A 72089-nucleotide genomic window follows, 5' to 3' on the forward strand; every position below is an offset into this window, starting at 1 on the left:
ATTATACCTATCACGATTTAGCTAAAAATATGAATATTCATGGTGGGGAGAGGGTTGGGTTTGTGGCGTCCTGTCTCTACCTTATTCTTTGTTGGCGTGAGAATAAAATGGAAAAAGTCTAATATACAAATGAGATAGATGAATAATGAGTGCTACACATGAAAAAGTATTTATTTAATATAATCAGAATCGAAGAAAATGGAAAAAAATGAGACGAAGGAAGTAAATATCATATTTTCTGTTTTTTTATAAGAGCATCTCTAATACTATTGCTATTACTATAATTTGACAATGAATAGTATTATTTTGTCAAATTATAGCAATGATACTCCAATGGTCACTTGCTATTTTGGTAATTTTCAATCAACTCTCTCTCCAAATTTCTAAGTGTTGTTTGCATATAGATTTTTTTGTGATTTTATTTTTGTTTATTTTTTATCTTTTGTGACCTTTTTTTTAACTATTTGTAAAATATATATATATATATATTTATATTATTCTCGACAAGACAAATATAAAAAACAAAAAAAAAATTGGAAAAAAAAATTAAATATAACTCACCCCACCAAAAAATTTAAATATAATTTGAGGCAAACAAAGCACAACGGCTCTTTTCAATTTCAACACAGGTCCCCACCGTCCACCTACCTTCAATCAACGATTGAGATTATATCTCTAGAATCATCTTTTCAATTCCAAGACATACAACGGTTGTGTTCACTGGTTTTCTCTCTCACTTTGAGTTTCACTCCCCTCTTTCCGCACCCTCCTCTATAGACGAAGCTTCTCTCCCTCTCTGTATCTCTCTCTTCACTCTCCCTCTCACTCTCCTCTGCCCTTTTCCTCCTCCCTCATGGAACCATCTCTGTTTCTTTGTGTCTCTGTGTTTGAGCTCAAGAGTAGTCAGCACTACCGATCTGTCTCTGATTTGTCTACAGTGGCCAATCTGTCTCTTTCTCTCTGTCCTCAAACCTTTTCGGTTTGTTTTTTTTTTCTCTTTCTCCTCAAACCAGTATACTTGCCGATCTGTGTGTGTCTCTCTCTCTCTCCTCAAACCTCTCTGATCTGTCTCGCTCTCTCTCTCTCTCTCTCTCTCTCTCTCTCTCTCTCTCTTTGTCCTCAAACTAGTATACTCTCCGATTTGTCTCTCTCTATTCTGAAACCGTTCATCGATCTATGATCTCCACAACTAGTCCAGTCGGCTGAAGAAGATGCTCAATTCCAGTCAAGTCCTCAAACCCATTCCAGGTATTTATCGGTTAAATTCGTTTATGAAATTTATATCAATTTGTAAAATTGATTCTCAAACTTGCTTTGTGTGATTTTGAAATTGATTTTGAGATTTGTGTGATTCTGAAATTCTGAGATTTATTCTGAAATCTATTCATATTTATTCTGAAAATCCTAAAATTTATTCATAAATTGATTATGAAATTATGAAATTTATTGTGATATCGCGAAATTTATTATGAAATTTGTGAATTTGGCTGTATATTTCAAATTTCGGTTTGATTCTGGAAATTAGGAATTGATTTTGAAAATTACTTGGTTTTCTACTGTTTCAATTATGTTTTTTTAACTGAATTTGAAGCTACAAATCTGTTCATATTTGCTAATGTGGCATGTTTGGTAGTTGTTATTCTACTTGTCAAATTTGAAAACAGAAATGACATATGCCATCTTTGGCAAGTAGAATAGCAAGTTTTTGGAGACCTACTTTTTGTCACTCTTATCAAATTATAACTTTGACAAGTAATTTGACAGCTCCATTGGAGATTCTCTAAGAATGGTAAATTTTGCATGAAATGAAAAGAGTGGTATGGAAAAGAAATTGTCATCCCTAAAAAGCAGGAAATGTAATCAAATAAAAGGTTTTAAAAGTTAACCCAGGGAAGGGGGGAAGGTGCTGTCACAGCACCAAACGGTTCTCTTTTTAGGTTGGTTTGGGTTGTGGATTGATTTTTTGATTTTTTAGTTTTTTTTGATTATTTTAGTTTGAAATTAAATAGTCTTGTTTGGGATTGATTTTTTGATTTTTTTAACTTTTGTGAAAGAAAAAATATAATGATTATAGATTAGATGTGACGTTTTGTATTATTGAACTAAAAAACATATTTTATTTTTTTGTGACTAAAATAACCAAAAAGTCTCAAAAAAGTTTACGCCAAACAAACCCTTTATATTAAAAAAAATAGATAAGGTTAGAAATATTAAATTTTTTACTAAATAAATGAACAAACATTTCATATATATTTATGTGAGACATTTAATTATTTATTTGATAGAAAATTTATGAATTATAACATTTTCTTAAAAAAAAAATTGAAACACCATGCGGATTAACACCTTGATACTTTTACTGTTTAGTACAAGTCACCTGCTACTTAAAATAAATAAGTATTGAAACGTCCCACCGTTTTCGCATTGAGTTCAGTTGCAGTAATGGGTTTATGCGAAAACAAATTAAATGAAATTCATATTTGTTAAAAAAATGGTATTATATGTTAGAAATTGTTGGGAAAATTTTGGATAAAATTAGAATTTTTTTTAAAGTTTGGTCTATTTTTTAGGTGGTTCCGTGCGTCGATTTTCGCGGGTTAAAGTGATAACGCGTTCTATGCCGCGTTGTGATTCACGTGATATATTTGGTTGCTTAAAATCATTATCGAGTGAATGGGAAATTGAAACCAAAGTGTGCTCTATGGAAATGGAGTTTTGGTGGAAATTCCTTAAGGTTGAAAAATGGCTTGTCCCACATTAATTTGGTGGGAAGTATTGAATGAGTTTATAAGATATGGGATTGGAACTTGGAGTGTGCCCCAAGGAGTACCCAAGTTTTGTAGAGAATGAGGTTATGGGCAAAATGGGCTAGACCCATTGGATCCAAAAATCACCACACGCGCGTCGCTGCCGTCCGGTCGAACGGGCTAGGGCCCGGCGCGAGTGTTTAATTCAAAACCTGCAACTACCAATACATCTATAAGTAGGATTCGTAATTCTCCTCTGCAAATTTATTTTTCATTTTGCTGCATTTAATTTTTGTGAGAAATAGTGTAAACACTTGGTGTGTTCGTTGAATAGATAAATTGTAGTGCTGCATTTATTTGTAATTAATCATTTCATCCTGGGAGATAGACGTCCATATTTTGAAAGTACCGTAGAGAGGACGAATCTGTCTTAAGGAGACAGTGTCGAACACTGGACTTGATCAGAATAATATTCAAGATATTAATCAAGTAAGTTATTTATTTATTTTCTGTTTTATTATTTATTTAAATCAGATTTTAATTTTATTTTTGTAACAAAATAAAATCTGTTTTTATTTATTTAATTCTATTTCTAATTTGATTTTTGTAATCAAACTTTCTCTCTCCTTTCTTATTTTTCTGTTATATTCTATTTGTCATTTAGTACCCAAACAGAATTAATTAATTTAATTACAGTGAATATTGGCCAACAATCTTAAGACAGATTTTATTTTTATATCTTTATTTTATTTAATTTTTTGTGTTTCACAAAGTGATATTCTGGTTAGAAAATACAAATAGTATTTATAAACTATTTGACAGATAGTAGTAATATATTGTCTATTTTCTTTGACAACTAGTAGTTATATACTGGTGTCATTAACAATTGCAGAATATTATTTGGTGTCATAGAAAATTATTGTGGTATTTTTTTTCTAGTTTTAGTAACAAGGAAAATAAAATTATTTTATGTTATAATTTATTTTTTGGTTTTAGTAAGTAGAAAATTAATTTTGTTAATCAATCATGTAACTTTGTGTCTCGGTCACAATCTATAAATTTTGTACGTGACTTACGGTTTCGTTTGGAAAGCCACTTAATTTTGAACCCTTTGTGAAAAGGTGTTAGTTCTTTTGACTTTATCATAGTTCATCGTGAGTATACATGGAAGTATTTGATTCTGAGTTAAATAATAGTTTTACAAACTAATTTCATTTTTATTCTTAAGAAATCTTTGTGGCAAGTCTATTTTCTTTATTGGTTTACTGATTCATTCTTTAATTTCTGTGTATGAATTCGTAGTCGTGAATAGTTTCTGCACATGAGTCGGAAAATATATATATATATTCACAAGAACATTTTAATGTATATAAAATTAGTTTATTTATGTACAAATCAAACTGATTAAATGAAGGTATGTTTTGTCATTTTTGAAATTTAAAGTTTAAAACACGTTGGATTATACCAAAGTTTGAAATTAATCATAATCATAAATATGAAATTTGTGTAGAAGCGAAACTAACTAAGGTTCTATTTAAATTGGTTAAAAGGAAAACGGAACCTCTAGAATTAATTCATACAGATGCATGTGATCTTAAATTTGTTCAAACTAGAGGAGGCAAAAAGTATTTCATAACATTTATCGATGATTGCACAAGATATTGTTATGTTTATTTATTTAGGTGTCGTTTGGGAAGTGGGTTGGCTTTTTGGCTATTTTTACCTAAGGTTAAAAAATCTGATTTAGGAAAGACTTTTTAACTTTTTTGACTTTTTAGTGAGGTGTATTCATGTTAAATGACCAAACTGCCCTTCAAATAATTTGCCCATTTCAACTCCTTGCCGTTGATGCTCCACGTTAGCGTCATTTTGCCGTTTTTTATTTTTTTTTTCTTTGAATTTTTTTTTTTTTTTGTATCAGACGTCTTTTTATCATTTTTTTTAATTTATGTTTTTGTATAAGGCGTCTTTTGATGGTTTTATTTCTTTTTAAATTTAATTTTTGTCTTTTTTTTTTGGGATTTTGTATACATTATTTAGTTCTTTTTTTTAATCTACGTTTTTGTTATTTTTATTTTTATTGGTATACATTAATTTATTTTTATTTTGAAAAAAGGGTTTTCATGTGTTTTTATTTATTTTTAAATTACGTGATAAATGCTAAATTATGTTTTTATTTTTTTATTTCTTATTTTTGTGGGTGAGGCGAATTTTTTTGGTACTTTTTTTTTTAATTTACGTTTTTGTCATTTCTTTTTTTATTTCTATACATTAATTTGTTTTCATTTTTCAAAAATGGGTTTTTTTGTGTTTCATTTTTTTTCGAATTACGTGGCAAATGGTAATTTCTGTTTTTAATTTTTTTTTTGGTTGGATGAGGCTTATTTTTGTGGTTCTTTTTTTTTTTACTTGTTTGTTTTTTTTGGAAAAATGTTTTCTCATGTAATTTATTTAAAAAGATATAAAAAATCATAATGTACTTACCGAGGCACATGATAAATTTTGATTTTGTTTTTTTTTATTTTTTTTATTTGTTTGACCTTGGTTATTTTTTTTTGAAAATGGTTTTTTCTGTGGTTTTTAGTTTTTCACTCCCAGCTCCTTCCTCTACTTCAGCGTCATTGTACTTTTTTTTTAGTTTTTTTTTGGATGAGGCGTATTAAATTGGAATTCCTTTTTTTTTTAATTTATGTTTTTGTCTTCTTTTTTTTTGTATACATTAATTTGTTTTTATTTTTCAAAAATGATTTTTCATGTGTTTTATTTATTTTAAAATTACGTGGCAAATGCTAATTTCTGTTTTTATTTTTTTTATTTTTTGGATGAGGCATATTTTTGTGGTTCTTTTTTTTTTAATTTACGTTTTTGACTTAATTTATTTTTATTTGTATACATTAATTTTTTTTTATTTTTCAAAAATGATTTTTCATGTGTTTTATTTATTTTTAAATTACTTGAAAAATGCTAATTTCTGTTTTTATTTTTTTATTTTTTGGATGAGACGTATTTTTGTGGTTCTTTTTTTTTAATTTACGTTTTTGTCATTTTTATTTTTATTTTTATTTGTATTTGTATACATTAATTTATTTTTATTTTTGAAAATTGATTTTTCATGTGTTTTATTTATTTTTAAATTACACCGCAAATGCTAATTTCTGTTTTTAATTTTTTTTTTCAACTTTCTTTGTTTTTTCTGGAAAAAGGTTTTTTTTGGAAAAATGTTCTTTTTTTTACTTTGTGTGCTGAGGCGATACCCCTCTTTCATGTGGGGGTAGTTTCGTAAATTTACCTTGGCATTGGTTATTGCCAAGCACCTGACAAGCTTTTGTCTCCATTTGGCTAATATAGCCCGAACTTCTCTTGCCAAACGGCACCTTAGAAGTAAAGATGAACCCTTAGAAATATTTAAACTCTACAAAATAAAAGTTGAAAATCAACTTGGTAAAACCATTAAAATGGTTAGAAGTGATAGGGATGATGAATATGATGCACCATTAAATGAATTTTATGCACAACATGGCATTATTCATCAAACTACGGCACCCTATTCTCCTCAGCAAAATGAAATTGCTGAAAGAAAGAATAAAACCCTAAACGAAATGATGAATGCCATGTTACTAAATTCAGGCTTACCGCAGAACTTGTGGGGGGAAACAATATTGTCTGCTAATTATGTTCTTAACAGAATACCCCATAAAAAAACTAACAGCACTCCTTATGAATTGTGGAAAGGTCGACCACCTTCCTACAAACATTTAAAAGTGTGGGGGTGTTTGACAAAAGTTGAAAAGACTAAGATTGGACCAAAAATAGTAGATTGTGTGTTTATTGGTTATGCTCAGAATAGTAGTGCATATTTGTTTCTGACTTATAAATCAGAAATACCTGATATAAATGTGAACACTATTATAGAGTCAAAGAATGTTGTGTTTTTTGAACATGTCTTTCCTTACAAGAAAGGACAGGTGTTAAGTTCACATAAAAGAACTTATGATTATACACAAAGTCAAGAGATTAATGACAATCAAACACAAGAGACTAGTAATGGTCTCGACCAACAGGATTTAACTGATGATGAACCAAGACGAAGTAAGAGAACGAGAACATCAAAATCCTTTGGTCCAGATTTTCTGACATGCCTGTTAGAAAATGAACCTCAAACCTTTAAGGAAGCAATGACAGATCCTGAAGCACCTTTGTGGAAAGAGACTGTTAATAATGAAATTGAATCTATTATGCAAAATCTTACTTGGAAATTGGTGGATCTTTCACCAGGTGCTAAACCTCTTGGATATAAGTGGATATTCAAGAGAAAAATGAAAACAGATGGTTCAATAGTCAAGTATAAAGCAAGACTTGTAGCAAAAGGTTACAGAAAAAAGGACGGTCTGGACTATTTTGACACATATTCCCTTGTGAATAGAATAACATCCATTCTCATGCTTATTGCTATAGCAGCGTTGTTTAATTTAAAGATACATCAAATGGATGTTAAGACAGCTTTGTTAAACGGTGATCTAAATGAAGAGATCTATATGGAGCAACCCGAAGGGTTTGTAGTGTCAGGGCAAGAAAAGAAAGTTTGTCGGCTTGTAAAGTCTCTTTATAGATTAAAACAAGCACCTAAGCAATGGCATGAAAAATTTGATCATGCAATGCTCACTAATGAGTTTAAAATAAATGAATGTTACAAATGCGTCTATATTAAAAACACTGATTAAGGATATGTCATAGTTTGTCTTTATGTGGATGACATGTTATCATTGGAAGCAGTCAAAACATGATCAAATCAACTAAGCAAATGCTTAACAAAAGATTTGATATGAAAGATATGGGGATTGCAGATGTTATATTAGGAATGAAAATTACTAAAACATCTGACGGATATGCGTTATCTCAATCTCATTATATTGAGAAAATTCTTGATAAATTTATTAAGGGTGATTTGAATGTAGTTAGAACACCTGTAGACATCAGTCTTTATATATCAAAAAATAAAGGTGATGCAGTATCTCAGTTAAAATACTCCCAAATCATTGGATATCGGATACTAAAGATTCAAAATCCACAAGTGGATATGTCTTTACTCTGGGAGGCGCTGCTGTTTCTTGGAAATCCATGAAACAAACATGCATCGCACGACCCACAATGGAATCTGAGTTCATTGCTTTAGACAAAGTAGGAGAAGAGCCAGAATGGCTTCGTCACTTCTTAGAAGACATTCCAATGTGGTCAAAACCTGTGCCAGCTATTTGCATTCATTGCGATAGTCAATCTGCAATAGGCAGGGCACAGAATCATATGTATAACGGTAAGTCATGACATATTCGCCGTCGACATAATACCGTAAGGCAATTGTTGTCAAATGGAATAATCTCAATAGATTATATAAAATTTAAAGAGAATATTGCGGATCCGTTAACAAAAGGTTTGACAAAAGAGCTAGTGTATAGTTCATCGAAGGAGATGGGTTTAAAGTCTATTACATAAGAGTCATCATAATGGTAACCCTACTTATATGACTGGAGATCCCAAGAACTAAGTTCAAAGGGACAACTAAGTTATGTACGGCTCGCCAGAAATCACCAATGGATTAAAATTCCTTACCCATTCCTATGGTGAGAGTGATATCTGCAACATGTATTGTTTGCAGGGGTCTAAAGATAAGCTTTGCTTTTAGTGATTACTTATATCTTGATTTAGGCATAAAAATCAAGACAAGTATAAGGAGATACTCACAATAAGAATCACCTATATGAGTGTTGAACTGGGGTCGGTTCTATGAGAATGAAGAGGCTAAATTTTCTAGAAACACTCATGAAAACCAAGAGCGTTCAAGGCCAAAATGAACACAACAGTGAGAACCACGATATGTTAAAAGATATTTTGTGTGAAATTTATTGTCTTAGCTTACACAAACGGCTGAACATTTCAAGGCATCGCATCCATTGGTTAGCTAGTAAGTCCGATAGGTTACCACTAAGGAAGGTTCAAGGCCGAAAGCTACCTATCCTGATGCAAGATATTTTTGACTTATACTCTTTCGATAAAGTCTGCATATTGTTGCATTTCCATTGTCATCAAATTCTATTTATGTGGGGGATTATTAGAAATAGTTGGGAAAATTCTAGGTAAAATTAGAATTTTTTCCTAAGTTTGGTCTATTTTTTAGGTGGGCCCCGTGCGTTGATTTTCGTGGGTCAAAGTGGTAACGCATTCTATGCCTCGTTGTGATTCACGTGGTATATTTGATTGCTTAAAACCATTATCGAGTGAATGGGAAATTGAAGCCAAAGTGTGATCCATGGAAATGGAGCTTTGGTGGAAATTCCTTAAGATTGAAAAATGGCTTGTCCCACATTGATTTGGTGAGAAGTTTTGAATGGGTTTATAAGGCATGGGATTGGAACTTGGGGTGTGCCCCAAGGGATACCCAAGTTTTGTAGAGAGGGAGGTTATGGACAAAATGGGCTAGACCCATTGGACCCAAAAATCACCACACGCGTGCGCCGCCGCCGTCCTCCAATCGGGCGGGCTGGGGCCTGGGCACGACTGCGTGGTGTGAGGTTGGGTTGGGCTTGTCCGGCCCAATACTTGTCACGACCCAAACCCGGTACCCAAGGCTCAGCGTCGTAACAAGATAAAAATAAAATAATTCGAATAATTCTGAAGTCACAGCGCAAGCTGATAAATTAAATAAATTAAAATAAATAACTGGGTACCAACTATTTATTTAAAAGGAAATAAAACATAGTCATTTGAGCTTCACTGTATTACAAGAGTTTAATAATAAAAGATAGAAATCTAAAAAAAACAAAATAACATAGCAATTCATTTTCCATCTTGGTCCCGCTAAACCTCGTCACCTGAAAAGAGTAACAGCTATAAGCACATAGCAGAGTGAAGAAATATTATACTATGAGGGGCACAAAATGGTCATGGATATTTATTTAAGCTGAAACATTATAAATTGAGTTGAGTTGAATACACAAATTAATTAAGTGCCAGAAACTGAAATAATCACTATAACCACGGTATATCACTAAGTGACAAGCACTACACTGGTCAATGGATCCACGACAAACACTGGACCACAAAGTGGTCAATCAGTAAGCCAATGGTTATTTAAGTCCCCCAAGGCATGAGACTCCCGTGGTGGTACTCACAAAACATATTTTCATATAAGGGCATAGCCAAATATTCTTTAAAATATAAACAAACATATACATGGGTTTCCTTTTAAGCAAATAGGGTTCAGAAATAAAACCAAGTAACTGACACCTTTTTAAAACATAACTTTTATAAATATATTAATAAAACATAACTTGTATAAAATAGATTTTTGAATTAAAATATAAGTAAAATACATTTTGATAACCCAAAGTATAATATAACTCACCTTAAATTAATTCCTTAATCCTTTCTTTCCACCACCACCCACGATGCTCACCCGTGCGTCCTCTTTCCTACTTCTTTTTTTTTTTTCCTTAAACATATCACTCTTTCCTATTTATAGGAGGGTAATCGTGGGTAGGAAGTCACGGAAGGGTCCGAAATTTTGACGCGTGTGTACGTTGGTCCACCCTTATCCACTATTTAATAATTAGTTTGAATTCTATCTCTTGACCATTTGACCAATTTATATCTTTTATTTGACCATTTGACCAATTTACCACTTTAAACATTATTATCTTCTTTGGAAATCCACAATGATTCTTAAAATTACGTATAATAATAAGTTAGGTTCACGTCTAAAAACCTTACTACTCAACTATAAATCACCACTTACCACTTATTAAAATATTTAATGTGTAGTATTTTACAACGTATTTCTTTAACCATAACATTCCCAATTTCCTAAATTATGCATTTATTTATTATTATTATCACTACATGTATATATATATATATATACTTATTTGATTATTATTATTATTTATTTATTTATTTTATCGTAATGTTAAATTTAAAACATTCAGGTGTCACATTTCTCCTCTCCTTAAGGAAGTTTGTCCCAAAACTTAACGTACCTTGGTTTTCGAAGAGGTGTGGGTATTTGGCTCGCATTTGGCTTTTTGTTTCCCATGTTGCTTCTTCGACACGATAGTCTCTCCATAAGACCTTTACGAGGGGTATAGTTTTATTTCGAAGGATCTGGTCGCGATGGTCGAGAATCTGTACAGGTTGCTCTTCGTAGGAGAGATCTTCTTGAACTTCTAGGTTCTCATGATTGACAACATGCTCTGGGTCTCGAAGATATTGACGAGGCATCGAAACATGAAACACATTATGAACACTGGATAATTCGGGTGGAAGCGCAAGACGATATGCTACCGGACCAATCCTTTCGAGTATCTCGTTTTCCAAATCAGATTACCCCTTTTGTCGGTGAGATTTTAAGGAACACATGATCTCCTATTTGAAATTCTAAGTCTCGTCTTCGAGTATCTGCATAGCTTTTCTGGTGGCTCTGGGCAGTGCAAATTCGTTGTTAGATGAGTTGAATTTTATCACTCGTTACTTGCACGATCTCGGGGCCTAATAATTTTCTGTCTCCGACTTTCGTCCAACACAGAGGTGATCGACATCTTCTTCCATACAGTACCTCGTACGGTGCCATTCCAATACTTGCATGGTAGCTATTATTATACACAAACTCCACTAAAGGTAGGTGATCATCCCAGTTACCTTTGAGGTCTAGTATGCACAAACGTAGCATATCTTCCAAAGTCTGGATTGTCCTTTCAGATTGCCCATCAGTTTGCAGGTGATAAGCTGTGCTAAACCTTACGGTGGTTCCCAAAGCTTCTTGTAATTTGTTCCAGAAATGAGACACGAAACGGGGGTCTCTATCGGATATGATTGAAACTGGGGTGCCGTGCAAGCGAACGATTTCCCTAATGTAGAAAGTAGCGAACTTAGAGAGGGAGTACATGATTCTGATTGGTAGAAAATGCGCCGACTTCGTCAATCGATCTACGATAACCCATATTGCATCATTCTTCGAGACTGATTGCGGTAGCCCGACCACGAAATCCATAGTAATATGCTCCCATTTCCATTCGGGAATAGGGAGTGGCTGCAACATACCTGCAGGTCTCTGATGCTCTGCTTTAACTTGTTAACAACGCAGGCATTTGGAGACATAGTTTGCTATGTTTTTTTTCATTCCTGTCCACCAGAAGTGTTCCTGCAGATCGTGATACATCTTCGCATTGCCAGGATAGATCTCAACCTTCAAGCTATGAGCTTCTACCAATATCTTTTTCTTGAGTTCTGGGAGATCGGGTACGCAAATTCGATTTCGAAATTTTAGCATCCCATTGCTTATTGTAAAGTCAGGATCAGGCATGTTTCCTTGCTCCTCGTACTTTTTCTTCAAAAGTTTATCTTCACATTGGCGGGCTCTAATTTCTTTCATCAACTCGGGTTCCATGATTATGTTGGCGAGCAATCCATGGATCTTGCGGGGAACGAGGGTACATGCCAGACTTTTGGTCGTTTTTTGACTTAGTGTGTCTGCTACTACATTAGCTTTGCCGGGATGATGATGGATCTCTATATCGTAGTCCTTCATAAATTCTAGCCATCGTCGTTGCCTCATATTCAATTCATTCTGTGTAAACAGATATTTGAGACTTTTGTGATCGGTGTAGATTTCGCAGGCTACTCCGTAGAGATAATGACGCCAGATTTTGAGGGCAAAGATCACCACAGCCAATTCTAGATCATGAGTTGGATAGTTCCTTTTGTGAGTTTTTAGTTGGCAAGAGGCATAAGCAATGACCTTCCCGTTTTGCATAAGAACGCAACCCAAACCATTGTACGAGGCATCACTGTAAATTATAAACCCTTCTGCTTCTGCGGGGAGCGCTAATATTGGTGCCGTCACGAGTTTGCCCTTCAATTCTTGGAAGCAACGTTCCTGCTTGTCCGTCCATTCAAAGGGTGTGTTCTTTTGAGTTAGCTGGGTCAATGGTGAAACTATCTTCGAAAAATCTTGCACAAAGCGCCGGTAATAGCCTGCTAGGCCCAAGAAGCTTCGAATCTCTGATACGTTGGTAGGTCGTGGCCAATCCACAATTGTTATAACCTTCTGGGGATCAACTGAAATGCCATCTTTGTTAATGACGTGACAGAGGAAATGTACACTAGTGATCCAAAATTCGCATTTCTTCAACTTGGCATAAAGTTTATGATCACGTAATGTCTGTAGAACTTTTCGCAAGTGGTGTTCATGATCTTCTGGCGATTTGGAGTATATGAGAATGTCGTCAATGGAGACAATGACGAAATCGTCAAGATAGGGTTTGAACACTCGATTCATGAGGTCCATAAAGGCTGCTGGAGCATTGGTGACGCCAAATGGCATGACGAGGAACTCGTAGTGCCCATAACGGGTTCTGAAGGTAGCCTTTTCGATGCTTTCCGTTTTGACTTTTAGTTGATGGTAACCAGAACGCAAGTCAATTTTTGAGAACACTTGGGCGCCTTGTAGTTGACCAAACAAGTCGTCAATTCGTGGCAGGGGGTACCGATTTTTTATGGTGACTTTATTTAGCTCTCGATAGTCGATACATAACCTCATTGTACCATCCTTTTTCTTTACGAACAGTACCGGAGCTCCCCATGGTGAGGTACTTGGTCGGATGAAGCCTTTATTCAATAGTTCTTGGAGTTGAGTTTTTAGTTCTTTCAATTCTGCCATGGACATGCGGTAAGGGGTCTTTGAGATTGGTTGTATACCAGGTTGGGTTTCAATGGTGAACTCGATTTCCCGATCAACTAGGGTGCCAAGCAGGTCTTCAAGAAACACACCCGAAAATTCTCGAACTACGGGGATCGCATCAAGTGTAGGGGTCTCTTGTTGAGTATCAATCACATAACAGATACAACCACAACAACCTTTTCTTAGCAGTCGTTGGACTGTTATGAAGGATATAATACAGGGAGGGGGAGAGGCTCCAGTTCCTTCGAAGACAAGCTCGAGTTGGTTTGGTGACCTAAGGAATACCTTTGTGGCTTTACAATCGATGGAGGCACGATTAGCAGCTAACCAATCCATTCCTAAAATTACATCAAAGGTACTAATGCCAAGGGGTATCAAGTCTACGTGTAAGGTTTCACATTTTAAGGTTACAGTGCAAGATTTGTATACATCAGTACTAAGGGCGGAATTTCCAGAAGGAAAAGACACAGATAGTATGTATCCTAAGGGTTCGGGTGTTGGCGCTAACTTGGTAGCAAAGTGTGGTGTAACAAAAGAATGAGTTAGACCAGAGTCAAAGAGAACATGGGCTAAGTGACCACAAACAGAGAGTGTACCTGACACAACATTTTCAGTAACTTCTGGGTTTCCAGGTACCAGGGCAAAAGCTCTTCCTTGGCGTTTTTGGTCTTTTCTTGCTCCTTCAGGTACTGCGGGTTTTCTGACTGGTTTAAAGGGGCGGACGAGCTTTGGACAATTTCTCAGTAAATGGCCAACTTGGCCATATCTAAAGCATGCTCTCGTATCTTGACGGCATGGTCCCCAATGAGTCCTTCCACAGGTAGAGCAAGTTGGAATGATGCCACCTTTAGGGTCTGTAAGACTTTGATCGCTTAGACCGGTTGAATTGGTTATGCTCGTATTTATTCTCTTGGGAGGTGCGACACTGGGCCTTCTGTTATCTCTTTCTCAAAATCGCTTCCTCTAACTTGGCTCCCCAGATCGCAAGGCTTTAATCCATTTTTCCGCAATATATGCTCGATCTACCACCGCCGCATAGGTTGGCAGTTTCAGAACCTCCAGCCTGTCCTTAATTTTAGGATCCAACCCTGCTTCAAATTTCCTGGCTTTTCGAGCTTCGGTGGGAATGACATATGTCGCGAACCGGGCTAGCTGTGTGAATTCTGACGCTTTTGTTTCCCGTAGTGAATCTGGAAAGTACTTTTCATAGAATACTTCTAAAAATCACGCCCAAGTCACAATATCTTCCTTTTCCAGGGTAAGGAGCCACCATCCTTGTGCATTGTCCTTGAAGGTGAAGGTGGCAAAAGTCACCTTTTGTCTTTCCGTGCAAGGTAGTGTGCGGAAGATTTTCTCCATGTCCCTGACCCATGCCTCTGCTACTAGTGGGTTTGGACTGCCGATAAACGTAGTGGGTTTCAGATCTTGAAATTGTTTAATAGTAGTCGATTCTTCTCATCTTTCTAATGTCCCATTGGTTATGCTGCTTTGCAAGGCCTGTAAAAAGTTGGTGACTGCCCTTTCCATGATCTGTTCCATCGGGTTGGTACCGCTGACTGATGATCCGTTTTCATTTCCTTCGTTGGCCATTACTACAAGGCAAAATGATATAAGCGTGACATCACATTAAAACAATTTTGATACAACGTCATATATAACATATTCGTTCTATTATTACCACATTCATATATACCGTATTAGTTTTGCTATTAATATCACCACTTTCATATTAGTGTTACCATCATGTTAATATTACCACATATACATCATTGTTACCATACATAGGGTGTTAGTCTGGTAGTCACAAATTAATGTCTAATCCTACTAATACAAAAAGATTAGACTACTCATGGTCAGCTCACAAAAAAGGTCTTCTAGTCAGACATCTAGACTGGTCCATTAGGTCACCAAGAGAACTGGCTTCGGAAAACTGGTCCATGAAACAACCCCGGAAACTCACTTTGCATGATGGACTTAAACTCTCACCCATTAAGCTCAACTCCGAAGCAGCTCCATATTACCTGAACCATGTAAACAGGAGTACTGTGATCATAATCCCAGAATTCCCGTCCAGTAATCCGTATCGGTGTCTCTAGGTATGATGCACCGTTGGTAAAGTCCACAGCTGGGGTATAAACAATGTGCTGGGGAGGTGGTGTCGTGGTGCGAAGGTGGCTACTAGGATATGCAGGTCCCCTCCTTTCTACAAAGCCTACGGGTAGAGGTGCGACCAGAAAATGTGGTGGTTCTATGTCCGGAGCAAGACCAATAACGTGGGTCGGTCCTATGTACCTTTCACGAGTGCTACCTCGGCTAAGTCTCCAGAATAATAAGTCCTCATCGGGGTCAGCCTGTAAGTAAACGGATCTTTCCATGAGATGGTCAAGTGTTGGATGGGCTTGCCTGACAAGACTCTCTGAGTCACCCCAGCCCTCTAATTGGTTCAGGAGGAGATGAGCTTCTGGGGGCTCGTACTAGAATAGCTCCAATAGGTTTGCCATGTCCTACAACATGAGAAAACTTAGCCTAGACATGTATATAACATGAGTTATATGCGTTAGACATATCACATAATAATGCAAGTTTAATACATTTTTTTTTTTTGCGTAAAAATTTTAAAAACTTGTACTATATATATATATATATTTTATTTATATATTACTATTTTTATTTTTATTATTATTATTATTATTTTTTAAAACCATTGCTCTGATACCACTTTTTGTCACGACCCAAACCCGGTACCCAAAGGCTCAGCGTCGTAACAAGATAAAAATAAAATAATTCGGATAATTCTGTAGTCACAGCGCAAGCGGATAAATTAAATAAATTAAAATAAATAACTGGGTACCAACTGTTTATTTAAAAGGAAATAAAACATAATCATTTGAGCTTCACTGTATTACAAGAGTTTAATAATAAAAGATAGAAATCTAAAAAAAATAAAATAACATAGCGATTCATTTTCCATCTTGGTTCCGCTAAACCTCGTCATCTGAAAGGGGTAACAGCTATAAGCACATAGCAGAGTGAAGAAATATTATACTATGAGGGGCACAAAATGGCCATGGATATTTATTTAAGCTGAAACATTATAAATTGAGTTGAGTTGAATACACAAATTAATTAAGTGCCAGAAACTGAAATAATCACTATAACCACGGTATATCACTAAGTGACAAGCACTACACTGGTCAATGGATCCACGACAAACACTGGACCACAAAGTGGTCAATCAGTAAGCCAATGGTTATTTAAGTCCCCAAGGCATGAAACTCCCGTGGTGGTACTCACAAAATATATTTTCATATAAGGGCATAGCCAAATATTCTTTAAAATATAAACAAACATATACATGGGTTTCCTTTTAAGCAAATAGGGTTCAGAAATAAAACCAAGTAACTGACACCTTTTTAAAACATAACTTTTATAAATATATTAATAAAACATAACTTGTATAAAATAGATTTTTGAATCAAAATATAAGTAAAATACATTTTGATAACCTAAAGTATAATATAATTCACATTAAATTAATTCTTTAATCCTTTCTTTCCACCACCACTCACAACGCTCACCCATGCATCCTCTTTCCTTTTTTTTTTTTTTTTTTTTTTTTTCTCTTAAACATATCACTTTTTCCTATTTATAGGAGGGTAATCGTGGGTAGGAAGTCACGGAAGGGTCCGAAATTTTGACGCGTGTATACGTTGGTCCACCCTTATCCACTATTTAATAATTAGTTTGAATTCTATCTCTTGACCATTTGACCAATTTATATCTTTTATTTGATCATTTGACCAATTTACCACTTTAAACATTATTATCTTCTTTAGAAATTCACAATGATTCTTAAAATTACGTATAATAATAAGTTAGTTTCACGTCTAAAAACTTTACTACCCAACTATAAATCACCACTTACCACTTATTAAAATATTTAATGTGTAATATTTTACAACGTATTTCTTTAACCATAACATTCCCAATTTCCTAAATTATGCATTTATTTATTATCATTTATTTATTTATTTTATCGTAATGTTAAATTTAAAACATTCGGGTGTCACAATACTAATCTTTTTGAGCCAAAAATATTTGAATTTAATTTAATTTTTTTTGAAATAATTTCTGCCAAATTAATTTCAATTTTTGAATTCAAATTGTTGCACCTCTCAAGAATTTTGTACAGGTTTTAGACAGATCCGAATCTGTCCAGATTCTAACCCAAAACCGGTTTTATCTATGCAACAGATTCGGGTATATGTTCAAAATTCAAAACCAAATGGTGCCTTAAACAGATTTGTATCTGTTTAATTCAAATTAAACAGGTACTGTACCTATTTAATTCAAAACTTGCAGCCACCAATACATCTATAAATAGGGCATCCCTCATTTGATGTTTCATTCAGAAATTTTGTACTTCTCCTCTGCAAATTTATTTTTTATTTTGCTGCATTTAATTTTTGTGAGAAATAGTGTAAACACTTAGTGTGTTCGTTGAACAAATAAATTGTAGTGCTGCATTTATTTATAGTTGATCATTTCATCCTGGGAGATAGACGTCCATATTCTGAAAGCACCGTAGAGAGGACGAATCTGTTTTAAGGAGACAGTGTCGAACACTGGACTTGATCAGAATAATATTCAAGATATTAATCAAGTAAGTTATTTATTTATTTTCTGTTTTATTATTTATTTAAATCAGATTTTAATTTTGTTTTTGTAACAAAATGAAATCTGTTTTTATTTATTTAATTCTATTTCTAGTTTGATTTTTGTAATCAAACTTTCTCTCTCCTTTCCTATTTTTCTGTTATATTCCGTTTGTCGTTTAGTACCCAAACAGAATTAATTAATTTAATTACAGTGAAGATTGTCCAACATTATATTCCTTATTTGCCAATTCTCATGTGAAATGGTCACACTCTTCTCCCTCTTATCTTTAACCTCTCTAATTTCACATTACTAGGGGTAGAATTGAGAGTGCAAAATTAGCGGATCAAACATTATTCTTTGTTAAAAAAATTACATAGGTTTGATTAGTTGAAAAAATTATATATAAATTGAATTAGTATATAATATGTTTATTTGTCTCAAAATTGATTTTTTTTGTAAGAATAAATTTTAGGGTAAATTATGCAGTAGTTCTTATAGTTTGTCTTTGTGTCTTTTTGATATATGCAATTTTAATTGACTCAATTTTGATTATGTATTTATGAATTTGTCCTAATTTAATTCAATTTATTACAATTATTAAAAAAATTATGAAAAATGCACATATGAACAACATGTGTCACTCTTTAAGAGCAATTTTATGAACTTTACAAATTTATTGAGTTAACATTAACTAACTTAGTAATTATTTGTTCGTTAAAAATCCTAAAACATCAGCACTAAACAGTGGGTTGTGCCAACATTTTTTACTTATTTTTTTCGACTAATCAAACCTATTCAATTTTTTTAACAAGTATGAATTTCATTTATTTATTTTTTTTCACCCAAACCCATTCGCTACAATTGAACTGAACAGGAATCAGGATGGGTTGTTTCAATGCTTGTTCTCTTTTTTTTTTTTTTTTTTTTAAGTAAGCTTTTCCTTTGGCCCCAAAATATGGTTGGTGGTTACTATTCTGCTTTGAAAAAGGGATAAAAAAAAAAAAACACGATATTTTAAGATGATAGTTAAAGTTATCTTTTAACTTTTAATCCATTTTAAATTATGTGATCTCTCATAATTTTTATATTTTTTTTAAAAAAATACTAAAAAACAAGGATGAGAAGAGACCATTGCGATGAGAGGGAAAGGGAGGAAAAATGTCCTCTCTTGTTTGGTTACATAATATTTAACTAACAGGATGAGTTGTTTCAATACTTGTTTTTTTTTTTTTAAATTAGCTTTTCCTTTGGCCCAAAATATGGTTGGTGGTTACTATTCTGCTTTGAGATAAGAAAAAAAACAACACAATCAAAGTCATGTGGTTTCCCTAAAAAAAAAAGTAATGCAATTGCACTTTTTTTTTTGGTTTTTTTTTTGTCTGTTTGGATTGAGGTGAGGGGAAATGGATGAGAATAGTCAATTGCGATAAGAGGGAGAGGGATGAAAAATTTTCCTCTATCTTGTTTGATTATATAATTAGTTAGTTTGGTACCAATTGCACTTTTTTTTTCCATTTTTTTTTTTTTTTTGGATTGAGGTGAGTGGAAATGGATGAGAAGAGTCAATTGCGATGAGAGGGAGAGGGAGGAAAAATTTCCTCTATTTTGTTTGGTTACATAATTAGTTAGTTTAGTGAAATTTTCTTCTCCTCATATTACATAGTAACTTTATATATGTTAAAATAAAATAAAAAAAATTTATTACACACAGTGCATAAGTAAGTTTTAAACCCAATACTTTAAATTTCATTAAGAACATACTTATCACTTAAGTAACATACATATTATGTTATTTAATTCTTTATTATTTATTTTTGTTATTAATTATCTGAATTGCACACGTATCGCGTGTGCTATCTGCTAATATTTAATTAATAAGAGGATAAGTAAAGTGTTTAAAATGTTTGTATTTTCTCTCTTATATTAATCCAAACATAATTTAATTAACTTTATTTATTCAAATCCTCCACTTTCCTTTCTAAAGCATCAATCCAAACAGGTGTTAGGGATTATATAAAATTCAGGATAAATTATCAATAAGCTACTTGAAATTTGTTTAAAATACGATTAACTCATATGATTTTAAGTTCCCCTTTAACTTTAATTTTAAAAATTATATGTCTAATGAGTTTTACTTTAAAAAAAAAAGTGAACTGCTTGATTATATTTTTGACGTTCTAGCTTAATAAACCTCAAACTAATGCCTCGTTTGGCAAGTGGTTTTTTTAGCTAAAAAGTCAAAAAGTCATTAAAAAAATAAAAAAGTTAACAATATATATCAAAAAGTCAAAAATTCTATTTTCTCTCTACTTTTTACACATTTTTTCGTAAAAAACTAAAAAAATTATTTCAAACATACTAATTTTTTTTATATCATATTTTAACTAAAAAATTAAAAAATTATTAAGAAAGCCTGTTCTCAAACGAGGCCTAAACTTGGGCAAGATTCATTTACTGTGGTATAGTCGGGTAGTACTTTTCCTCTAATCTTTTAAAATTAGTCATAGGATAGAAAAATATACATTTAAGGTAGGACTTTGACTAAAAATAAAAAAGACATATTCCTAACTCTAAGTACATGTGTGTCAAACAATTCTGACTTTATTTAGACAAAAATATATACTTTAATTTAAAACCATATGGGCTTTGTGGATATTTTTTAAAAAATAGGAATAAAGTAGAGAAAATTACAATTCATTAAAATTTCTAAAAGAATAATTATAAATTTATGAAAAAATTTATAATTTTAATTATTAATATTTGTAACAAATTTCCGTAATCTGAATTTTTTTGTTAAATTTATAATAAATTGTAATTTTCTCAATAAAGTATTTCAAACCATACAAACAAGGTGTAATCTTAAAATATTCACTTTTTTGAGGTGTTAGCAAGAAGTCCTTTGCTCTCACCATTCATTCAAATCAAAAGAAAGGGAAATAAATTTAAATAAATTAAATAAAAAAGAAATACAAAGAGACAAACTAATAAATGACGATTTTGGCAAAAAGTGTGCTTTATATAAAGTAGAAACTTTTGGAGTATTTTCCGAAGATGGTCAAAAAAGTTGACTTTTTAGTTGTTTTTTGGTTTTTTTTTTTTTTTTTTTTTGGAAAAAATGTGTAAAAATGGTAAGTAGAGACCTGACTTAAAATAGGTTAAAAGTCAAAAAAAAACTTATTAGTATTTTTAGCATAAAATATTAAAAAACAATCAAAAAAAATTTACATAATTTTTAAATAGGATGATAGGTAACTTGTTTTAATTTTTTTATTTCCAAACAAAACATGGACTAAGGCCCTCATAATTTCAAAATTTTACTAAAAACTCTTTATAAACAGCATTTTATTTTTAAAATATCAATAACACATAATTCTATAAATATTTTTGAAAAAATTGTAAATCTGTAGGAGAAATCTCTTTTAATTAAATTTTGACAGATAACAAGAACTTACACCATATACAAACAAAATTTATTTCATCATAAAAATAAAATTATTACTCCGCTCTGCAACTAAAAAATAATTTTTACATTTCAAATAATTTAATACTAAGAATGGCAATAACATCAATAGATACATCAGACTCTAGATTCAAAACCAATATATATACTCTCTCTTTCTTGGCAATTTTAATATTTCAAATAATTTTTCACTGGAAATGACAATGACAACAATACATACATCACACTCTGACTTCAAAACCAATATAAATACCCTCTTTTTCTTATCAATTTTGATATTTCAAATAATTTTTCATTGAGTAATGGTAGGGATCATGAAAAAAATATTATGAAGATGATCATGAAAGATTCTTCACATTTGAATTACACATACGATAAAATACTCACTACAACATTTTCTTAGTTTAGTGACATTTGAAAGTGCCACAAAACTATTCTTCTAATGACATTTTTTGGTCTTGTGGCATTTTGAACAAGTGCCACTTCTATCGGTGCCACGGTAGATACGAGTGCCACGGTAGATACTTGCAAGTGCCACTGCACCATCATGGCTGAAAACTTTCAATGACATTTTAATGTCATGGTAGATATTATTTGTGGCACTATCAAGCGCCATTAAAAAAAGAGTTAGTGACACTTGTAAGTGTCATTACACCATTAAGACTAAAACCTTTCAATGACACTTTAATGTCATGGTAGGCACTATTCGTGACGCTATCAAGTGCCATTCATGACGATAATTTGTTGTAGAACAATTTGATCCGCTCTTGCGGAGACTCGAACCGCCAACCTTCCGCACCATAAACCTTATATACCACACTCTTCCCACTACACCTCCATACCACCACATGATTATATATGTAACATATATTATTTATATAGTACATACATCCATATTAATATAAAAATATATGTATAAACATAATTATTTTATTGAACATAATTTATGTAAAATAAACTATTTACTACCAAAATAAAAAAAAAAAGAGACCACTTTTGGCGACTAAAAAATATTTTTAGTCGCCAATTCTATACTTTTGGCTACTAATTGTTTTTTAGTTACTAAAAAACTTAACTTTTGTCGACCAAAATCGGATTTGGTCGCCGGAGATGCACTTTCAGCTACCAAAATTTTGGTTACCAAAAACTTTTATTCCCGCCTTAGGATTTTAGTTCTCCCGCGCTAAAAATGACACTTTTGGCGACTAAACTTATTTTTTAGTCGCCAATTGTAGACTTTTGGCTACTAAAATTTTTTTTGGCACCAAAAAACTTTACTTTTGGCTACTAAAATTTTTTTAGTTGGTAAAACCCATATAATCAGCGACCAAACTTATTTTTAGTCGCCAATTGTAGACTTTTGGCTACTAAATTTTTTTAGTCGCCAAAAAGCTTTACTTTGGGCTACTAAAAATTTTTTAGTCACTAAAACCCATATAATCAGCGACCAAACTTAGTTTTAGTCGCCAATTGTAGACTTTTAGCTACTAAAATTGTTTAGTTGCCAAAAAGCTTTACTTTTGGCAACTAATGCTGTTTTGGTCGCTGAAAACTATACTTTCAGCGACCAAATTTTTTTGGTCAGGAAATTTAGTCGCCGAATATGCTTTTCCTGTAGTGTGTATTGAGTTTAATTCATTTATTTTTAATCATTTACTGCATTTTAAAAATTTAGAAAATATATTGGCATTTTTTGTTTTTTCAAAAATGTCATTATAAGCTTGGAAAGTTTTTGGCTTAGCGGCATTTCTCAAAATGCTATAAAATAATTTTTTATGACACTTTTTACCTAAGTGCCATAAAAAGTAATTTGCACCTACCTAGTGTCCTGACATTTTTTAAAAAATGCCATTGCAACTAAAGTTTAGTGGCATCTGTTGGTAAATGTCACGAACATAATTTTTTGTGTCATTATTTTGTAAAATGTCATAAAATTGATGTGACATTTCTTTATTGAAATGCCACTAGAACCTTATATGTTTTGCGGTTCTATGGCATTTTTCTAAAACATTTAATGCCAATTTTTATTTTGGTGGCATATTCTAAAAACATGCTACTAGTATAGTGTCACTAAAGTGTAAATTTGTTATAGTGACATTTTTGTTGTAGTGAAGTGACACTTTTTTTAATTGAAATGCCACTAGAGCCTTGTATGTTTATGACTCTATGACATTTTTCTAAAAAATGCCACCAAATATTCTTTTTGTGACATTTTTTAAGAACATGCCACTAGTATGGTGTCACTAAAATATATTTTTGTTGTAGTGTTGTGACACTTGTTCATTGAAATGTCACTAGAGCCTTTTATGTTTGTCGTTTTGTGGCATTTTTCAAAAACGTGCCACTAAATATCATTTTTGTGGCATTTTCTAAAAATATGCCACTAGTGTAGTGCCACTAAAGTATGTTTTTGTTGTAGTTTTGTGACACTTATTCATTGAAATGTCACTAGAGCCTTTTATGTTTGTCGTTTTGTGGCATTTTTCAAAAACGTGCCACTAAATATCATTTTTTGTGGCATTTTCTAAAAATATGCCACTAGTGTAGTGCCACTAAAGTATGTTTTTGTTGTAGTGACTATACATTAATCAAATGACGAAAAATTTTCATGATGTATTTTATAATTTTTTTTCATAATTTTTAACATTACTCTTTTTCACTGGGAATGCCAATGACATCAATACATACATCAGACTCTCACTTCAAAACTAATATATATACTCTCTCTTTCTTGTCAATTTTGATATTTCAAATAATTTTTCACTGGCAATGGCAATGACATCAATACATACATCACACAGTAACTTCAAAACCAATATATATACATCACGCAGTTAATACATACAGCCTCTGTTTGGGAAGTGAGTTGATTTTTTAATTTTTTTAATTATTTTAATTTGGGTTAAAAAATTTGATTTGGGAAGAATTTTTTAGTTTTTTAACTTTTTTAACTTTTTTCTATGAGAGAAGAATGTAATGATTATGAATTGGATATGATATTTTATTTTTTGTGACTAAAATAACTTATTTTATCTTTTGTGACTAAAATAACCAAAAAAAATTCTGTTTAACTCTTGCCAAACGGAGCCACGTTATATTCCTTTAACCGCCAAACCAATTCCCCCCAAAATACAACACGAAACAAAGAAAGACACCCACAATCCCACACCTAGAAGCAGAGACGCCAAAAGATACCCATCTGTTCTTCTCCTCTAAAAAATAAAAATAACACATCAAAGATTCAATCAAATTTCTCAAAAGAAATTTGAGAAACATCGGTGACAATGGAGGGTGGTGATAATATACTGAGAGTGAGTAGTGCTCGTTTGAGTAGTTCCAACATATGGAGGAACAGCGGGGGAGAAGTTTTCTCAAAATCTTTTTGCGATGAAGACGACGAAGAAGCTCTGAAATGGGCTGCTATGGAAAAATTACCCACTTATCAGAGGATTCAGAGAGGTATTTTGACTGAAGAACAAGGCCATGCAAGAGAGATTGACATCAAAAAGCTTGGGGTGATTGAGAGAAAGAATCTGCTGGAGAGGCTTGTGAAAATCGCAGAGGATGACAATGAGAAGTTCTTGTTGAAGCTCAAGAAACGCATTGACAGGTAATCACAAAGTTTTTTTTTTTTTTTTGGGGGGGGGGGGGGGGATTTTAAGATTGTAAATTGATCTGGGTTGTTGATGTAATTGTATTTGAAGCACTTAATTAATTTTTTTTTTTTTGTGTGTGTCTCTGTTTTTTCTGATTTTTACAGAGTTAGGATTGATCTTCCCACCATTGAAGTCTGGTTCGAGCATTTGAATGTCGATGCAGAAGCTTATGTTGGCGGTAGAGCACTTCCAACAGTTCTCAACTTTTCCATTAATCTTTTTGAGGTGAATTTTCTCAATTAGATCACAGAAACATGTTCATATCTGTGTTGTAATTTGTAAATTGAACTAACCCTGTTTTCTCTCTCTGTTTCTCTCTGTTTTAAAAGGGGTTCTTTAATTACCTGCATGTGCTTCCAAGTAGGAAGAAACCATTATCAATCCTTCATGATGTTAGTGGAATCCTCAAACCTGGCAGGTGGGGATAAGATTTTTAAGTCACATTGTCTGTTAATTGTTATAGATTAACCTAACAACATAGTTCTCAACCCCATTCATATATTGTTTTTGCAGAATGACATTGCTTTTGGCCCCACCAAGCGCTGGAAAGACATCATTGCTGCTTGCTTTGGGTGGAAAACTTGATTCAGATCTAAAAGTAAGAAAACAACTACTAGTTCATTTTTTTTTTTAAAAACCAAGTAACTATATCTGGTTTTGTTGTTAAAATTTATTTATTTTTAAATATTATAAAATTAATTTGGTAAAAAATAATAATAATAAATTCAAAAGCAATCATCATCTTGATTTTTTTTTTGTTGAAAAAATAATAATTTTTAAAGTTTCAAAACATCTTTTTCTGTTTATTTACACCAAACTAATTTTAAGTATTTTTCATAGAACAATTGCTGAAAATTGAATAGGGGACTTGTTTTTGTAAGGATTTTTCCTAAATATGGCTTAATGTGGCTTATGTATGATTGTACTAGATTCATCTCATTAAGTAAGATACATGTACATCAATTAGATGATGACTAATCATTGATGAATGCACCTATATATACATAATATATAGAAGACTAATGGAGATAATGTCAATGCATTGAATGTGATAGATTCATTATGAATGAATCTTAGAGATGCATTATGTATCATGAATGTGTAAGATACATTAATCTATTTAATGAAGTTCATTGAATTAATGAATTCTTTGATGGGAAGAATACTAGTATAAATAGTGTAAGGTCCCAAATCACACTCTCCATCACAAAACTAAACTTGTCACCACAAGAAGGCTCCCATCGCCTAGGGAGAGAGAAGTGGTTTGAAGATCTTAGACAAGTAAAGAACTTAAAGATCAAGGTCTTCCATTCAAGGTTTCTCTTTCTTACAAGAAGATTTCATACTATCATGGATCAAAGTATGTATTCACTTATTTTGTATAGTAGAAATTCATATAGTTTTCATGTATAGAATTGAATCCTTAATGATTTTTAGTTTATGTTTCGCAAAGTTTTCTATCAGTTTTATCTTGTGATTGTATATAAATCTTGTTGTGAAGAATTTTGTAATTTTACTGGACACTCAAATTTATTGTAAGGGCCTTTTACGGAGACAAAAGGCAGGCCAATTTTGGGAACTTGGCTAAAAACTAAAATTTGGCTTTTAGCCTATTTTAGGTCACATCATCTGTCTATTTTTTTCACATTTTTTTTTAAAAAAAAAAAAAGTCAATTTTTAACTAACTTCTCAAAACAATCCGGCTAGTAGGAGCATAGTGAATTTAATCTTCAAAAAGCATAATTTTTAATATATTTTACAAAACACATACTCAAAATGGAATTGGGGACTTGTTTCATCTTGTAATCTTTCTAAAGGCATGGGTACTCCAAAAATGGTGTCGTACGAGTACCGGGTATTTACCGAGTGCGGGTACGCACACCGATATGGAGGTATGCATATCGGATACACCGAATACATGTCGAGTATGGCAAATACATTTGGATACATCGTGGGTACGACACCGGTACACTGTGGGTACAACACTGGTATGGTGAGGTGATTTTTTTTGCAGCTGCTAGAATTTGTTGCAGCCTTTATTATTCTTCTTTCAATTTTGAAAATATCAAGTAATTATTTCCAACACCTTTTATCCATGAGTCGTGGTTTTACTCTCTTTTGCATCCTGTTTTAGACACTCAAAAAAGAAAAATAAAGAGTTATATAAATTTTCATACAAGTTGTTCTCGTTTTAGTTTTGATATTGAAACTTTGATTTGTACGTTGGATGTTTAGCTATAAATTTTAAGAAATTTTTTTTTTAAAAAAAATTGATGTACCTCACCCGTACCAGCACTCTACTTTTTTAAGAATTTGCCATATCAGCGTATCCATATCGTACCCGAACCCATATCCATATCCATACCCGCACCCGTGCTTCATAACATGAATCTTTAGTGAGTTGTGTCATACTTTTACTCTACGCTCAAATTTACTATAAAAGCCTTTTATCGAAATGGATGGCCTGTTAGGCACATAGTGAACTTTATATTCTCCCCGACTTAGGCATATTATTGAACCACATATATGTGTCTAATAGTTTCTTTATTGTTTTTTTGCAATTGGAACCATTTGATTTCAGCAAAACAAATCTGATAGTAAAAAAATTGTAGGTTTCTGGGAAAGTAACATACAATGGGCATGGAATGAATGAGTTTGTTCCGCAAAGAACATCAACTTATATAAGTCAGCATGACCTTCATATAGGAGAATTGACAGTGAAAGAAACATTGGCTTTCTCAGCAAGATGTCAAGGGGTCGGAGCTCGCTATGGTCGATTATATTCAATGGGTGTTGATCATATTTAGGATTTGGTTATGAGAATTGAACTAGGTCTTAATTGGTTTGTTTGAATTTGAAAATTTTGCAGACATGTTAACAGAATTGGCTAGAAGAGAAAAAGAAGCAAATATTAAAAGCCTGATGCTGATCTTGATATTTTCATGAAAGTAAGGGAATAGCTGTTCTGTTTGGTTGTTTTTTTTTCATTTGCTTAGTTTTATTTTTATATGCAAATTTCGGTATTTTGTTGAGCCTTTTTTTTTTTTCTGGATGTAATTCTTGTAAATTGTTTTCTTTTTTTGTTTTGTATATCTAACTATGCTCGTGTAATTATTCAGGCAGTATCACAAGAAGGACAAAGGGCCAGTGTGGTCACAGACTATGTTCTTAAGATGTTTGATTGAATTTCTCTTAAATGACATTTCATAGGGGAAAAAATAAAATTCACACAAAATTTGATATGTATACTTTCTGGTTTTCCAAATTCACAGATTTTGGGACTGGAAGTTTGTGCTGACACTATGGGTAATGAAATGGTGCGAGGTATATCTGGTGGGCAGAAAAGCGAGTCACGACAGGTAATTCCTAACCTGCCAACTTCGTGTTAGATAATTACATAAATTTTTTTAAAAATATTTACCTATTTTGATGAAATATGATACAGGGGAGATGTTGGTTGGACCAGCAAGAGTGCTCTTCATGGATAAGATATCAACTGGCTTCGACAGTTCTACAACTTATCAAATTGTGAACTCAATCAAGCAGTCCATCCACATCCTTCAAGGAACTACTGTTATCTCTCTCCTCCAGCCAACGCCAGAACTTATGACTTGTTTGATGACATAATTCTCCTCTCAGATGGGAAAATTGTATATGAAGGCCCCCGCGAAAATGTCCTAGAGTTTTCGAATACATGGGCTTCAAGTGTCTTGAGATACATTCTCTTTTTTATGGTATAGAATACACTGGACTTTTGAAGTACTCAAAATGTTTTTGGTGGAATCATAGGTGACATCGAAGAAAGATCAAGAGCAGTATTGGGCAAAAAGAGATGAGTCGTATAATTTTGTTACTGTCAACAAATTTGTAGAGGCATTTCTATCATTTCACGTTGGCTGAAAACTAGGAGATGAGCTTTGCCATTCCATTTGACAAAGCCAAGAGCCACCCTGCAGCTTTAACAACTAAGAACTATGGTGTTAGTAAGAAGGAACTGTTGAAAGCTCTCGTCTCCAGAGAATACTTGCTCATGAAAAGGAATTCATTTGTCTACATATTCAAATTCACTCAAGTGAGTACATGTCAAAGTAGAGCATTAAACTTTCACAGTTCCACTTCACATTTATGAAATAATTTGGAAGTTTTGTTCTAACTCGCATCAATGGTTGTTTGTTTCAGCTTATTATTATGGCGTTTATTGCAATGACAATATTTCTAAGAACTGAGATGCCCAAGAAAACAACAATAGATGGAACGGTTTTCTTGTGTGCTATGTTCTATAGTATCATGATGATTATGTTTAATGGGTTTGTGGAGCTAGCCATGACCATCTTGAAGCTTTCCACATTCTACAAGCAAAGAGACCTTCTCTTCTTTCCAGCTTGGGCATACTCTTTACCTCAATGGATCCTCAAGATCACAATAACATTTGTAGAAGTCGGTATTTGGGTTTTCACAACTTATTATGTCATAGGATTTTATCCAAATGTCGGAAGGTAATGATGTGTGACTGTAGTTTAGGATTTGGTTTCAAGATTTTCATTTCAATAATTTGATCAACTTTTAATGGTAGGTTATTCAAAATGTACCTTCTGCTTCTATTCATTAACCAGATGGCTTCTGGAATGTTCTGACTCATTGGGGCATTAGGGCGGAACATTATTGTTGCGAACACTTTTGGCTCATTTACACTACTTGGAGTTCTTGTATTGGGTGGATTTATCTTGTCAAGAGGTAAAGAAAGTGAAACATAATATGATACAAGTGTGCACGCACATTTTCTCCTGGTTCATGTGACTTGAAAATTTATTATAAGAACTGTTTTCTTTGCCTTAGAGAATGTAAAGAAATGGTGGATATGGGGTTATTGGGCCTCACCTTTGATGTAAGCGCAGAACGCTATAGCACACACATTTTCTCCTGGTTCATGTGACTTGAAAATTTATTATAAGAACTGCTTTCTTTGCCTTGGAGAATATAAATAAATTGTGGATATGGGGTTATTGGGCCTCACCTTTGATGTATGCGCAGAACGCCATAGCACACACATTTTCTCCTGGTTCATGTGACTTGAAAATTTATTATAAGAACTGCTTTCTTTGCCTTAGAGAATATAAAGAAATGATGGATATGGGTTATTGGGCCTCACCTTTGATGTATGCGCAGAACGCTATCGCAGTGAATGAATTTCTTGGGAGCAGTTGGAGACATGTAAGCATATCATGTTTGTGTGCTTGCAAGAAACCTAAACAAAATTGTCACCAAAAAAGAAAAGAAAAAGATTTAGAGTAAGATGATCTAAACTTGTGAAATCTTTTTTTGTATAGGTTCTTGTAAATTCAACAGAATCATTAGGCACAATAGTCTTGAAGTCTTGCGGGATATTTCCAGAAGCATACTGGTATTGGATTGGAGTCAGAGCTTCAATCGGATATATTTTTCTATTCAATTCCCTTTTCACTCTAGCATTCGCTTATCTCAACTGTGAGTAACCATTCATTCATTTTGAATATTGGATTTTTCGCTTTAAAATTTGACAAACTCCGATTAGAGTTACCTGGGGATCAATTTGTTCTAGTAAATAATTAATGGGTCAATATTATGCAGCATTTGGGAAGCCTCGGGCTGTTTTGGCTGAAGAAACCATGGCAGAGAGAAATGCTTGTAAAATAGGAGAGATCGAGTTATCATCAAGAGGAAAGAGACCTTCATGTGGGTCACTAATTAGTTCTCAGATTGTGCTCTTCATTTATGGTTTGGAAGTTTTTGGTGATACCATACTCAACGCATCTTTATTCGAGAGGGGAGATGAACTTCAAAGAAGTACTTCATCGACTTCAGTGACTTCAAGAGTAGACAACATTAGTGAAGTCGGCCAAAACAGAAAACGCGGAATGGTTCTTTCATTCGAACCTCTTTCCATCACCTTCAATGATGTCAGATATGTAGTAGATATGCCACAGGTATCTTTGAGTATATGGATAGTCAAGTAAAAAATAGTACTTGTTTGAACACAAAATGCTAATCTTGATTATCTTGATGACTGTGCACATACTAAAATTGTTACTATACTTATAGGAAATGAAAGCTCAAGGCATTCTGGAAGACCGGCTAGAGCTTCTAAAAGGCGTGAGCGGTGCTTTCAGGCCTGGTTTTCTTACAGCACTGATGGGTGTTAGTGGGGCTAGAAAGACCACTTTGACGGATGTCTTGGCTGGTAGGAAAATTGGTAGATATATTGAGGGAAGGATCACGATATCAGGATACGCAAAGAAACAAGAGACATTCGCTCGTGTAGCAGGATACTGTGAGCAAACTGACATTCACTCCCCTCATGTTACTGTTTACGAGTCCTTGCAATACTCTGCTTGGCTCCGGTTGCCTCTTGACGTTGATTCTGCTAGCAAAAAGGTGACCCATAATCATAGAGTTTGAATGCCAAGATGAGTCCTTGCATATTTTTCTTTCAATTTTAAACATGTTAAAATGTTAATCTAAATAATGAATTGCAGATGTTTGTCGATGAGGTCATGGAGCTTGTTGAGCTAACCCCTTTAAAGGAAGCACTTGTTTGGTTGCCTGAAGTGAACGGTCTTTCGACTGAACAACGCAAAAGGTTGACAATTGCGGTAGAGCTCGTAGCCAACCTGTCCATAATATTCATGGATGAACCAACCTTGGGACTTGACACCAGGGCAGCATCAATTGTGATGAGAACAGTGAGAAACACGGTGGACAGATGATGAACTGTGGTGTGCACTACGTATCAGCTAAGCATTGACATATTTGATGCTTTTGATGAGGTAGGTAATTTTTGCAAGATTATCCAATGATTTAAATTAGTTTCTAAATTTATATAAGAGAACTAAAGAATAAATATTTTGGATTCATAGCTATTTCTTCTAAAACGAGGAGGTGAAGAAATATATGTTAGTCCATTAGGCTGTCATGCTGCCCATCTGATCGAGAACTTTGAGGTAATATACATAAGACCATTCAAACTTCCCGTGTTTGTATTTCTGCTTAGGTACTAACATAATCATCTTATATTTCTTTTAGGGTATCAATGGAATTAGTAAAATCAAAGACGGTTATAATCCAGCAACATGGATGTTAGAGGTGACTTAAGCAGCACAGGAAGCAGCTCTTGGGGTGAACTTTGCTGAAGTGTACAAGAATTCAGATCTATATAGGTATGGCCATCTTACATAATCAAAACAAAATTTTGTTTCTACATCTTGTTCAAACTAATCTAAATTCTAAGAAAAGTCAACATTGAAGTATAAATGTGACAAGCATAAATAATTTTCCATTTGGATATGGATCTATTTCCCAACACTAACACTCTATGGCCATGTTTGTTTGGATGGACATGAGCTTGAGATTGGACTAATAGTCCAATAAAATTATTAATCCAATGTTTGGTTAAACAATTGAAGTACGGATTAATTATTTTAAACTTGACTATTAGTTAAGATATGATACATAGTCTAACGGATTGGTAGCCCTAGGACTATTAGTCATGGGAATACTAATCCAGTCCGCCCAAACAAACATGGCCTATGATGACTAATCAGGAGAAACAAAGACTTAATCAAGGACCTTAGTACACCTCCTTCCGGCTCAAAAGATCTATATTTCCCCACTCAATACTCGCAGGCTTTCTATTGGAAAATTGGTTTTATATAGGCTTATTTTGGGCCATTTTTGAGCCCAAAATTGAGTGGGATCCACGAGTCTTTTGGGATGGGTCTGAAAAGGTAACGTGTTCCTTGCCGCGTGGCAAGTCACACGGTGAAGACAGTTCGTCAAAACTATTTATGAGTGAATGAGAACTTGACGTCGTTTTCGGGTTTATGGAATGGACATTTAAAGAAGTAAAATGTGAGTTTTCTTAAAATGGTTATCCCATATTGAAAAACTTAAGAGAACTTATGTGTGTTTATAAGTTCTAGTTAGCAACACTTGGGTTGGGCCCAAAGGGGCACCCTAAGTTTGTAGAAGGAAGGAGTATGGACAAAGTGGACCTTAGCTCAAACCACCACACACGTACGCACTGCCGCCGCTGTCCGTCAAACCGGCCGTGTCGGGCGCGGGTGCGGGTTGGGGTTGGTTCTAATATTAATTTTTTTGACAAAATTTTTAATGAAATCAAATTCAAATTTTGTGCCAAAAATTGAATTAATTTTTTGTCCATTTTTATCTCCTTCAGTTCGAAATTTCCAACAAGTTAATTGCTGGAAACTGCTCATAACTGCTTCAGTTACACAGATAGAAACTGCACAGTTCAGACAGATCATACAATTCGAACAGATCTGTTGAATTTTGGACTGCATCTGTTCATTTAAAATCTGCACCTGTTCGGTTCAAAATTGAACCTATTCGGGCAGATTATTTTGCCTATAAATACCAGCATCATTCCAGCAGTTTGGACATCCAAAAATAATCTGAAAGTTTCACTTTGCCGTCCAGTTTTGCTCATTTGCATAAATACTATTCATATTAGTTTTTAGGAAAAAATTAAAGAGAGTATAGAACACAAGTTTTTATTCACCGTACAAATTGTTTGGTGTTACTACAATTTGTGAAGATCATTGTATCTTGGAAGATAGACGCCATTTTTCCGTAAGTACCGTAGCGAAGCCAATCTGTCTAAAGGACAGAGTATCACACACTCGACTTGATCTTTTAAATATTTATTCAGTTTAGTAAAATAAATTCGGTACGTAATTTTTTTTTTTGTTTTTTTTGATTTGTTTCATTATTTTTGACACAAAAGATTGTTCCAATAATCTTAAGACAGACTCGAATTATTCTATTTGCAGAATTTTTCGTTTGTTTCCTTTTCTCTTTTTTTTTCTTACAGAAATTATTTTCTATGGTTTTACAAAATAATATTCTGGTTGGAAAAACAAATAGTAGTAATATACTGTTTGACAGATAGTAGTAATATACTGTCTATTTTCTTTGACAACTAGTAGTAATATACCGGTATCATTAATAATTCAAAATATGTATTTGTGAAATTTTGTTAGAAATTAATTTTGGTTTTCAGAATTATTTCTGAGTGTTCATTAATTAAAATTCTATTTTTAGTATTTTAATTTTTGAAGTGTTACAGAAATAATTTTTCTGTGTGGAATTAATTTGTTTAAATAATTTTTATTTGCAAATTAATTGAAAATAAAAGTTACAATTCTTATTTCTTTTATATTACAGAATTTAAAATTTTGTGTTTATGGTTTAATTTTCTATGTAGTATAAAATTCTAATTATAATTTAGTTTTATAATTTAGAATTCATGGCTACTGAAACTAGTCAAACTAATGCTCAAACAAGTACTAGTGTGGTGGCTACAATTGCTTCAACCTCTCATGTTGTGACTGTGCCAGTCAATCATGACGAGAAGCCAGAAAAGTTTTCAGGAACTGATTTTAAAAGATGGCAATAGAAAATGTTGATCTATCTTACAACTCTGAACCTAGCTCGTTTTCTCCGTGAGAATGCTCCTACTCTGAAGGAGGATGAAATTGACTGGCAAGTGATTGCTGCAGTCGATGTTTGGAAACATGCTGATTTCCTTTGCCATAACTATATCTTGAACGGACTTGACAACACATTATACAACGTCTACAGTCCTATCAAGACAGCAAAGGAACTTTGAGAGTCTTTGAAGAAAAAGCACAAAACAGAAGATATTGGCTCAAAAAAATTTGTGGTTGGCAAATTCCTGGACTTTGTGATGGTTGATTCTAAAACTGTGAGCAGCCAAGTTCAAGATCCCCAACTCATTCTGCATAACATTCACGTAGAAGACATGTCTCTCAATGAATCCTTCTAAGTTGTAGCCTTAATTGAGAAATTACCACAAGGTTGGAAGGAATTCAAGAACTACCTCAAACATAAGCACAAAGAAACGTCTTTAGAGGAATTGATTGTGCGTTTGAGGATTGAAGATGACAATTGCAATTCTAAAAAGCGGGCTGGTAAGCATCCAATGGAGTCTAAGACAAATGTGGTGGAACATGCACCAAAAGCAAAGAAACGGAAGTTTTTTGGAGAAAGTTCATCACAAGACTCTAAAGGAGGGGAAACTAAAAAGTATAAGTTTAATGACAAGTGTTACATCTGTGACAAAGAGAGACATCGGGCCAAAAATTGTCGTAGCAAAAGCAAAGGCAAAAGTAAAAAAAGAACAAACAAGAAGTTTGCTCAAGCTAATATGAATGAAGTGGACAAAATTTCCAATGGTGTCGATGACATAAATCTTTCTACAGTTGTTTCCAAGGCAAACCTTGTAGGAAATCAGAAAGAATGGTGGATGGACACTGGTGCTACTCGTCATATCTATGCCAACAAAAAGATGTTCACATCTTATTCTACAGTGGACAACGGTAAACAACTTTTTATGGGCAACTCCTCAACTTCCAAAGTTGAAGGACAAGGAAAGATTATTCTGAAGATGATATCTGGAAAGGAACTCACTCTCAACAATGTGTTGCATGTACCGAACATTCGTAAGAACCTTGTTTCCGGATCTTTGTTGAGTAAAAATGAGTTTAGGCTAGTTTTTGAAAGTGACAAGTTTGTACTTACAAAAAACGGGATGTATATAAGAAAATGTTACATGTCTGATGGCTTTTTCAAAATGAATGTAATGACTATTGTACCCTCTGTTATTAATAAAAATACATCTTCCTCCTACTTGCTTAAGTCTTCAAATTTATGGTATGGTAGACTTGGACATGTTAATTATGGATTTTTGCGCAGATTAATTAATATGGAATGTTTACCTAAATTTGACATTGATTCAAATTATAAATGTGAAATTTGCGTTGAGGTAAAATCATCCAAAACTCATTTTCATTAAATTGAAAGAAGTACGAAACTACTTGAATTAATTCATTGTGACATTTGTGATTTTAAATCAATTCAAACTAGAGGTGGGAAATTTTTTTTTATCACTTTCACAGATGACTATACTAGATATAGTTATGTTTATTTAATTCGAATCAAGGATGAAGCTTTGGAAACTTTTATTCAATATAAGAATGAAGTTGAAAATCAACTTGGTAAAAAAATTAAGAAACTTAGAAGTGATAGAGATGGTGAATATGAATCACCTTTTGGTGAATTTTGTAAAAAATATGAAATAATTCATCAAACCACCGCTCCTTACTTACCTTAGCAAAATGGAATTGCTGAAAGGAAAGATAGGACTTTAAAAGAAATGATGAATGCCATGTTAATGAGTTCTGGATTACCTCAGAATTTGTCGGGGAAAGCAATACTTTTCTGCTAATTATATACTTAATAAAGTATCCCGAAAGAAAGAGAATCAAACACCTTATGAAATGTAGCATGGGAGAGTACCATCTTATAAATACTTAAAAGTATAGGGGTGTTTGGCTAAAGTGGCTATTCCTAGTCCTAAAAAGACTAAGATAGGTGCTAAGACCATTGATTACATTTTCATTGGTTATGCCAAGAATAGTAGTAATGCATATCGGTTTTTGATTCATAAATTAGAACATTCCGAAATGCATGTAAATACTATTATTGAATCTCGGAATGCATCTTTCTTTGAACATGTATTTCCAAATAAGATTGGATAAGAGACTAGTAATAATAAAAGATCTCATGATGCTATTACTAGTCAGGATCAAGAACATGATCAAGAACAAGAGCAAGAGATAGATGAAAATGAGGAAGAGGAACTTAGGCGTAGTAAAAGTGCTAGAACCTCAAAATCTTTTGATCCAGATTTTTTAACATTTTTGTTAGAAAATGAGCCCTTAACTTTTTAAGAAGTTATGTCCAGTCCTGAGACTCCTTTGGAAAGAAGCTGTAAACAACGAAGTTGAATCCATCCTGCAAAATCACACTTGGGAATTGGTGGATCTGTCACTAGGTTGTAAACCTCTTAGGTACAAGTAGATTTTTAAGAGAAAAATGAAAGCAGATTGATCAATTAACAAATACAAGGCAAGACTTGTGGTCAAAGGTTTTAGACAAAAAGAAAGTCTTGATTACTTTGACACATACTCACCTGTTACTAGAATAACATCCATTAGAATGCTAATTGCTATTGCTTCTCTATACAATCTAGAAATTCATCAAATGGATGTGAAAACCGCTTTCTTAAATGGTAAGTTAGATGAAGAAATGTACATGGAACAACCAGATGGATTTTTTGGTTGTTCCAGGAAAAGAAAAGAAAATGTGTAAATTAGTTAATTCATTATATGGTTTAAAACAAGCGCTAAAGTAATAGCATGAGAAATTTGACAAAGCAATGATGTCAAATAGATTCAAAATTAATGAGTATGACAAATGTGTTTATATTAAAAGCACAGACAAATGTTATGTTATTGTATGTCTTTATGTAGATGATATGCTCATCATAGGTAGTAATAATGACATGATTAAAACTACTAAGAAAATATTGAATAAACATTTTGACATGAAAGACATGGGGATTTCTAATGTAATTCTTGGTATGAAAATTACCAAAACATCAGAAGGTTATGCTTTGTCACAATCTCATTACATTGAGAAAATACTTGACAAATTTAGCAAAGATGATGATCATCTTGCTAGAACACCTGTGGATGTTAATTTGTTTCTTTCTAAGAATGTACAGGAAAGTGTTTCCCAATTAGAGTATGTCCAAATTATTGGAAGCTTAATGTACTTGATGAATTGCACTCGCCCGGATATAGCTTATGTAGTAAGTAAATTAAGTAGATATACGAGTAATCCAAGAGTAGAACACTGGAAAGAAATTATAAGGGTTCTAAGATACCTCAGATTTACTCGTAATATTGGGCTTAATTATACTAGATATTCAACAGTACTTGAAGGATACTATGATACAAATTGGATATTAGATACTAGAGACTCAAAATCCACCAGTGGATATGTCTTTACTCTTGGTAAGGCGGCTGTATCTTGGAAATCTTCCAAACAAACTTGCATAGCTAGGTCTACTATGAAATCAAAATTCATCACTTTAGATAAAGTTGCGAAAGAAGCAAAATGGCTTCGCTACTTCCTTGAAGATATTCCAATGTGGCCAAAACTGGTGCCTGCTATATGCATACAGTGTGATAGTTAATTAGCAATTGGTAGAGCACACAGAGTCATATGTATAACGGTAAGTCACGACACATTCGTCGTCGACATAACACCGTGAGACAACTACTCTCTAATGGAATTATTTCTATTGAATATGTGAAGTCTAAAAACAACATAACGGATCCATTAACCAAAGGGTTAGCAAGAGAGTTAGTTGAAAATTCATTTAGGGGAATGAGACTTAAGCCTATTAAATGAGAGTTACCACAATGGCAACCCAATTTAGTTGACTGGAGATCCCAAGATCTAGGTTCAAAAGGACAACCGAGTTGTGTATGACTCAGTAGGATCACTGGGTAGTCAAACTCCTACCCATTTCTATGATGAAATAGTGATGTCTGTAGCGTTTTTAGGTTAAGTAATACTTTTAATGATTCTTATATCTAGGTAAACCTAGGGGACTATGGCAGGATACTCTTCATAAGAATCACCTATATGAGTGTGAACTGGGCCGATTCTATGAGATTTGTGAAGGGCTACAATTCTCTAAAGCATTTATGAAACACCAGGTTGTTCAGGGCCAAATGAACACAATAATGAGAACTAAACTATGTCTGGTAATATACTGTGTGAGTTCTATTGTCTTGGTTCACACAAACGGCTGAACAGTTCAAGAAATCATCTTCACTAGTTAGCTAGTAAATCCGATAGTGTCTCACAAGGGAAGGTTCAAAGCCAAAAGCTACCTATCCTTTGCAGAATATTTCCAATATCTGTACTCTCTGTAATTAGATCATGTTGTTGCATTTTCTCTCTGTCAAATTCCATTCATGTGGAGGATTGTTAGAAAATTGGTTTTATATAGGCTTATTTTGGGCCATCTTTGAGCCCAAAATTGAATGGGGTCCACACATTTTTTGCGGTGGGTCCAAAGAGGTGACGTGTTCCTTGCCGCATGGCAAGTCACACGGTGAAGACGGTTCGTCAAAACATTTATGAGTGAATGGAAACTTGACATCGTTTTCGGGTTCATGGAATGTACATTTAAAGAAGTAAAATGTGGGTTTCCTTGAAATGGTTATCCCACATTAGAAAATTAAGAGAACTTATGTGTGTATATAAGTTCTAGGTGACAACACTTGAGTTGGGCCTCAAGGGGCACCCCAAGTTTGTAGAAGGAAGGAGTTATGGACAAAGTAGACCTTAGCCCAAACCACCATACACGCGCTCGCCGCCGTCTAACCAGCCGAGCCGAGCCATGCTGGGCGCGGGTGTGGGTTGGGGGTCAAGTCGGTTCTAATATTAATTTTTTGGACAAAATTTATTTGAATTTGTAATGAAATCAAATTCAAATTTTGTGCCAAAAATTGAATTAATTTTCTGTCTATTTTTATCTCCCTCGATTCGAAATTTCCAACAGGTTAACTGCTCATAACTGCTGCAGTTACACAGATAGAAACTGCACAGTTCAGACAGATCATATAGTTCAGACAGATTTATTGAATTTTGGACTGCATTTGTTCATTCAAAATCTGTATCTGTTCAGTTCAAAATTGAACCTGTTTGGGCAGATTATTTTGCCTATAAATGCCAGCATTATTCTAGCAGTTTGGACAACTTGAAATTAGTGTGTTATGTTCGTGATAAATGTTATGTTATAATCATTTTCTGTTAGTAATGATTATGTTTGTTGTTTTCATTCTTCATACTTGTGCACAATTTAGAAGAAGATGTAAATAACGGGATCGTTATAGATGAATTAGCATTAATCACCATTATGTTGCTAATGTCATCTCTATAATTTAAGATTCACTTATTCATGTTGATGGAAAATATTAACACTATAACCATTGTACAGTCTTGATCAATGTGTAAATCACTAACTACAATGATTTGGTACTAATAATTTCATTGAACAAAATCTAATGGTGACGGTAAAATCTTCTAGTGGGAGAACGCTGATCATATTATGATAATCCAATGACGTAATATAATCATGCAAGCCACGTGGGAGATTGTAAGAATTTTTCCTAAATATGGCTTAATGTGGCTTATGCATGATTATACTAGATTCATCTCGTTAAGTAAGATACGTGTACATCAATTAGATGGTGACTAATCATTGATGAATGCACCTATATATACATAATGTATAGAAGACTAATGGAGATAATGTCAATGTAGTGAATGTGATAGATTCATTATGAATGAATCTTAGAGATGCATTATATATCTATTATGAATATATAAGATACATTAATCTATCTAATGAATTCATTAATATAGAAGATGCATTATGTATCATGGATGTATAAGATACATTAATCTATTTAATGAAGTTCATTGAATTAATGGATTTTTTTATGGGAAAAATACTAGTATAAATAGTGTAAGGTCTCAAACCACACTCTCCATCATTTTAAAGGGATTTGGAAGTTCCAATGAATTGTTCTTCAATAGATTTCATATAGCTCACTGCACTTTCAGAAATAGGGATTGCTCCTTGAATTGTAGGCGTAATTAATCCTTTCATAATCATTAGACTTAAGCGGTTAGAGCGTTCTTATTTTTCATATAAAGCCACGTGTTCCTTAAAACTTCTATCATTAGGCATTGTAGAAACTGGCTCTTTTAATGCATAGTCTAAATCCATAATTCCCAAAACAATTCCAATTTGTTCATTCCATTTCTTAAAAGTAGTTCCACTCAAAGCTTCAATACTAGACAAGTAACTATTAATTGCAGTAGGATTCAATACTGCAAACACATAATATCCTTTACATAATATTATCAAGAAAACTACTTTTCACATGTCATAAAAATAACACCACAAATTAAATATATCTAACTATAAAACATAATTAGCTAGATACGACATCAAGTTATCATTCCGTTGGGCCGAATAACAATATATTTTAACAATTTATAAAAGTAAATGAGATAACTAATAAAAATAAACAACATAAAATAAAATAAAACAATCATTAAGACCATAACAAGTTTATCACCATTGGGCAGAAAAACTCAATGTGCCTTATTTTATTTTATTAACTAAAGCACGTGAGAAGTTTATCACCGTTGGGTAGAAAAACTTATTGCTATATTTATTATACTAATAATCTCAATTGTTCAAACATACATAGTGTTGAACCTCCGTTGGGCTGATCAACAATGTTTCAATTCATAAGGTGTGTAACAAAACATTATAAGTGCATAAGACATTATCTTAATTACCAGTTGTTCAATAATTTTCAATTTTTATTTTAATATCAATAGAATAAAAGATTGGCCAAAAATAAAAATAAAATTAGACAAGTGTAAATCAAGGTTTTGCACTTGTTACACAAAACATCATCATAAAATGAAATTCATACTTGTACGTTTCATGCATCAGAATTGAGAACCATGCTCTGATACCAATTGATAGAAAACTTTGCGGAACATAAATTAAAAACCATTAAGGATTCAATTTTATACATTTATTCGGTTCGGTAAAATAAATTCGGTACATAATTTATTTTTGTTTTTGTTTGATTTGTTTCATTATTTTTTACACAGAAGATTGTTCCAACACTTTCTTCATCCAATGCATGGCATGCCTATGGGAAAAACACTTGTCATGCTGGCGAAACCCGTCATACAGTGCAGTGAGATTCTTGTTCACAACATGCATAGCTCTATTGTTTGGGACTATCTTCTGGGATCTTGGCTCCAAAAGGTATATTTGTAGAGTAAAAGCCGAAAATAGTTTCATCCAATTATCAAAATTGTTTCGCCATTTTTTTTTTTTTTTTTGGGTAAGTGGTTTCCCCATTTTATAGTTCCTAAATTAATTTTTGTGTTCTGGTATTGCAGGGAAGCACAACAAGATATCTTCAACGCAATGGGTTCTATGTATGCTGCTGTGCTATTTCTTGGTATACAAAATACCGGTTCAGTGCAGCCCGTAGTTGCTATTGAGAGAACAGTCTTTTACAAGGAAAGAGCAACCAGAATGTATTCAGTATTGTCATATGCATTTGGACAGGTAGTTATTTTTATTTTTGTGTAAAATAAATTAGTCAAAATACATTTGTCATTCAAGCACCTCCCTAAGAAAATTTGGGATTTGGAAATAACCAATTACCAGGAATTCATTGAAATATTTAAAAGAAAGAAAAAGCAAAAGAAAAAAGGTTAATGCACGGTTGTGTGCATACATTCATCCTTTCCTCTTGTTAAAATAAAAAGTTGCCCATTTTAGATTGGGAAAACTTTGATTACTGTTTGGATGAAGTTGGATCAAAAGAACTGATAACTATGAAGTGAAGTGTAATTGAAAACTTTCTTCAAGATTTTTTAGATATTTCATTAATTTTCTTAACAATCATTTTGTTTTGCAGGTTGTGATTGAGCTCCCATACATTTTTGTTCAGACTCTCATATGGAGTCATAGTTTACGCCATGATTCGATTTGAGTGGACAGTTGCCAAGTTCTTATGGTATCTGTTTTTCATGTACTCCACCTTGTTACACTACACTTTCTATGGGATGATGACAGTGGCAGTAACTCCCAACCAGAACATTGCCTCCATAGTCTCAGTTGCTTTGTATTCAACATGGAACCTATTCTCTGGATTCATCATTCCAAAAACAGTAAGTTAAATTGATTCCAAAACATTCAACTTTCACAACACGAGAGATAACAAGTCAAAAGGATCTAAACATTTTTTTTCTTTTTTCTTGTTGTCCTATGATCATGACAGAGAATACCGGTGTGGTGGAGGTGGTGCTATTACATTTGCCCAGTTGCTTGGACTCTGTATGGATTAGTTGCTTCACAGTTTGGAGACATTCAAGGAACGCTTGACACAGGCGAAACAGTTGAAGAATTCGCCAGGAATTACTTTGATTTTAAACATGACTTTGTGGGATATGTGGCAATTATTATAGCTGGGATAGCCATACTCTTTGGATTCATCTTTGCCTATTCAATCAGGGTATTCAACTTCCAGAAAAGATAATAATTTTATGCAAAAAAATAACTCTTTTCGGGATAGTTTCTGTCAACGTGTGATGTACATTATTATAGGATTTTTATTTTATTTTATTTTTTTGTTTCATTCTTTTTTTCTAGTTCCATCAGCTTTTGAACTCTTTTCTGCTTATATTGATTTTGTAATGAGTTAAGTTTGCGTAAGGAGAACTTAGGGCATTGAGTCCATGTAATGTAACTCATCTACATGTAATGAACTGATGCAAAGTGCAAAAAAAATATGGGAAATTCTGAGCAATTATTTGAAAAGTTTCTTTTGATTGTTGGTATATGTATTGATTTTCATGATACTTTTATTATTACTTTTCTTATTTGGTCGATACTTTTATTTTAAGTGATTTCTTTTTGGGCTGAGCTATAGCTAACTGGTAAATGTCTCTCTAATAATAAAGGGGTAAATACTATCTACAAATAATAAAAATAATAAAGGGATAAATTATATTTTGGAGAAATTTAAATTCAGTGTATATTTAAAAAAAATAATTACAGATGAGTGAAATTTTTTATAAATATTAATAATTAAATTATTAAACTTTTTCTTCAACTAGTAATAAATACTTTTCCCAACTTCGTTGTTTCGTCCTTCAGCTCATACATATCGGGTTTTTGACCTATCTTTCAATATCCCATTTGCCATGGGCTAAAAGGGTTGTTTTATTGATATGCAAAAGCCTTTTTTGTCTTTAGCTAAAAAATAATAAATCAAAAAGGGAAAAATTATTAATAAATCTTATTTAAAAGTGTTTTAACTCAATAAGTCTATGAAGAAATTTTTCAACCCATTTAATCCCATGTATGTATAGTTTTATTCCATAAAATCTTTTTTTCTTGATTTACACTATTTTCTTGGACACTTATGCCCTTATATTTAATTTTGATACCCTTATAAATATTTTTTGAACGGTTAACAATTTTATGATATGAACATTCATATTTGAAAATTCACATTGGTAGGAATGTAAAATTGGCCCGTGGGCGGCCCGAAACCCGTCTGCGAGCCGGGGCGAGCCCGGCCCGTTGACAATGTGAATATTCACATTAACATGTTAACATTCACATTAATAGGAGTGTAAAATTGGCCCGCGTCCCGTGGCGGCGCGAAACCCGCCCACAGTCCATGGGCGGCCCGGTCCGGACCGTTGACAATGTGAATATTCACGTTGACATGTTAACATTCACATTGATAAGAGTATAAAATTGGTCTGCGGCCCACGGGCGGCCAAAAACCCGCCTGCAACTAGGGGCGGGCCCGGCCCGGCCCGTTGACAATGTGAATATTCACATTAACATGTTAACATTCATATTAATAAGAGTGTAAAATTGGCCCGCGTCCCGTGGCGGCGCGAAACCCGCCCGCGCCCCATGGACGGCCTGAGGCGGGCCCGGTCCGAGCCGTTGACAATGTGAATATTCACGTTGACATATTAACATTCACATTGATAAGAGTATAAATTGGTCCGCGGACCACGAGGGGCCAAAAGCCCGCTCGCGGCCCGGGGTCGGCTCGGCCCGTTGACAATGTGAATATTCACATTGACATGTTAACATCTACATTGATAAGAGTATAAAATTGGCCAGCGTCCCGTGGGCGGCCAAAAGCCCGCCCGCGGCTCGGGACAGGCTCGGCCCGGCCCGTTGACAATGTGAATATTCACATTGGCATGGTAACATTCACATTGATAGGAGTGTAAAATTAGCCAGCGCCCCATAGTTGCCCGAAACCCGCTCACGGCCCGTGGGCGGCCCGGGGCGGGCCTGGCCCGTTGACAATGTGAATATTCATATTGACATGTTAATATTCACATTGATAAGAGTATCAAATTGGCCCGCGCCCCGTGGCTGCCCAAAACCCGCCCACGGCCCGTAGGCAGCCCGGGGCGAGCCCGGCCTGGCCTGTTGACAATGTGAATATTCACATTGACATGTTAACATTCACATTGATAAGAGTATAAAATTGGCCCGTGCCCCGTGGTTGCCCGAAACCCGCCCACAGTCCATGGGCGGCCCGGGGCAGGCCCGGCCCGGCCTGTTGACAATGTGAATATTCACATTGACATGTTAACATTCACATTGATAAGAGTATAAAATTGACCCGCGGCCCATGGGGGGCCAAAAGCCCTCCGCAGCCCGGGGCGGGGCGGGCCGGCTCGGCCCATTGACAATGTGAATACTCATATTGACATGTTAACATTCACATTGATAAGAGTGTAAAATTGGACCGCAGCCCGAAGCCCGACTGCAGCTCGAGGCGAGTTTGGCCCGACCCGTGACAATGTGAATATTCACATTGACATGTTAACATCAACATTGATAGAAGTGTAAAATTTGCTCGCTGCCTGAAGCTCACCCGCGGCCCGGGGTAGGCCAGGCCCGGCCCGGCCCGTTGACAATGTGAATATTCACATTGACATGTTAACATACACATTGATAGGAATGTAGAATTGGCCCGCTGCCCGTGGGCTGCTCGAAGCCCGTCCACGACCCGGGGCAGGCTCGTTTGGGTCCGGGCCCGAGCATGTCTGGGACCCTAGACTAGGACCTAGACCATCATTTTGAAGCCCGGCCCGGCCCATCGGCCCGCTTAAGGCCCATTCAAGGCTCGGTCCGAGGCCTTGCCCGCCTGAGGCACAATGTCTTTTTTTGTGGAAAATAATAAAATTTTGGTAGAAAAAATTAAAAAGAATTAAAAAAAAATGGCCAGGCCTGCCCAAGCCCGGTCTAAGCTCGAGCCTAGGCCTAGGCCCACCGGCCCGACCCGAGGTTGTCGTCTTCGGGCCGCGGACCAATTTTACACTTCTATCAATGTGAATATTAATATGTCAATGTGAATATTCACATTGTCACGGGCTGGACCGGGCCCGCCCCGGGCAGCGGGCGGGCTTCGGGCCGCCCACGGGCCGCGGGCCAATTTTACACTCCTATCAATGTGAATGTTAATATGTCAATGTGAATATTCAAATTGTCACGGGCCGGGCCGGGCTCGCCCCGGATCGCCCACGGGCTTCGGGCCACCCATGGGACGCGAGTCAATTATACACTCTTATCAATGTGAATGTTAACATGTCAATGTGAATATTCACATTATCAATGGGCCGGGTCCGCCCCGGCAACGGGCGGGCTTCGGGCCGCCTACAGCTCGCGGGCCAATTTTACAGCCCTATCAATGTGAATGTTAATATGTCAATGTGAATATTCACATTGTCACGGGCCGGACCGGGCTCGCCCCGGGCCACCCACAGGCCGCGGGCAATGTAAATATTCACATTGTACATGGGTCGGGCCCCTACACATTGGCGATATGAACATTCACATTGACGGTGTGAACATTCACATTAGGGATATTTTGGTAATTATGTCACCCATAGGACTTATTGAAACATAAGAAAATAATATGAACTAAATAGAACATAAGTAGATAAAAAGGGTATTTTGGTCTTCTTATCTCAAATAGGAGCTAATGGAATAGTAAAAAATAATATAGATTTAATGAAACATAAGTAATTAAAGATGGATTTATGAAAAAAGTTCTCATTAAAAAGTCATTTTTTCACAAATAAAAAATCTATTTTTTTAACAATTACAGAATGTATCTATTTTTTTTTTAGATTCTAAAGATCAATTGTCAAACTCCATACATTGTGATATATTAGTTGGAATGAAAATCACTAACGTATAGGCCAATTTCAATATATAGGCCCGTTTATAAATATTCTATTTCAATTGGTTATTTGACTTTTTAACTAATTTAACCTAATTAAAAAAATTGTATTTGAAATAATAGTTAATTTTTTTATAGTTAATTTAATAGTTTATGATAGAAAAAATAAAATCATTATGAATTTAAATATAATATTTTATTTTTATTAACTATTTTAACTAAACAGCTTCTAGCCAAATAAGGCCATAATCAATTCATAGTCAAAAATTCATACCCGGTCAGTTCAGCTACTATAGAAGCTTCTTTTTTGCATGGCAACAATTTTAACCCAAGTTATTGAATAAATTTTGAAGAAATTGCAAATCAGATCAAATTTTTAGCAATAACTACATACATATGCAAATATTTGACTTAATAATTAAAATTTATAAATTTCATCATTAATTTGAAATTTTATTTCAACCTTCAACTAATTTGTTATTTTCCAAAGTGCAAAGTGCAAGACACGTTACAAAATGGCTTGACTTGACCACGCTAAATACTCCAATTCTCAAGAAATGAGAGATGGTTTATTGTTGGGTTGATCATTATTTTGGTGGCTTTAGATACCCTATGTGTTCGTTGGTGGCTCTCCACTCTACATTGTGTTCTTTGCTTGTCAAGCAAATATTGTTGACCTTCTAGTCAAATTTCAATGACCAAATTAAACAAATATTTTCTGTCTCATATCACCATACTTGACTGAAAATATTAGAAAAAAAAAATCATTCACAATTTTTTTGAATAATTTAAGGATATTCCAAACTTTTTTTAAAATATAGTTTCCTAAAATTTCAATTTTTGAAAGACTTAAAGGCCATGTTTGATTCACAACACTAATAGTGAGGTATTAATAATCCTATTAAATTAGTGTGGTATTAGTTATCCCACCCCTACCCCATTACTAATAATCCTACAAATTTGTTGGATTAATTATCCATTGGATTAATAATCCTAAACTAAAATGTCAAAACAAACATAGGATGATTGGGCCCACGGATTAATAATCTCAATCCTATGCTTTAATCCTTCCAATCAAACATGCCAAAAGAGGCATCCTTTAGCTAGAGCTCACCCAAAAGCAAAAGTAGCCACAAACTACCCTTACTTCAATCTTGTTCTTAAACAATATTTTAAGATATTCATAAACTGATCCCACTTGATTGGAAAATATAATGTTTCATGACAAACATAATGGAAAATAAGGACATATTTAATTTTTTCAAAACACATTTACCGTATCTTAGGAGAGGTTATTTGTGATATTGAAGTAATACTTCAAACCATTCATCTCATGACACTAGTCATATTATCTCTCCAAACAATAAGTCTATAAACCAAGAAAAATACTCAAAAATTGTTACAAAATTTTAGATTGATGATGTAGATCTAATCTTTTTTTTGCGGACGCATTCTATGAATGAATCTTAGCCTTAGATTTTATATTATGAGAAAATTTTGAATTTTTTTTCTAGGTTTATAGATCCACTACTCTCCAAAATCAATACAAAAATGAGTTTCACTATTTTAAACAATAAAAATAAAATTGAGATATCACATGAATTAGCCTAAGACTAGCAAAAAAAATTTACATATCATTGACAACAATTCAAAAGCTGAGGTTTGAATATTGAAAAGAAAGTCTCAAATTCATCTAAATCAAGCTTGAACAGCTTGTATGTACGTAGTCTTTGAAACAAACAGGTCTTATATTTGAATCCCACACAATTGGAAAACCACTTAGTTTAAGATTTTCTAGCATGGTATGGGCTAAGTATTATAAGCCAACTTTTGACAATAGTTTTCCTAATTGCTTTTAAGGTTGTTAATGAATAATATATACAATAATGTTTTGATTAATTAAACAATAAAAACTAAGTCCGCTCACGTCCCTACGTCGTTTTCTATTTCTATCCGTTTTTACTCTATACTATAACTATAATTGGGTTGGACAAATAATTTTTTAATAATTTTTTTTGTTCACTTTTTAAAAAAATATATATATAAAAATAAGATTGATCAGAAAAATTTTAAAAAAAATAAAAAATCACTAAAGACCCAATTTTTTTTAAATATATATTTTTGTCTTTTGTTAATTTTTTTATTTATTTAATTGTTTCAAAGTTAGTTTGTTCTACCTAAAAAGTTTTTTTTAAAAAAAATTGATACAAATTTAAAAAACAAAAATCACCCTCAATGAGTAGCAACATGATTTCCTATTATAAAGGCCTTCTAATTTTTTTCATAAATCATGTGCTGAAGTTTCAGTAGCAACATGATGAAACACACTATCATCAATCCATTGACGGATAACACCAACGGCTTTTCGATTAAGCCTATTCCATTTATCATCTTTCATACACTTGGGTTTGCCACTATCACCCTCAATGAGTCCATACAAATCTTTACAAAATAATAGGTCCTCCATTTTAGTTTTCCAAGTTATCCAATTACTTTCATTGAAGCTAGACATGCGACGCACATTCCCCTCCATTGATTTACACAAATAAATAAATCTCAATAAATCGTAAGCTCTGATATCAGTTGTTAAGGAAAATATGTTCATTGCTTTTATCATTTTGAAAATAAATCGTATGTTCATTGTTTTGAAAATTCTTCAATTCAGGGACACTCGGGCTTATATGGACAGAGAGATGGCGAAAGAAATGTGAAGAATCTGGGGAGTGTCAGAGGTCGGAAGAGTTGATTACAAAATCATTTATTGTGGGAAACTTAAGAGTCCTAATTTGAAGAGTAAGGTCATGAAATGAGATGGTATTAAACATGAATTTAGTGCAGAGATTGTGATTTTAAGAACTCTAAAAATGAGTGTACCGAATCAAATGGAGCAAGTAGTCCAATCGAGGTTTGTGAGTGATGGATGATGATGATGATACCGACTTCAATCAGCTGTATATAAACCATGCAATGGTAGAGAGAGAGTAGGAATTAAGGAAAATGCTATAGAGAGGTTCATAAATCACGCATTTATGATTGAAGAGAAACACGGTGGATTTGGCTCAAATCCTAAAAAAGGAAAATAAAATAATGTGGTGTGTGTACAAATTATGAGTTAACGCTATAATTAAAACATTTAATGTGTGGAATGAGAATAACAATATATGATTAAATTCATATGCGTGTGAACTGAGATATAATATGTATAGAGACTAAAAAAGTGTATAGAAATAGAATTTCTCATAATGTTGTCACTCTTGTAACTTGTAAGAGTTAGAAAATTAGGTATTTATGAGATGATCCTATTTATCATATTTATTTACTTATAAGTTCTACTCTTCTTTTTTTTTTTTTCACTGATTATTATCCCTAATAAGTGTTGGGGTAAAATAAATATTTTATGACTTATTGGTGTATTAAAAAAGTATACATGACTTATAAGTAATTATCACATAGGTCTATCACATAATTTTTCCAAAAAAATATAGCATGTTGTAAATCTTTAAAAACAAATAATAAAGAAATATATAAATATAAGGGAAATGTTTTAAGGTCCCTGATATTAAGATTTTATAAGATAAATGATATACAATATTTTTATAGTAGTTAAGATTCCTTAACATTTTCACAGAGAAAATTTGATTTAGAGAAATTTTGTCCGACTCAGAGAAATTTCAATTTTTACAGAGAAATTTTAAAATTTCTTTGTGATTATACCAGAGAAATTTCTCTGAGTCGGGGCTGAAATTTCTCTAAGTCAGGTAAAATTTCTCTATGTCAAATTTTTTGTGTGAAAATATTGATGGATCTTAGCTAATAAAAACAAATATATTGGACCACTCTTACTACACAAAGTTGAAGAGGGATGTTTCAATAATTTTTTCTAAATATAAATATGCGTTTATAGAAGTACAATTATTTTAAACATTTAATTATGTAAGAAGACATATAAATAATATTAAAAAATAGAGGTCTTGTTAACAAGTGATTTTGGAAATTACATTAATCACATCTAAAATGATTGTACAATTTTTATTATATTAACTTTTATGCAGAATGTACAATTTTTAAATTTCTCAAAAACCTTAAGGGCATACATTAACAAAATCTTATAAGTTTAAGGTGTTTGTTGTGATAATGCGCAGCTTTGAAAGAATCGTTTGTTTTTTTTTTTTAAAGTTTATCAACAAAAAAAATAAAAATAAAAATATGTTCTAAAAATGAGCCATATACTCTAGTAAGAAGAGGAATAGACCAAATGAATTTGAATGTCGACACAATGCTGACGCGATACTCATATGATATGAATAAAATAGTTTTTATTTATTTATTTTTATTTTATTTTTTTATCAAAGATAACGTTAATATGTTAGTAAAATTATAGTAAAATTTAAAGATTTGTTACTACTCCATCAGCTTTAATCTCTAACTTCTTACTCATTATATCCTAAAGTGTGACTATTAGACCATTAGACAATACCCCAATATCTCAATAAAATAACTTTTAGTTACCAAAAAAGAATAGCTTTCGAAAGAGGAAAGTTCATGTTTTTATTATTATTTTTCGACTTTGCTAAGGTAAGTTGCTAAATGGGAGGTCATTTTTCACTAGAATTGATTTAAAATTAGAATTCTAGGTGAGATGGTAAGATTCTATTTTTTTTTGGTACAAAATAAGATAAAAAACAGGTTTGCCAAATATATATATATATATATATATAATTAACAAATTCTACTTTACTTTGAAAATTACTTTTAAGTCTTGTCATATTTTAATATTGACAATTAAATTTAATTTACCATTAGTAATTTGATGTTTTTTCACTGCACTAATGATGCCATTGATCGGGCGCAAATTTAATAAAGACGATTAAATTTAATTTGCCATTAGTAATTTGATTTTTTTTCATTGCGCTAATGATGCCATTGATCGGGCGCAAACGAGCTGAACTTTTGAGTGTTCAAACTTGTTTATCATGAATTACTTCAGCTCGAGTTCGAACTGAGCCCGAGTCGAGGCTAAATAATCACGCTTGAGCTCGGTCTATTTAAGAAACTTGAACTCAACTCAAGCCAACTCGATTACATAAATACAACGAGCTCAAGCTTGAGCTTGAAAAAAATAATTAAACTAAAATTAATTTACTTTTTAAGCTAAAAAATAAAAGATTATGAGCAAAATATACAAAAAAATACTTACATTAATAATAAATTTTATTAATCAAGTATATAAATTTACACAAAATACATAAATCTTCCTGAGAGTTCAATTAAGCCGTGTTTGGATTATGAATTTAAGTAAGGATTTAAAAAGTGATAAAAAAAAATGCGTAAAAAGTATGAAAAATATTATTATATTTTACTCATATTTTTCCTGTCTCTTTACAAATGTCTATCAAAATTTATGAAACAAACGCAAGCTTAATGATTAAGAATCTCTTATGAATTATGTTGAATTGGGTTCCTGGTTTTTGATGCATGGGGGCTCTGTACAGTGACCCAACCGAACCCAACCCAACGCATCCCATCGCTCCTCAAACAAAATTCAAACTGCAAACCAGCCCATCTAGCAGTGGATCAGCTATTGTTATCAGGTTATTGGCCTAGCCTGTTTACGCCCATCAGGCCCATCATATTAGCTGGAGGGCCCATATGCTCATGCACCTTCGTGGTCCCCTCAGTTAGGTCTGGTTTGATAACTCAATCTTTTAATTAAAATATCAAAAAACTATTAAAAAATTTAAAAGTTAACAATTTATATTAAAAAATTTTAAAAAAAAATTCTATTTACTTTTTGTATATTTTTTTTTATAAAAAATCAAAAAATTATTTTAAATATATTAATTGTTTTACTTAATATTTAATTAAAAAATTATTAAAATAATATATTCTTAAACGAAATCTCAACCAATAATTCACCAAAGATTCAATAAAATAAAAACAAATAAATTGAGGATCATCAAACGAGCGAACAAAGATCTTCCTTGTACTGCATGTACTACAACAGCTACGACCTACTTAAAAAGTGCCCAATCACATATGTACTACTTCTACTACTCTTGTCTAATAATTCATGAAAAAATGTTTAAGGGTCATAATTTTTTGGGTCATAATGGCTCAAAACTGTTAAAACGATGTCGTTTTGAGTGCAAAACATGCCAAAACGACGTCGTTTTGATAGTTTTGAGCCATTGTGATCACAAAAATTGTGACCCTCTAGCATTGTTGTAATTCATGCTCGATACTATTTATAATTTACTTTCTCTAGATATATATTTTTTTATAATTCTTATTATGCTTCCGTTTGGAAAGTGGGTTGATTTTTTGATTTTTTGACTTTTTTAGTTATTTTAACTTAAGCTAAAAAGTTTGATTTGAGAAGGATTTTTTGAATTTTTGACTTTTTTGACTTTTTTTTGTGAGAGAATAGTGTAATGATTATGGGTTGGATGTGATATTTTATTTCTTGTGACTAAAATAACCTATTTTATCTTTTGTGGCTAAAATAATCAAAAAAAACCTTTTTGGCTCTTGCCAAACGGAGCCATATATAGTTATTATTCTTATTTTATTTTATTCTAAATATATTTTTATTTTATGCATAATAAAGATAAAGAATAAATGTATTTAGAACAAAATAAATTGTGAATAACAACTGCCTTATAATTTTGGTACTAAATCTTCTGATATTTATTTTTATTTTTTTAATATTTCAAAATACTCACATTTAATTAATGTAAATATTTTAAGATAGAGAAACAAATCACTTGATTACATTCATTTTTTTAAAAGATAAATATAAATTAATTAATTTTTGTCACATATATAATAACCTATAATATAAACGGATTAGATTATCAAAATTAGATTACAATCGGGCAAAAAGCCCAAACTACACTGCTCACAATAGCCTATAATATAAACAAATTAGATCATCAAAATTTCTATCCACAAAATTCAAATAGTGTCATTTTTGCAATTTTTTTTTGAGCGGCAAAAATTAGTTATTAATTATTAAATTAGCACTTATGAAAGTTAGTTTACTTTTTTAATTCAACTACTTTAGAAAAATTGAACCCATAATGTTCTCTAAGGACAAAAGGAAAGTTATGACGGTTAATTAAATTAAGTCTAATTGGTTGTGTGATTTCTGTAATCTAAAATTACACTACCAAATCTTTTTAATTGAAATAGAAATCACAGCAGATCATTATGTATAAAAATTCTATTGGTATAATATTAATTTTGTTTGAAAGATTTGGTTTATCTATGCGTAATATCACAACTTTGCATCTAAAACATTCACTGAACTTTTTTACATAGTGAAACAGCCACCATTGCTAGTTCTAACTACAGCAACTTTCACCGCCGGAGCAACAGTTGTGTAACCAACAGCCTCCCATCTCCGGTGAGCCGACGGCCTCGGAAGGTTCTCCGGCACGACGGTCTCCAATGCATTCTCTCGCCACGGTGGACACCTTCTCTTGTCGCTCCATCTATTACCCTTCTGGTTTGGTTCAACAACTAGTACTGGCTTCATATTCTGATCATCAATGGCCATGCTTTCATTGCCCATTGTTAAATTGTCGATTTCAAGTCCAATTATGATACATGTCAACCCCAATACGCATTGGCTTCTCCATGATCTTTCCTTCTTTGGCCTTCATACACATATATTATAAGTATCCCACAATACAAAATTCAAGGACAATCTACCAACACAAAATGTAATTATGTGTAAGGGGAGACAATATATGTATTTGGGATTAGTTGGGGGTAAAGTTTCAGATGAATCAAGATCACCTAATCTCTTTTATGTCTCATTTTCTATTCTGTAAAAATTTTAAGGAGATAAAGAATGATACATGAAAGGAATAGATGATCTGAATTCCAAAAAATAGAAGGTAATTTCCATAACTTGTGGTTAGATGAACAATTATTTAAAAACAATGATATACAAATACAAAGTGTGTACAAAAAAATTACTAAGGGATGATGTGCTTAATTTGTGGACATAATTCATTTTAAAATAAAAAAAAACGTCAAGATTTTTTTTTATGATTTACAAAAGACCACTATATGATGAAATGGTTTTAAAAAAAGGGAGAAGAATATATATAACACGACAGCAAAAAGAACATGAAAATGAGTGCAGGTAGCGCATGTTAGCAAAAGAGCATATGGTTGATGCTATAGTGCACCGGTGAAAAGGATAACTTACCATGCAACCTGGGTTGTCTTTGCAGTGAGGGAAGATGGGCTAGAGGTAGGAGGGGGAGGGGAGAGATTGAGGCAGCAACTGCTTGATATGGCCATTCTCTCTCTCTCTCTCTCTCTCTCTCTGAATTGTAATAGTTGCAAAGACAAGAGGAGGAGTGCTTGAGTTATATAGCATGGTGCGCATGTTAAAAGTGAACAGTTTGGTTACGGTAAGTGGGACAAGGACCTCAGCGGTGGCTCCTTGGGTTAGTATTATGCAACACGTGGGGTTGGACCCTTCAATCAAGGAGACGGCAGACCGACTCTAAACCCCGTTAGCCAAAAAATGACTGGTAAGTAAAACAAAAACTAAAAAAAAAAAAATTATTTTTTAATCAATTAAATTAATTTTTAAAAGAAAAATATTATAAAATATAAATAAAAAATAAAATATTTTTTTATGATAAGCCACATATATATATACACACATAGTGTTGACGTGATATTTATAAATATTTAAAAAAAAATTATATTATTAAATAATATTTTTATACGACCATATAGATAGAGAAGCAATCATACTTCATCTTTAAAGGATCGATCATTGAAAACCTGGAGAATGAATTTGGCAGGGGGAATAAAGTTTTGCCTAATTTCCAATACTAAGGGCTGTTTTGGTAATATGCATAAAAAGTTAAAAGTCAGTTTTTAATTCATTTTAAGTCATATAACCTTTAAGAAATTCTATTTCTACACACCTAATTAACTTGTCACACACCCTTAATGAAATTTTAATTTAATAACAATTATATCCTAAATTAAAATGATCATAATAGACATCTAGCAACACCCATAATATTATATGAAAAAATTCTATATACACATTTTTTAAGAATAAAAAAATCTCAATGTATATATTTGGAGTTAAAAAAATAAATTCTAATTTTTCCTATTATTGTCACTTTGAATAAGTGGAGTCAAGATTTTCATTAAATTACCGCATAAATTTGCATTATCTAAGATCAAATTCTATTTGTTTTTTTCAAAATTTCCTTCTTCCCTTTTCATTTCCTAACCCACCGAGCACGTACCTATAACATTTTTTTTTTTCTTCAACCAAGTAACAGAGAAGATCTATTAAAACTGTAAAGCATAACACAAAGCTAAAGGGCATTAGAGACCCAACGAACTGGCAAGGTGCCATTAAGAAAGGCTTTTGCAGTCCAATAGGCAGCCTCGTTTGGCTCAGGTAATTCAATTTATCAAGAATGTAAAATCAATTCACTATAAACCATTCCAATTCCTTTATTTTTATGCAAAATAACAAAAGCTAGATAAAGAATCCAAATTAATAAGAACATTTAGAAACCTAAAATTGGAAAACAGAAAAATAAACATCGGGTTCTCAAAACCATAAATTTGCAAATGTGAAAGTTGGGTAAATCAAAAGTGTGTGGAAAGGATGGTTAAGTGATATGTATACAATAGTTATGAGTGAAGGATATAATTGTAATTTTCAGTGTGTGGATTAAAAAAATTAATTAATTAATTAATTAATAGGTATGTATATTTCGAAAAGATGTGCTCTAAGCTAATCAAGTATGTGAAATAGAATTTCCCATAACCTTTTGCATGAAACAATAAAAAAAGTCAAAAAAAAAATAAAAAATCAACTTTTAACTAAATTTCTAAAACAACCCTACCTACGCATAAATAATAAAAATAAAAAAGACAAAATATCTATAGTTTTAAAGAGTATGTTAGAAGCTATAAATTACAACGTTAAGATGCAAAATATGTCAAATGCTCAATTTGTCTCCTTTTTTGGAGTTATTTTTATTTGGTGATTTTAAAATAAAGGTAAATTCTCTCCGACCTTTAATTTAGATTTAAACTCATGAGATATATTATTAGTTTCGTTTTGATAATTTTGATTATTTATTTTATTAAATATTTTAGATATTTTATTAATAGGAAATAATTAAATTAATTTGATCGTAACGTTTTGCTTTGAAACTCGTTTGCTTGACGCCTTGTACCACCCATTTTGTCCTACTGTTTTTTTTTTTTTTTTGTTTGGAACAACATTTTGTCCTACTGTGGACGCGTGTTGAATGGGTCACACAATGTGCGCCGGGGAAATTGGTTGGATTTCTCTGTGGGTCTCTTTGGTTACGATCTTCTTACCTACTTTTCAGTTTTTTTAAAGTCAACACACACCCAAAAAAATAAAAAATTAAAATTGATTACCTAAATATAAATTTTAATCAATAATTGTGAAAAAATAAAAATGTTTTAACTTTTTTATCTTTGTTTTGTTAATTGTTAAAAAATAGGTTAAGCTTGATAGAGTTTTGCAAATATAATTTGAGAGTATGAGTTGTATTTTGAATTTGTAAGTTGTGAAATTATGATTTGAGTGTAGAAAATTTGTTTGGTTATCGTTTTTGAATTGAGTGTTGAATTGAATGTGAAATTGAATTTTGAAAATTTGATTTGACATGTGATGTAAAAAAATTTGTTTGGTTATGAGTTTTAGAAAGAATTTTCAAAACTTAATTTAAATTGTTATAACTTATAACAAAACACGCTACTTTTACACTATTGAAAATTCTGATCAACACTCATAACCAAACTCTTTTTAAAATTCAATTAAAAAAATTTATTATTAACAAAAAATAACATTAATCAATTTTTTAATTGAAAATACTACAAAGGAAATATTTTTTTTCAAAATAAATATTCAAAAAATTTAAATCATAAATATTTAAATATTCTAAAAAATTTAATAAGTAAAAAATTAAAATAAATATTCAAAAAATTTAAATCGTAAAAATTTAAATAATTTAAATATTCAAAAAATTTAAATAATTTAAAATGTTAATATTTTAAATTTAAAAACAACTTCGCATTCAAATCGTAACCATACACATAAAACAAAACTCAATTAAAAAACTATTTTTAAAACTCATAACCAAACACATAACTCGAAACTTCATACTACTTTCACAATTCTACACTCAAATCGTAACCCAATACATAACAAAAAAATTAAAATATTTAAAAATATTTTTATAAAATAGAGTTTGAATTTATTTTTATAAAATAGTTTAAAATTTAAAAATTAAAATCGTAATATTTTGAAATTAAAATATTTAAAAATATTCAAAAAATTAAAAAAATCGTAACATATTTAAATATTAAAATATTTAAAATCTTAACAAAATTAAAATATTGATTTGAATTGAGTTTTGAAAAGAGTTTTGAATTATGTGTTTGGTAATGAGTTTTGAAAAATAATGATTATGTTTTGAATTGAGTTTTGAGAAATACGAATTACGATTTGAAAACTCAAAACAAATAAAACATTCAAATCAATGGGTAGAATTATAATTTGGGAGTTGTGCTAAACTGTGCCTATATTTTTAAAATTTTTGTTGTCTTTAATTAAAATTTTGTTGTCTTTGTATGTAATAAGATTTTCATAAATTTAATTCAATTTACTAATATTATTACACTAATTATACAAAATAAAACCAAATCGTATATGACCCGTGCTATGTGTGGGAGGGACAGAAAAGAATAGAATCCCTCAACTAATTTCACATGCATTAAAATTGAAAAAATTGAATGATGAGAATACTCTCCCATTCTCTTTCTTTAATTAACTAGCATATTATGGACGGGATAAAATAATATATTATTTAATAAAAATATGATACTTATATTTAATTTTTTAAAAATTTGTAAAATAAAAGTAAAATAAAAGTTAGTCAATTGAGATTTTCTTAATTGTTTAAAATTAAGAAAATTTAAAAAATTAGTATGAGATATTGATCATAAGATTTTTTACTAAAAATTTCATTTTACTTATATAAATGAGAGTATAAGATTCATTTTATGTATGTGAAACAATTCATTTTTTTTTCCTCGATGTGAGATTATAAAATAAAAGTTAAATGAAAGTTAACTAATGAAGATTTTCTTAATTGTTTAAAAGTTAACAATTGTTTGGACGAAGAATTTATTTCGAATCAAATAATCTTAACCGTTTAATCTTTAATTATGTCAATCTTTAATTTATTTCGAATCAAACAAATTTAACCAATATGTTTTGTTAAAATCGTAGTTGAACCAGCGAATTAGTCAAACCGAAAATGGTTCACCCTATCGGCTAGGTCAAAGGATCACCCAACTTATACAAAAATTAATTAATTAAAACTTTTAAATTTTATTTTAATTTTAAAATTTAAACTATCTTGAACTAAAACATATACAACACTATAATATTAAATGGGAGCATAAGGTTTATATAGTAAAATAACCCATTTTTTTCTTCTTTTTCTTGATGCGGGATTGTAAAATAAAAGTTAACAGTTGTTTGAACGAGAAGTTCATTTCTAATTAAGTAATCTCAGTTGTTCAATTTTTAATAAGGTCAATCTTAATTTGTTTCAAATCAAACAAAATTAAGCAATATATTTTAATAAAACAGCTAAAACTATGATTAAACTAGTGAATCAATCAAACTGAAAATGATTCAGTCTAATCGGCTAAGTCAAAAGACCAACCAATTTACAACAAAATTAATTAATTAAAACCTTTAAATTTTATTTTAAAATTTAAACCATCTTGAATTGAAACATGCACAATATTATAATAGTAAATGAGAGTATAAGATTCGCTTTATATAAGTAAAACAATTCACTTTTTATTTTTTTTCTCGATATGAGATTATAATTATTTTAAAGTTAAATATTATAAGAGTTTCAAAATCCCATACAATTTTTTTTTTTAAAATCAAAACATCTATGTGAGATTATAAAATAAAAGTTAAATTAAAGTTAATCAATAGAGATTTTCTTAATTATTTAAAATTAAGAAAATAAAAAAAAATAGTATTGATTGTAGGGCATCTCAATAAAAATTTTCTTTTGCTTATATAAATGGGAGTACAAGATTCACTTTTTATATAAGTGAAACAATTCACATTTTCATTATTTTCCCAATGTGGGATAGTAAAATAAATGTTAAATGGAAGTTAACCAATGGAGATTTTTTAATTATTTAAAATTAAGAAATTTCAATAATTTATATAAATTGAAACATAAGATTTCACTTTATGTAAATGAAACAATTTATTTTTTTTTCTTTCCCGATGTGGGATAGTAAAATAAAAAGTAAATAGAAGCAAGTCAATGAGAATTTTCTTAATTGTTTAAAATTAAGGGTTGGTTTGGCATGTTTGAAAAAAGTCAAAAAGTGACTATCCTATTTAAGTCACATCATCCTATTTAAGTCACATCACCTCTCTAACCTATCACTTCAAACCCAACCCAAACCTAATCCATATTTCATAAAAAGTCAAAAAGTGTACTTATTTAGATCATTCAAAACAATCCCTAAGAAAATTCAATAATCTTATAACGAGGGTTTGGGGCTTGTAGATGACTTATTCCTTAAAATTTCTTTTATAAGATTCATTTTATATAAGTGAAATAATTCACTTTTTATTTTTTTTCCTGATGTGGGATTGTAATATTTTAAATAAGTGAAATAACTCACTTTTTATTTCTTTTCTTTATGTGGGATTGTAATTATTTTAAAGTTAAATATTATGAGAGTTTTAAAATCTCATGCAAAATTATTTTAAAAATAAAAAACTATGTGGAATTGTAAAATACAAGCTCTCACAAGGCTGCTCACTAAATGGGATGGAAGTATAAAATTCATTTTATATGTGTAAAACAATTTATTTTTTTTCCTCCTTTTCCAATGTGGAATTATAAAATAAAAATTAGGCAATGAAATCAATAAAATTAGTATGAGATGTTAAAACTCTCCTAAGACTCCTCACTAAAAACTCCACTTTCTTTATATAATATATAAATTAGTTCTTCTTCAATTTAGAATGTTGGAAACATATAAAGATCAACACAAAATTATGATTTTTATGCTAGTGATTTTAGTGCATCCCAAGACTTTTGAAAAATGAAAACCAACTACTATTCTATGATTTTTATTACAGAAACCGAACTTGGATTCAAGTAGGTATACTTTATTTATTTTAATACTATCAGAAGAACATAAATACATGAGCAATTCTAGTAGACAATCTTGTCAAACATCATGCACACTTGTTTTGGCAGCTTTTATTTGCAGATTTCACTTTGTTTTAATTTACGGTATTTTTATCATTCGAATAAATTGTTTGAATATCAATGATAAAGTATGGTTTCGTTCGGAAGTTGAAATTCGAACACTAAAATTGTGTGAATTGAGAATTTTTTTTGAGATATTGAAACTCTTACAAGACTGTTTATTAAATGAGAATGAGAGTATAAGATTTTTTTTATATGAGTAAAATAATTTTTTTTTTCGATGTGGGATTGCCAAATAAAAATTAACCAATAGAAATTTTTTTAATTATTTAAATTTATCTTTTAATCAAAAAAATTAAAAATTAAAATTGAAATAATAAAACTCCCATAAAATTTATGGGTTAAAAAAAGGGTAATGATACATCTCACTAAAAATGGTGCTCTAAAACACCACTAATGAGTTGGTAAGTACTTTAAATAAATAATAAAAAAAAAAACAAAACACCAGCAATGAACTCCGTCCATTACCACATCGCTAATAATACTTTTAGAGCACCATTTTTAATAGTTTCAAGCACTATGATTAAAAAAAAAAAAAGAAAAAGAAAAAAAAAAGAAAAAAGACCATCGTAAGATCTGCCTTTACGAAAACGAAACTGATAAGCGTAGGAAAATATCTTCCCACTACCCACGAAAGGCCACGTGACCATACATCAATTTCCGACGTGACACGACGCCGTTCGTTGCCTCGAAATCGAAACGCGAGAGAAATTATTATTATTTTATTTAATAAATTATGAATACTATATTTTTTAAAATTTATTTAAAATATAAATTATCTATTATAATTTTAAAAATTATAAATATTTTTTATTAAATAAAATTAATAAAAATAAAATAAAATTTATGACTACTTTTTTATGTAATATTAAAATTACTTAAAATTATTAATTAAAATATACTTTTAACAATATTAGAAATTATTAATTAATTTAATAATTTATCATTAAAAAAAACCACTCGTTATATAATTAAAAATTTAAAAGGATGTGTAATTTAAAAAAGGATATCGTTATTTAAGATAAAAAATTGAATTAAAATTTTAAATTTAATAATATAAAAATTAATTAAAATATTAAAAGTAACACTGACTTTTAGATCTTTTCTAATCAGCAATAAATTATATCATTTACATATTATAAAATTTAAAAAATAATCTAAAAAATAAATTTATGTATATCATTTATCTTTTAAAAATCACAAGTATTTTAAGCAAATCAAGGATATGTTTGTAATTTACTCTATTCTACAAAAACAATCACAACGGGAAAAGTGTTTCGTGTCCCTCCCCCCTTCAAAAACCGAACTCACAAACCTCTACTTTCACATTACCTCTCTCTCTCTCTCTCTCTCTCTCTCTCTAAATCAACACAGATATATACATACATACATTCACATTGATGTCCTAAAACCCTAGCAGTCAAATCAAGCCCTAAAACTCCAAATTATCGCATAAAAGCCCCTATTTTTAGTGTCTTTGTCTCTGATTTCTCTCTGTGTGGGGAGGAATTTTTGAAAATTAGGGTTTTTCCAAGCAGAGGATGTTGATGTTCGATAGTGACAATGGAGGCAAGTAAAGGGGTGAATGGTGTGGAAAATGGGAGCTCGAGCGAGGGCCGTCCTCCGAACCCTCTCGCTGCGGCCTACAGGCAGTGTTTCAGCACTTCCCGAGTCGGAGCCTCCCCCTGTAAGAAGCTGGTTCGGCACTCATCTTTGGTGAGATTCCATTATCACTTTCTTCAGAAGGCTGTGTTTTTATGAATCATTGAATAACTATTAGTAGTCTCATTGTTGTTTTGGATGCTCTTATTATTGTTTGTCTAAATTGCAATTGACTTTGTCTCTAGTTTGTTGTATATTGATTGCCTTAGTTTTAATGTTTCACTGGTCTTCTAATTAATTTTTCTTAAAGATTCTAGCGTGTTTATTAACTTGGTACTTTATTTTATTTTAAAGTGTACTTTCTGATTTGTAAGTTTAGTTATTTTTAAGGTATTTAATGGAAGTTAGGTACCTGCTTGCAGCATCTTTTTAGCTTTCTTTAGTACCATACTTTTAAGTTACCACTGCAGGTTCATTAGATGGTTATTGTTTTTTTAGCTTACTTAGCTAATATCTTGTCAAAATTGGCTTAGATCGACAGATCGAATACAGTCCTTGGTCCTTACTCTTGGGCATTATTTGAACAAATTAATATGGCAAATGCTAACAAATGCCCCATGGCCAGGAAATGTGTAAAAGGTCTTGTGAAAATGTGTAAAAATGTTAAAAAATGTATTGATTTTAGTAAAAGTGTATTGAATTTAGTGAAAAATGTCTTGTGTTCTTCAAATTTTTTGCCTTTTACTTGTGCCCTAGGGGCACTTGTTAGCAAGACCTAATTAATAATTACTAGGTATTAGAAAGTTTGCAATAGATATGTTGTTTGTTTTACAATATGCATTTTCCTACAAACACACTTATGTTATTTGAGCATTCAAAACATGCGAGAAGTCTGTTATAGAAGGATGACTAGGACAAAGCTCTTGTTAGGGTGGTTTTGTAGTGTATTGTTCTAATGACTAAAGCCCATAGAGTAGCTTCAAGGCATAGAAAATGATAAAGTGAAATCCTATGGAATGTATACGTATATACATATAAGAACCTCATGTAATGCATACACACATATAGGAAATCTTATGGAATGTTGTAGAGCACATGGATGTTGTTAGGGGTTTTGTAGTGATTCCCAAGAGAGGTAGGAGTTTTCTAGAACCAACCAATTTTATCGTAGGACTTTTGTTGTGTTGGCATAACACTAAATGATGTTAAGGAGTCCCTATGTATTCTTTGGTCATTAAGAGTTTTAGGAAGCCTTGTAATTATTCTTTTATGTAAATATTCCGTTTTTAGTTCAATGTAGCGTGATTGAGTGAGCATTTCCCTTGATTGTTTTGGTGAGTGACAAAGCATAACATTAGGCAAGTCATCAATGGTTATTTTGATATGTTGAATCTAAGTGATGGCTAGCATAGGTAGCTTCTTGTGATGGAGAAGTACCAAAGTCTAATTTTGGCATTGATGAATATCACATAAGGTGCCTCGTGCCTCTTTGCTTTTGAAGACAGACATAGAGAGATTACTTTCTTTTTAAAGGTTTTTGGCAAATAGAGCTTAGTCTTTTATAAGGTTTTTGAAATGAAATATATAATTGATCAGCTGCATCATGGAGCACGATATATTAATTCTATAAACTAATTAAAGGGTCTTTTTCTTTTGGCCCAATAAGTCAAACATGCGATATAAGCATATGTAAAAGAGGCCTGTCCTACAGAGTCCTGGCGCTTAGGCCTGCGTCTATTTGAAGGTGCCTTGTCCGCCCCTAGGTGAAGCACTAAGCTTGCCTGCCTGTGCGTTGGGCTTTTTGTGGGTGCCTAGGTGTGCGTTTAACAACTATGACAAATCTTCTGCTTCTATATCAAGGATCTTGGGTACCGTCTATACCTTTGAGAATATGCCTCTTAGCCACCTTCACTTGTGTAGTTATTACAATATAAATGGCATTGATGATTTGTAATTTTTTTTTTTTTTTTTTTACTTGATATGTTCTTTTTGAGCCATAACCTCTTCTCTTTTTTATAGTGGGAATGGTCACTGTTGGTTTTGTATTGATTTGTTGGATGCTGTATACTATAATTTTGATCTCTTTTCGGATTATATATTTTAGCAGGTTTTATGGAGTGCTAGAGTTGAATTTGAATTCTTAAGAAACTATCTCTTGGCATGCCTACATCAATGACACTTGTGAATACTTGTTTGTAATTTCTATTTTATTCAATTGCTATTTGGATTAAGGTTTTGACTAGAGCTTTAAACAGGTGAAGACAAAGGTGTCAAGTATTTCTGTTGAACCAATATTGGGTGTAGATGTCCGTGAGACTGAGTTCATTCCGTTGCTTCGCTCTGGAGCGTGGGCAGATGTTGGGTTCCGCTCGAGCATGGAGGATGTGTACCTTTGTGTGGACAATTTTATGCGTGATTATGGGGTTAAGAATATCAATGGACCAAATGCCTTCTACGGGGTATTTTTTTTCCCCTCTCTTGCAGTACTTGTGACACTACATGTTTTTAGATATTTTGGAAGGATGACACTATTGCTTTTATAATGATAAACAACAGTGTTGTTCTGCATGTAAAATGCATGTATAATTCTTGGGGGTGAGTATTGCTTGTTAACCAAGTGTGTTCTTATTGCTTGTTCCAAATTCCAATTGTGTGCTAGAATAAGAATAATGAAATTCTAAAGTGGGTCTAGAATCTACGACATTAGGGAATGGTGACTGCAATATAACGTATCAGGTAGGTTAAAAAATTTGAAGGACTAGGGATCAAAATTTATATCAGTCGTGTAGTGCTTACATGGAGGGGTTGGTGTGGAACATAAGCATGTGAAACTTGTTTGTTTGTGATGTAGGAGATGAAGCAAGGGGTTTTATGAGACGGCAAATAAGGAAGTGGGTTAAGCCAAGGAAGTGCTTTAAGATAAAGTGGAAACTATTTAGGAGAGCATTAGGTCCAAACTACTATATTTAGATTAGGAATAGAATATTGAATCAGACTAATTTTGGTCTGAAAGTGGAAGAATAAAGCGGGCATGCAAGGTATTGGTGATTTAAGGCAGTTATAAATTTAGAAGTCCAAGTGCTTAATTTGACTCTTCAACTTTTAAGAATTCATACTCAAAAAGTGAATGTGTGGTTAGTGAAGGCAAGTGGCACCTCTGTAACAATCACTGCCTTCACAGTTTATTTTTTCCCCATCTCTGTAAGTTTTCAGGATACTGGCTCAACTACAATGTTATGTAAAAAAGGCTCTCTGTTAAATTACCCCACATCATGCTGCTGACTTGATGATCTGCATACTGCCATTGATTACTGCATTTCTATCAATTAAATAGGTTTGACATTTTTCAATGGCGAATACCACCATGTCCTATTTGATGGCTCCCTTGCACTACCATAGCTGACTAGACTGATGGATACACCAGTTATAATGGCATGCATAGCAACATCACCATCACAAGTGAATCTGTATTCTCCCAATCTCAAGTTCTAAAAACTTATCTTTTGTTATACAAAAAGATTACATGCATATTTATACGCTGCTAGAATTCTTCTAATTGTATCGTGGTTTGGACTCACAATAGGAAACTAGTGGACTTTTACTAATTAGGGGTATTTTGGACATTCCAAAAACTATATAAAAGACACAAAATTGCTTGACCCAAATTACAACTCACTGGCTACCCTACATCTCAGGGGGCTTTTAAATACACCCTTTAAATCTCTCCCTACACCCACTTGTACAAGAGGTTCTTATAAAGTATAAGAGAGGGAATGCATGCAGTGGTTCTATTTACTTGCTCTTTTCCTTCTAATTTCTAAAAGCCAGAAAATAGATCCAGGATACTATCTAAGTGATTCCTTATATACTTGTCAAAATTTGTGTAGTTGGCATGCAAATTCTGAGCAAAGTCATTAAACAGACTATTTGAATATGATAACAGTGGTTTGACGCATCTTCATTTGTCTGTATATTCTAACAAAGTACATTCAATGTCAACATGTCCGTGGTTGCATTAGGTTTTTGATGGACATGGAGGAAAGCATGCTGCTGACTTTGCGTGCTACCATTTGCCAAGATTCATTGTCAAGGATGAAGACTTCCCAAGGGAAATTGAGAGGGCCGTTGCTTCAGCATTTCTACAAACTGACACTGCTTTTGCAGAAGCTTGCTCATTGGATGCTGCCCTAGCTTCTGGTACCACTGCGTTGGCAGCTCTTGTTATTGGGAGGTTAGTGTTTTTTCCATCAATCATATATGTATTATCATTGATCTTTTAGCCTGTTTGGTGGCATTAGTTTGTATTTTCTCTTCCATCTTTTCATACTTTTGTTCATCCAGGTAATATTCTAACTGTGATAGTAAGGTTGTTCATAGTTCCTTGGTAATTTCATTTATTTTCTTAATTTTCTGATGAAGAAAATAATCCTTGAAAGTTGAATAGTTCTATCATCTGAGCACATGGGGTCTGAAATGAGTATACATCAGCAATATTGAATTGCGTGTTATTGTGTTCTTGAGCCTCCATCTCTCTTTGCTTCCCCCACTCCTCCCCCCTGGAGATATGAAAAAAGAGTAGAGGAAGTTAGGAGAACACATAAAACTGAACTTAAACTTCACATTGAGATAATTTGTTTGCTATTATGAAAAATATATGCACACTAGTGAAAAGTCCTTAATGATTGAAATATATTTATATATACATTACGTATATGTAAAATTGAGGCTCGTCTCCTTTTTGTTTATGACTATCTCTGGCAGTTCATTGTTTGTGGCAAATGCCGGAGATTGCCGAGCAGTGCTTTGTCGCCGGGGCAAAGCAATCGAGATGTCAAGGGATCACAAACCCGGTTGCTCCCAAGAGAGGAAGCGTATTGAAGCATCTGGAGGGTATGTCTACGACGGTTACCTCAATGGACAACTAAATGTTGCTCGTGCTCTAGGAGACTGGCACATGGAGGAACTAAAGGGTAGCAGTGGTGGGCCTCTTAGTGCAGAGCCTGAACTGAAGAGCACAAGACTAACAGAAGACGACGAGTTCCTCATCATAGGCTGTGATGGGATCTGGGATGTCTTTATGAGCCAAAATGCCGTTGATTTTGCTAGACGAAAACTTCAGGAGCATAATGACCCAGCCATGTGTAGCAAGGATTTGGTTGAGGAGGCCTTGAAGAGGAAGAGTGGTGACAATTTGGCTGCTGTCGTTGTGTGTTTCCAGTCCCAACCTCCACCTAACTTGGTTGCACCACGTCCAAGGGTGCACCGGAGCATTTCTGCTGAGGGTTTGAAGGAATTACAGAGCTTCTTGGATAGCTTGGAATTGGAAACTTGAGATGGTGACGAATGTTTATTTTACTTTTCTTTTTTGAACAATTCCTAACTTGTACTTCAGATGTTGGGAGAGAACTGTTGTCCAACTGTATGATATGCGGCGGCAGCACATTTTGATTTTGATTTTGATTTTGATTTTTTTTTTTTTTTTTTTTTTTTTTTTTTTTGGGGCCTAATTTTAGGCCCTTGGGATTTTAGTTTGTTGACATCATTGTTAAACTGATGCTGTTGTTTTCCCTGACTTTTTAATGTCTTGTTCCAGCCTTAGTTTAGACCCTCATGGAAAGTTGAATTATGGACACCATTGTGCTGATGTTTCAATGTTGAATTGGGGTAATGAAAGCTGTGATGGTTACTGAGTAATCTTCTTTTATTTTCTCAATAATTGACCTTGTATTTGTATCTCAAATCTTGTTCAGTTCCATCACATTTAGATACAGTCATGTAAGGTGTCATGTTAGATGATATACCTAAATGTGATTACAATTGCATAATTGTTTTCAACATTATTGGCATGGTTTTATAGTAAAGTATGAGTCGCTTTTCTTATGACAACTAGTGCATGCTTTTGTAAATCATCATTAAGAACTTAGTAAGAAGAAGAAAAACTGAAGTTGAAGTTCTTATCTTTTGCCAAAAAAAAAAAAAAAAAAACAGAACCTTGCAAGAACAAGAAAAAAGGTGCAGGATTTCAGTGATGATTGTTTGCTTAAATTTTCATTATATTTTTAGGGCAGCTGAATCACTGCCTTAATATAAGGGGTTGACGGGACCTTTACTAGGTGTGTTTGTCTGATTCGAATTTTATTGTTGCACTTTATAGTTTTTCATTTTCTTGTTCCTCAACAACCAATTGTTAAAAATAATAATAATAATAATAACAAAGACATCAATGGCAATTGCTAATAACACGGGTGAAAAGTACAGTTTACCCCTTCATTATTAGAGACAATTACCAGCAGCCCAGTTCAAATGGAATCCACTGAACATAAAAGTAATCAACCAAAAGGAAAACAAAACATAAAAAGTACCAAGAAAATCAATACATACAATTGCAAGAAGCTTTTCAAATAACTGCTAAAATTTTCCCTTTTTTATTGCACTTTGTATCAGTTCATTACATTACATATAGATGAATTACGTTACATCGACAAAATCAAAATAAGCAAAACAGAACTCAAAAGCTGATGGAACTAAAAAATGAAAATGAAATAAATAAAAAAAAATTCCTTCAATGTACATCACATGTTGACAAAAACTATCGCGGGATGATGATCTTTTTGGCGAAGATTTATTTATTCTATATGAAACTATTATCTTTTCTGGAAGTTAAACGCCCTGATTGAATAGGCAAAGATGAATCCAAAGAGCACAGCGATCCCAACTATAATCATGGCTACATATCCCACGAAGTCATGCTTAAAATCATAGAAATTCCTTACGAATTCTTCAACTGTTTCGCCAGTGTCAAGCTTTTCTTGAATGTCTCCAAACTGGGAGGCAACCAGCCCATAGAGAGTCCAAGAGACCGGGGAAATGTAATAGAACCACCGCCACCACACTGGAATTCTCTGTCATGATAGAAGGGAAAAGAAAAAAAAAAAAAGAAGGAAAATTGTTTAGATCCGTTTGAGTAGTTGTTATCTTGTTATCTTGTGAAAGTTGAATGTCTTGAAATCAATTGAACTTACTGTTTTAGGAATGATAAATCCAGAGAAAAGATTCCATATTATATAGAAGGCGGATGAGACTATGGAAGCAATGTTGTGGTTGGGAGTTACTGCCACTGTCATCATCCCATAGAAAGTAAAGTATAACAGGGTGAAGTACATGAAAAACAGATACCATAAGAACTTGGCAACGGTCCACTCAAATCCAATCATGGCATAAACTATGACTCCATATGTGAGAGTCTGAATAAAAATGTATGGGAGCTCAATCACAACCTGTAAACACAAAATGATAATCAATGAAATATCTTGAAATTTTAAAAGAAAGTTTCCAATTGCACTTTCACGTTATAGTAAACAGTTCTTATTTGATCCAAGTTCATGCAAGTACTAGTCAATGTTTAGTCAAAAGCGGGCGCTTCCATTAGTTATATATATATATATATATATATTTTATTTTAACAAGTGGAAAGGGCATTTGTATTCACACAATCATGGATTACCAGAATTCTTTTTTATTCTTTTATTTTTTTAATAACAATATTTCAATGTAATCCCTATCTTCGGTTATTTCTAAATCCCATATTTTCTATTAGGGAGGCACTTAAATGACAAATGCATTTTGTTTGGGGAATTTCATATGAAAATACAATAATTACCTGTCCAAAAGCATATGGCAATGCTGAATACATTCCGGCTGCTCTTTCCCTGTAAAAGACTGTTCTCTCAATAGCAACTACTGGCTGCACTGAACCAGCATTTTGTGAACCAATAAATAGCACAGCGCAATACATAGAACCCATTGCATTGAAGATATCCTGTTGTTTTCCCCTGCAATTCCGAAACACTTGAATTAATTTATGAACTATGGAATAAGGAAACACTTTGAAAATTGGATACAACGGCTTTGTGGCATTTCTCTACAAATGTACCTTTTGGAGCCAAGATCCCAGAAGATTGTTCCGAACAGAAGAGCTATGAATGTTGTGAACAAGAATCTCACTGCACTGTATGGCGGGTTTCGCCAGTACGACAAGTGTTGTTTCCATAGGCAAGACATACATTGGGTGAAGAAAGACTGAGAGTATTGAGTGGGGAAATATAGATCTTTTAAGTCCGGTGGAGGTGTATTGAGTTCCTTGATTAAGTCTTTGTTTCTCCTGATTAGTCACATGGAAGATTATTTATGCTTGTCACAATTTTAGTCCATTGCAGACATTTTTTTTTTCAAAATTTAGACTAGTTTCAACGAGTTACAACAAAATTTTGCTTTGATAATGTAAGAGAGTCGATACCTATATAGTTCCGATTTCTTGTACACCTCTGTAAAGTTTACTCCAAGAGCTGCTTCCTGTGCTGCTGAAGTCACCTCTAACATCCATGTTGCTGGATTATAACCATCTGTAATTTTACTAACTCTGTTGATACCCTAAACGAAATATAAGATGATTATATTAGTACCTACATAAGTAGAAACGCAGGAAGTTTGAATGGTATCATGTGCATATCAGCCTTACTTCAAAGTACTTGATCAGATGGGAAGACTGGCGGCCTAATGGACCAACATATATTTCTTCACCTCCTCGTTTTAGAAGAAATAGCTGTAAATCCGAAATAAATGTTCTTTAGATCTCTTATGAATGTAGAAACTGTTCATCAATCAGAAATCAAGACAAACTAGGCTTGCCTACCTCATCAAAAGAATCAAATATGTCAATGCTTGGCTGATGGATGGTGCACACCACAGTTCGTCCCGTGTCCACTGTGTTTCTCACTGTTCTCATCACAATTGCTGCTGCCCTAGCATCAAGTCCCGAGGTTGGTTCATCCATGAATATTATGGATGGGTTGGCTATGAGTTCAACTGCAATTGTCAACCTCTTGCGTTGTTCGGTTGAAAGACCATCCACGCCAGGCAACCCAACAAGTGCTTCCCTTAACGGGGTTAGCTCAACAAGCTCCATGACCTCATCGACAAATATCTGCAATTCATCATTAATACTAACATCTTATTATGCCCAAAATTGAAAAAAGATACCGAGGTCATCTTGGTGTTCAAACTCTATGATTAGGACTCACTTTTTTGGAGGCAGAATCAACACCAGGAG

The 72089-nt window shown here is 32.7% G+C and overlaps 3 protein-coding genes and 1 pseudogene across 4 annotated transcripts in view; 2 read left to right on the forward strand and 2 right to left on the reverse strand.

Moving 5' to 3' along the window:
* Positions 1-11868: 11868 nt before the first annotated feature.
* LOC145805226 (uncharacterized) lies at positions 11869-15851 on the reverse strand. The gene is made up of 6 exons (XM_082900299.1): positions 15498-15851; positions 14445-14676; positions 14073-14330; positions 13341-13814; positions 12460-12854; positions 11869-12318 (listed from the first exon to the last, which is right to left on the reverse strand). Exons 1-6 carry the CDS (start codon positions 15849-15851, stop codon positions 11869-11871), a joined length of 2163 nt encoding a protein of 720 aa, XP_082756425.1.
* Positions 15852-24741: 8890 nt separating this feature from the next.
* Positions 24742-43612, forward strand: LOC114278134 (pleiotropic drug resistance protein 1-like; annotated as a pseudogene). Its single transcript, XR_014348408.1, has 26 exons — positions 24742-25205; positions 25356-25476; positions 25581-25669; positions 25765-25849; positions 27864-28023; positions 28121-28199; positions 28371-28422; positions 28522-28597; positions 28683-28974; positions 29013-29323; positions 29431-29747; positions 29825-29985; positions 30088-30114; positions 30371-30462; positions 30579-30735; positions 30859-30953; positions 31038-31214; positions 31330-31662; positions 31764-32054; positions 32145-32228; positions 32311-32444; positions 32829-32910; positions 41901-42046; positions 42184-42355; positions 42711-42963; positions 43074-43612. The product of XR_014348408.1 is annotated as a pleiotropic drug resistance protein 1-like (transcript).
* Positions 43613-62616: 19004 nt separating this feature from the next.
* On the forward strand, positions 62617-68674 carry LOC114300326 (putative protein phosphatase 2C 22). The gene is made up of 4 exons (XM_028245218.2): positions 62617-63094; positions 65236-65439; positions 67000-67211; positions 67742-68674. Exons 1-4 carry the CDS (start codon positions 62942-62944, stop codon positions 68310-68312), a joined length of 1140 nt encoding a protein of 379 aa, XP_028101019.1. The 5' UTR covers positions 62617-62941; the 3' UTR covers positions 68313-68674.
* Positions 68675-69374: 700 nt separating this feature from the next.
* LOC114300327 (pleiotropic drug resistance protein 1) overlaps positions 69375-72089 on the reverse strand; it is a 9360-nt gene continuing 6645 nt past the window's right edge. The window contains exons 17-24 of the mRNA XM_028245219.2: positions 72061-72089; positions 71673-71963; positions 71499-71582; positions 71277-71410; positions 70914-71141; positions 70641-70812; positions 70003-70257; positions 69375-69882 (exon numbers count right to left, since the gene is read on the reverse strand). The exon at positions 72061-72089 is cut by the window's right edge and continues 304 nt beyond it. Of these exons, the coding sequence (XP_028101020.2) occupies positions 69625-69882; positions 70003-70257; positions 70641-70812; positions 70914-71141; positions 71277-71410; positions 71499-71582; positions 71673-71963; positions 72061-72089 (1451 nt within the window). The 3' untranslated portion in view covers positions 69375-69624. The remainder of the gene's footprint in view (positions 69883-70002; positions 70258-70640; positions 70813-70913; positions 71142-71276; positions 71411-71498; positions 71583-71672; positions 71964-72060) is intronic.

Source organism: Camellia sinensis, chromosome 13, assembly GCF_055761805.1.
Source record: "Camellia sinensis isolate YWXY chromosome 13, ASM5576180v1, whole genome shotgun sequence".
Taxonomy (NCBI): domain Eukaryota; kingdom Viridiplantae; phylum Streptophyta; class Magnoliopsida; order Ericales; family Theaceae; genus Camellia; species Camellia sinensis.

What these genes read in the sequence shown, in the direction of transcription:
- LOC145805226 (XM_082900299.1), bottom strand. Translation starts at nt 15,851, where the DNA reads ATGGAAAGATCCGTTTACTTACAGGCTGACCCCGATGAGGACTTATTA. An exon ending in CTCCTGTTTACATGGTTCAG is followed by an intron (nt 14,677 to 15,497) that starts GTAATATGGAGC and finishes TTCTATGAAAAG; the next exon opens with TACTTTCCAGATTCACTACG. An exon ending in GTTCGTAAAGAAAAAGGATG is followed by an intron (nt 12,855 to 13,340) that starts GTACAATGAGGT and finishes ATGGCATTTCAG; the next exon opens with TTGATCCCCAGAAGGTTATA.
- LOC114300326 (XM_028245218.2), top strand. Translation starts at nt 62,942, where the DNA reads ATGGAGGCAAGTAAAGGGGTGAATGGTGTGGAAAATGGGAGCTCGAGC. An exon ending in TGGTTCGGCACTCATCTTTG is followed by an intron (nt 63,095 to 65,235) that starts GTGAGATTCCAT and finishes AGCTTTAAACAG; the next exon opens with GTGAAGACAAAGGTGTCAAG. An exon ending in GCAGCTCTTGTTATTGGGAG is followed by an intron (nt 67,212 to 67,741) that starts GTTAGTGTTTTT and finishes TATCTCTGGCAG; the next exon opens with TTCATTGTTTGTGGCAAATG.